This window comes from Nicotiana sylvestris, chromosome 6, assembly GCF_000393655.2.
Source record: "Nicotiana sylvestris chromosome 6, ASM39365v2, whole genome shotgun sequence".
NCBI lineage: Eukaryota > Viridiplantae > Streptophyta > Magnoliopsida > Solanales > Solanaceae > Nicotiana > Nicotiana sylvestris.
Window position 1 is genome coordinate 187,666,021 of NC_091062.1, and position 72,089 is coordinate 187,738,109.

The window sequence follows — 72,089 nt, forward strand, 5'->3', positions numbered from 1 at the left end:
CTGTTTAAATGTCTGATTTTTGGCTACGATTGTGTATGTTAATGCTAATATAGTCGAGTCGACATGTGTCGTCAATTAGTTTCAACTATCCGAACAATAACAAATCGATTTACTTCTGCTAAGCATTTGTTGAATCAATTAAGAACCAGTTTTGTTTACTTATAGCTGTTGATTTGGATCAGTAATGTAAAAGGGATGTTTGGTTTAAATTCTGAATTGGAGGGCACGTGCACTCGTGCACAGCATGTGCATTGGTGTACCTCATGTGCTTTGTGCACAACCTGTGGCCTGCATAAAGGTCTTTTGTTAAGTTTTAAATAATTTGACAGCATATGCTGTCAGATATATTCTACTGCCCATACCTTGCTTTAGTTTAAAAGTATTAAACCTTTTAAAAGTTAAGTCTGTCAGGGATTGTTGATGGGGGTTAATACTTAAATAACTAATTGGAATCTGAAAATGTGAAGGCACATGGGAGGGTACTGTGATATTCTAAAACAGGCTGTTAAAAGGGGTAGTGTTAAGGCTTATAAAGGGGGGCAGACATCTAACTAAGAAAAGGGGGATACAGAATTGGAGAAGACACAGACCTAAGAGAGGGAAGAGGGACATACACTGTGAGGATATAAAAGAAAAAGAAGAGATCTGATAGATACACATAGATACAGAAATAGAAAGAGAGCAAGAAAGAGATAAAACAGATTAGGAAATCAGAAACTTGGTCTTGTTTGTCTGAAGTTCATCTGTTGTCAATACGTTAGGCAGTGTTGCTTCTTCTAAGTTTCAATCGAGTTTATTGTTAGTGTTTTGTTGCATTTGGTATATCCCGAAATTGGATTGTCTGGAGTGTTGTTGCCATCACACTGTGTGCTGTTTCATTTGGCTGTTTCTTCATCAACTCTAGTTCCACCTCGCAATAGAATCCTTTCTGTTGTGCTGTTCTGATTGCTGCTGTTACTCTGATTCTTGCTGCTGCTATTCTGTTTCCTGTTGCTGCTGCATTTCTGTCCTGCTGCTACTGCTAGTTCTGTTTCTTGCTGTTGCTGATTTCTCTACCTTTTTCTCCTTCTCCTTTGCATTTCAGTATTTCCAGGTACACATTTCGAGTCCCCATATTGGTGTAACCGAAACAGTTTGAAAGCATGAAATGAAAAAGAGTTGAAGAAGTTCAAAAGTTATTTGTTGTAATATTTGTGGTATATTAATGGGCCTGTGTAGTTGTTAGTTTACAATTCAACAGTACGAAAATGTATGTTAACTAACACTCATCTGAGTTTAGTCCTTCATGTTTTAGTTTGTAGTTGTTTTGTTAATACGGGGTATAGATACTCCAAACTTATACTATGCTGCCTTGTTTTATTTTAGTCCTTTTGTTGTGTCTCCGTTAGGTAGTACATAAGATCACATTCAAATCCCATTAGTAACAATGCCTAGTAGTTAATCCCTTTAATCTTGCCTAAGTAAGTTTAGCTAAATTCAACTCAAGAAATGTTCGGAGTATGTAGCGTTTCACCAGCCTGTATGTCATTTTCATTAAAATCAAAGACAGGGTCCGCGAAATACTGCGTCTTTCATCTTGCAAACAATTCACCAAATGAATCAAATGATTGACAGGAAATCCGGATTTGGTTAAGTAAATTAGCACGTACCTTTTTTTTATTTATTTTTTTTAGAAACAAACATAATAGAAGATGTAGCTACTTTAGGATATCTCTCGTAAATAATAAGACGAGCCTCGCCAAATAAAAAATACAAATTGCGGGGCCCTCAACAACTAATCATAATATTTAAAATTCGGGCTAGGCCGTTTAGTGAATCTCATGGCCTTCTCAGAAAATAGCAACGCGTTAGACTCTTTAAGCGCGGCTTAATTAAATCATATTCTTAAATTCGGGTGCACATTGATGTGACCCAAATCCAAATCTCAACGAAGTCCAAATGTGTTGACAATCACGGGCGCATCGATTGTGACGTGGTTCGAGATGTATTTTCACGACGTTGCAATTCTATAAAAATAAGTGATAATAATAAAAGCGGTTTAAACTTAATAAAAGCACATAAGTCACAACATGTATTTAAATCAGATATTTAGCCATTATAACAATTTAAGCGACCGTGCTAGAACCACGGGATTCGAGGGTGCCTAACACCTTCCCTTGGGTCAACAGAATTCCTTACTTAGAATTTCTGGTTCGCAGACTTCATTTGGAAAAGTCGAAAATTTCCTCGATTCGGGATTCAAGATAAACCGGTGACTTGGGACACCAAAAACCAAACCTTTCCCAAGTGGCGACTCTGAATTAAATAAATAATCCCATTTCGAATATTGTCACTTAAATTGGAAAAACTCCACCCGCGCATCTAACCCTTCGGGGGCGGGGTGCGCAAAAGGAGGTGTGACAATACTTGTTCTTGATTGTTACCTTGTTCAACTGCCTGTAATCAATGCACATCCTCATCGAGCCATCCTTCCTTTTCACAAATAGAATAGGCGTACCCCAAGGCGACACACTAGGCCGAATAAACCCTTTATCAAAGAGTTCCTGAAGCTGCTCCTTCAACTCCTTCAACTCCGCTGGTGCCATACGATACAGCAGAATAGAAATGGGCTGAGTTCCCGGCACCAGATCAATACCAAAATCAATATCCTTATCCGGTGGCATGCCCGACAGGTCTGCAGGAAACACATCGGGAAAATCCCTCACAACAGGAACAGAATCAATACTTGGATACTCTGCACCGACATCCCTCACAAAGGATAAATACGAAAGACAACCCTTCCCAACCATACTCTGGGCCTTCAAGAATGAAATTACCCTACTGGGAGCATAATCAGTCGAACTTGCCACTCAATCTGTAGCACACCCGGCATAGCCAATGTCATTATCTTAGCATGACAGTCCAAAATAGCACGGCACATAGATAGCCAATCCATGCCCAATATAACACCGAAGTCTACTATACATAACAACAGAAGATCCACTCAGGTCTCAGGACCCCCAATAGTCACCACACATGACCGGTACACACGGTCTACAATAACGGTATCACCCACTAGAGTAGATACATGAATAGAAAAAACAAAAGACTCACGGGGCGTATCCAAATAACGAGCAAAGTATGATGACAAATAAGAATAAGTGGAACCGAGATCAAATAATATAGAGGCATCTCTATGGCAGACTGAGACAATACATGTGATTACGGCATCTGAAGCAATAACATTGGGTTTAGCTGGGAGTGCATAGAAACGGGCCTGACCGCCACCTGATCGACCTCCCCTCTAGGGCGACCCTTAGTTGGCTGACCTCCACCCCTAGTTGGTTGGGTGGGTGGTGGTGAAGTAACTGGCGCTGAAGGCGATGGCTGACTCCTCTGCTGAGATGAACCCTCAAGAAGACGAGGACACTACCTCCACATATGACCCAACTCTCCACACTTATAGCAACTCCCAGGCGCTGGAGACGGGGACTAAAGGGAACCCCTAGTATTGGAATGACTAGCAGATGCACCTGGCATAGAAGAGCCCTGAACTGATGGAGCACGGGACGAACTCTAGGCTGGAAGGGCACTGAGTGATGACTGGCCCTGATGAGAACTGTGAGAACCATGACCTGATGATGCCCCATGATAACCTGGGCGAGCTGACTGAGCATGTCTGAATGGACGACCTTTGCCGTGCTGAAACTGACCTCTCGAAGGAGCACCACCATAACTACCAGATCCTCGTGGCCTCTTGGCCTCCCTCTCATCTCGCTCTTGGCGACGAACTAACTCAATCTCACGAGCAATGTCTACAACCTCCTCAAAAGTAGAACCAGACACCCTCTCCCTGGTCATGAGAATACGAAGCTGATATGTGAGGCCATCAACAAACCTCCTAATCCTCTCTCTGTGTGTAGGAACCAACCAAACTGCATGACGAGCTAACTCCGAGAACCTCATCTCATACTGCATCATAGTCATCTCTCCCTAATACAACCACTCGAACTGCCTGTGCAGCTCCTCTATACGAGACTGCAGCACATACTTTTCAGAAAAGAGAACGGAGAACTACTGCCAGGTAAGGGGTGCTGCATCAACAGACCTACGCCTCTCATAATCCTCCCACCAAGTGAAGGCAGCTCCAGAAAACTGAAAAGTAGTAAAAGCGACCTCGCTGGTCTCCAGAATACCCGCTGTACGAAGAATCCTTTGACACTTGTCCAAGAAACTCTAGGCATCCTCGCCCTCTACACCACTGAAAGTCGGAGGCTGAAGTCTACCAAACCTCTCCAACCTACGCTGCTCATCCTCTGGCATAGCAGGGGATACATAGTCCTGAATAGATGCAACCGACTGGGCTGGAGGTGCCCCCGGTGTCTGAAGTCCCTGGACAAACTGCTCGGGTGTGAAAGCGGCGGGAGTCTGAGTGCCTCCCCTGGCCTGAGAAGTAGTTGCAACTCTAGTAACTGAGACCGTCTGAGCTAGGCTAGTGCATACTGATAGAATCTGATCCAGGGCCTCCTGAAGACCCGTAATCACAATGGGCACAACTGGTGCATGAGCTGGTGCTGCTGGAGCTTCCATAATTGGGACCTGATCCTAAACTGGGGCGGCTAGTGGATCTGCAGGTGCTGCCCTAGCTGCTGTGCGGGCTACACCCTTGCCCCTACCTCGACCTCGACCGCATTCTCGGCCTCTAGTGGCCCCAGCTGGTGGTACTGGTGGTCGTCCATCCTGATCGGTAGAACGTGTCCTCACCATCTGTGAGAGAATAGAATAACAGAAGTTTAGTACTCGGATCAACAGATTTGCACGACAAGAATTTCAAGAATATGAAGTTTTTCCTAAAGGTTCTGCAGCCTCTCGAGGATAAATACAGACGTCTCTGTACCGATCCGCGAGACTCTACTAAACCTGTTCATGACTCGTGAGACCTATGTAACCTAGACTCTGATACCAACTTGTCACGACCCTAAACCCGGACCCGGTCGTGATGGCACCTATCGTGAAACAAGGCAAGCCAGCACAAACCCCCAATAGCAATTTAACAGTTATAATAATTTGATTTGAGTCATTAATATGCTATAAATCCCAAAATAAGAGTGAAATAGAACAATTTGCGGAAACAACACAGCCCGACATCGGGGTGTCACCAGTCATAAGCATCTAAAACATCCGTATGAGAATAGGAAAAGTCTACAAAGTTTACTACAAATGAAAATAAAGATAGGAAGGAGGAACAGTGGGCTGCGAACGCCGAGCAACTACCTAGTGAACTCCGAACAAGCCGCTGAAAGCAATCAACCCTCGCTAGTAGGACCTGAGGCTCCTGAATCTGCAGATAAGGTGCAGGGAGTAATGTGAGTACGCTAACTCAGTGAGTAATAAAAGTAAAGGCAACTGAGCGATAAGAAAAAATGTAAAACACAGCAACATGTTACAAAGAGGCAGTATAAAATCAATACAATGCAATAAAACAGTGAAAACTTGTACAAAACACCTTAGTTCAGTATAAACCTCTTTAAAACATCTTTTATCAGTTAAACGAGTAAAAGAAAATCAATGAGAAAATATAGACACATAAAATTAACCCCTCGGGCAAAAGACCAACAGAATCAGCCCTCAGGCTATCTCACAATCACTCGTATCAGCCCCTCGGGCAATAACATGAAACAACATCAGCCCCTCGGGCTATATCATATTGCAAACTGGGTACCCGCGCTCACTAGGGGTGTACAGACTCCGGGAGGAGCCCCTTACGGCCCAAGCGCAACAACAAGCCATCTCGTGGCATAATCATATAGGCTCTTGGCCTCATATCAAGCCACCTTGTGTCGTACAACTCAGGTTATCGGCCTCATAATCACGAATCAACTCAATACCGCTGCGGTGCGCAGCCTGATCCTATAATAACCTCACAACACAGGCCCTCGGCGCTACTTAGTCAGAAATCTCTAAAAGCCACTCGGGCACAGTAAAATATGATGCTCAGCTCAAAATATCATTTAAGATGTCAAAACAGAGTAAACATGGCTGAGTTATGAAAATAGTAGAATATAACATGACTATGTACAAGTATAAAGTCAAAACAGTGGGGAATAGTAGTAAAAATCCCCTAAGGGTCCAAAACAGTTGGCACGAGGCCCAAATATGGCATCAACTCAAAACATGATGATAGCAAACAGTTTTCAATCAAATACGCAGTAAAACAGTTATTCGGGACAGACTAAGTCACAATCCCCAACAGTGCACGATCTCACGCTCGTTATCTAGCGTGTGTGTCACCTCAAAATAGTATAACGATGTGAAATTCAGGGTTTCATACCCTCAGGACAACATTTACAATCATTACTCACCTCTATCCGGTCCTCTAGCTCGCGATGCCTTTGTCTCTCGAATCGGCCTCCGGATGCTCCAAATCTAACCAAAATTAGTGCATAACCATCAAAATATGCTAAGGGAATAAAGCCCACTTGAAAGTAATCAAATTACAACACAAATCCCGAAATTGGCCAAACCCGACCCCCGGGTCCACGTCTCGGAATTCGATAAAAATTACATCAGTAGACTCTTTATCACTCCCCGAGTTCATTCATATCGAAAGTACCAAAATCCAACCACAAATGACCCCTCAAATCCCAAATTTTAGGTCTCAAATTACATTCACTAGTTTCTTCAATATTTAGGCTTAAATTCTACAAATTCCATGATTAATTAGGTAGAAATCACATTAGGATTGAGTATCAAGTCCATAAATCTTACCTCCAAGTGTTCTCCCTTGATTCCCTCTTCAATCCTCTTCAAAAAGCTCTAAAAATCGCCCAAAAATGGTGAAACTTAGGCTAAAAATCGCGGAATTGGTCTTTTAAAACATTCTGCCCAGTACTTAAAACCTATTCTTCGCGAACGCAGTCAATGCCTCACGTTCGCAAAGCACAACCTGGCGTTGACAACTTATTCCTTCTACGCAAACGCGACGCCCTGTACGCGAAGACTCAACTTCACAACCCATCGCGAACGCAAAGCTCACTGACCCCACCCCTTCGCGAACGCAGGACTCCATCGCGAACACGAAGGCCAAACCTCCTGCCTCTCATCCTAACCCTTCGCGAATGCGAGGGCCCACTCGCGAACGCGAAGGCCAAAAGTCTGCAACACTTACAACAAATTTTCTGCAATCTTTTTCAACTTGAAATGATCCGTTCAACCATCCGAAACTCACCCGAGGCCCTCGGGACCTCAACCAAACATGTCAACCTATCCCATAACATCATTCAAACTTTCCAACCTTCGGAACGCTCAAAACAACATCAAAACACCAAATTTGCATCGGATTCAAGCCTAAGAATTCCAAAAACTCCCAAATTTCGCTCTCGATCAAAAAGTCTATCAAACCACGTCCGAATAACCTGAAATTTTGCACACACATCCCAAATTACACAACGTACCTACTGTGACTCCCGAAATTCCATTCCGACCTCTATATCAAAATCTCACCTACCAACCGGAAAACGCCAAAATTCCAATATCGCCAATTCAAGCCTAAATCTACTCCGTACCTCCAAAACACATTCCGATCACGCTCCTAAGTCCCAAATCACTTCCCCAAGCTATCCGAACCATCAGAACTCACATCCGAGCCCTTTTTCATATAAGTCAACATCCGGTTGATTTTTCTAACTTAAGCTTACTCAAAAGAGACTAAGTGTCTCAAACCTTACCAAAACCTCTCCGAACCAGAGCCAACCAACCTGATAGTACATAATACTGGTGAACAAGGCAATATGAAGCAGAAATGGAGAAAACGGAGCGGTAACTCATGAAACGACCGGCCGAATCGTTACAGGTATTTTTGTCCGAACAGGTAAAAATTTATTAAACATTGATTAAAGAGTAAATACATTTTAAACAGTGGCTAAAGAGCAAAGGCATCTCTAATTAGTGGCTAACTGTGCACTTTCCCTAATTTTGGGCCAAAAAGGTGCCCATTAAATTTGGAAATTTTTTCGTTCTTATACACTATTTGAAACCTTATTACGAAAAATATTCAAGTTTTTGTATCTAGTCGACCTAAACAGGTTTTAGCTATAAAATATATACAATCCATCTTAAAAGGCTCTCAGTCCATTATTAGTGCCTTCAACCAAGGGATTTAGTTATACCCTTTTCTTTTTTTCTCTCCTCTCTCCCTTCTTCTCTCCAGATCGAACTTATATTTAGGGATTTGTGTTTGCTAATTGTTTCATTTTTTATCCTTAAAAAGCTATATTATAATCAACATATTTCAAAATTTTCCTTCTGTTTTCTATAACAAACTCATCAGATACAAAGTTGAAGCAGAATGTGAAATGGAAATATCTCCCCTGCAAAAGAGAAATAAGTCATCCGCAAACCCCAACTGAATTAGTTGTAACTTAGCACATTTGGGATGGAAATTAAAGTTTGGATTCTTTCCTAGCTCTTTTAACAATCTGTTGAGGTACTCCATTACTAGTCCAAACAAAAAGGAAGATAATGGATCCTCTTGTCTTAACCTCTTCTTTGCTTCAAAAGGCTTTGTTGGATTCCCATTTATGAGTAGGATATTGTGTTAACACAAGATATAATCCAACCCACAAAAGTAGAAGGAAAATTAAGGCTCACCAACACCTGTTCCAAGAAAGGCCATTCAACAGAGTCGTAAGCATTTTGCATGTCTATCTTCAGCATGCACCTAGGGGAGATGCCTTTCCTACCATAACCCCTTGACCAACTCATGGCTCAATAGGATATTATCAGTTATCAGTCTCCCTGGAACAAAAGCTGCTTGTCCACTATCTACCAGACTATCAATCACTCTTTGCAATCTTTTGGTTAACACTTTAGATATTAACTTATAAAGCATTGTACAACAGGAAATATATCTATACTCTTTCACGGACAAAGGGTGTTGTACCTTAGGAATGAGGGTGACTGTGGTGCAGTTAATTGCTTTATACATACTAGATGAAGTGTAAAGTTTACACGGTGGGGAATCGAATCCTTAACAAGTGTAAAATTTTGGTTGGCAACCAATTAGGCTACTAAGATTTTCAAAATAAAGCTATTCTTTTTATCTAGTCGGTAATTTATTTATTAACATGGATACATGGCATTCATAAATTACACTATTGAACTATACAAGTCCTTTGTGGAGAAGAGCCCCTTCCAACATTTAGGGGAAAAGTGCATTTTTAGAGCTGATATTTAGGAATTAGTCAGTACTTATTTTCTCTTGAATATTTAAACTAAATTTTTATTTTTAAGACAATCCAAGACATTTGTGTTCCAAAAACTTAAATTGAAATATAGAAATTCAGACATAATAACTGATTCATAAATAACAGCCCCTTAGAATAATTATGTGATTCATTTCTACAACTTTTAGCTCCTTATCTTTCGAGGAAAGTTATACTTTATTATTTCTAACGTAAATGAAAGACTGCCTAATGTCGCCAAAAAAAGGTTAATAAGTAACTTCCAATCCAAAGGACCCATACAATTTGTTTTCTCAAAACATTTAATCCACGTTTGTACTATCAGATTAGATCCAATAGAGTTAAACTGTAAGGGGTCGTTTGGTATGGGTATAAGTAAATATAGTACTGATATAAAAATTTAATATCACCTTAATATTTTGTTTGGTTAGTAAACCTGGTATAAGTTATTCCGGAATTAAAATTAGTACTAGAATAACTTATACATTATAGGGGGTGGGGTAATTAGTGCCGGGATAACTTACATCTTCTTCTTAAAAATTATGCAATTATCATTTTTAATATATCATACCAAATAATGAATAAAAAATAATACCAAGATAACTAATCTCAACCTAACTTATCTCAAACATAGACCTTATACAAACCAAACGACCCCCAGAAATATATTCTTGCCATTAATAAAGTACAAGACATTACGTGTAAAACCTTAAGCACTTCAAAAGAAGTGACAAAAACTGAACTCTCGTGAATTTAGCAACTAGATAGAATAATAAAAGAACTGAACTGAACAGAGTTTCCTACAAAAAAAAATGGCAGGGACTTCAAACCTAACGAAAAGCTTCAGCACTTACTCTATTTCTCATTCGCTTCACCCTCGAATTCACACTCAAATTCTCTCACAGTTCCAGCGCATTCCCAGTTACAACTACAGCGTTCCAATTCACAAATTTGCGTCCAGAATTGAAAACAATGGACCTCGGAAAATGGGTCGGGTCCAGATTCGGGCGATGTCGGGTTCATTCGGGTCCCGATTGGAGGAGAGTGTGAAAAAGACCATTACTGAAAACCCAGTTGTTGTTTACTCCAAAACTTGGTGTTCGTAAGTTGTTGAATTTTAGTACTCGTATAATATTTTAGGTAAAAATGGAATTTTTATGCCTAATTGTCCGCTTTATTTGAGCTTATTTTGAAGTAGGGTTCTTGATTTTTTGTTGTAAAAAGGTACTCAATGGAGGTGAAAGCTTTGTTCAAAAAACTTGGAGTAGATCCACTTGTTATTGAATTGGATGAAATGGGTAAGTTTCTTCCAAAGTTAACAACTTTTACTAATTTACTTAACAGAGTTTAAGTCCTGTGCAGTTACGGTAACTATACAAATAATTTCAAGTAACTTTAAATAATTGATTGATTGATTCTTTAATAAATGGAAAGTAACCTTAACAGGTAAAATTACATTAATGGTGTAAAAAATTCATTAAACTGTTAGTGCATATAGTTTGAATCCTACTTAGGATCATCTTCTTTCCGAGCTTCATGCAATCAATTTTCGTGATTTGACTCCAAAAGAAATGTTTACTTTGTGTGGGAATTATGTCTATAGGCGTATTTTTTCTTAGTGTGAATTGAGAAGGTAATCTTTTCCTAAGCCGAGGGTCTTCCGAAAACAGCCTCTTTGCCTTCTTGAAGGTAGGGGTAAGGTATGCGTACGCACTACCCTCCCCAGATCCCACTTATGGAATTCCACTAGGTCTGTTGTTGTTGAATTGAGAAGGTAATCTTTTAAGTGTATTATGTACACGATCTTAGTATGATTGTTGTGAATCCAATAGTAAGGCTTATAAATATGACTTTGAATCTAAGATGATTAATGAGTTGAATGTAATATACAAATGGAATATTTGAGATGATAATTGTAAATACTCTACTAGCATGGTTTATTTTGGTTACATCAAATACAGTCGAATACCTGAGTTTAAGTTACTCATAAATAATAAAGTCAGTTAATATTAAGTAGGCTAACTGCTAATCTGCAAAATTGATGTTGTCAAACAAGAGGAATGGTGGTTGCAGACTGTTTGTTTTACAAAGTTATGCAATCCAGTTGACAAGAATTTCCCTTGTACAACAAGGTTTTGGCCAAAATGCTTGTTGGTTGAGTTAGTGGTAGTTTCTGGGTATTCGAAACAATTATTTGAGATCTTGAGCTAGATGACAATTCTTATTATGGAATTAGATGCTTAGTAAAGTAATGCTAGCTCATATTGCTGTTTTAACTTCATGAATGAGAAACATTGGTGGCCAAAGGTCTATGAGTAGACGGGAGCTGAGCCTGCGTTCACATTGGTCTAGACTATTAGTTTTTTACCTAGGGCCTGAATAGGACGTCTGCTAAGACCGGTGCCTACACTTTGAAGAGAGAAGTAAAAGGGACTTCAACTTGAGAATTGAATCCTAGTCACCTTATGAAGGAAAAAAAGGGGTAGCTTGTGCTTAGAACCTCATGGGTATATCGATCAAAATTTTGTGTGGTGTCCATTTAGTTGGCTTGATGGTGGTCAATAATGAAAGCTTGAAGTTCCCTTGTTACCAGTATTCCTTTAGTTTTGGTTATGACGCGTGCAAATTCTTCAGAAACACCACATGCAAGTAAATGCCATTCCACTACAACTCTATTCGGGGAATTTGACAAAGTTCAGCTGGAAGTGGTTGTATGTAATTTACATGAATATGTATCTTTTAATGCATGGCTCATTTCACCATGTCCAAAAATACAAGCAGATGGTGGTGCTACATTGTTATCCGCTGATGAAGGTAGCAACACACAACCTTGTGTTTCAAGTAGAACTCTCATTGAACAAAGAGGAGAAGTTCAGAAATTGTGTTGTTTCTCATATTGTTATTTAACCATAAATACGTGCTGGCCTTTGTATATTCTTCTACTACCACAGACTACCCAAAAGAAGAAGGGAAATCTCAAAAATTTGGGAAAAGTGTGTGCACAGTTCACAACAAGTCTTATTAGTTCATTTTGATTATCTGCACTTGAAACTATTTCCCATTAACTAAGGTTATCTAAGTTTCAACTGTCGCATTCCATGCTCTAGTCATATACAAATGTATACTTTTTCCCAATTAGTTGATGCTATCTCTAAATTTGTGGTTTCAGGTCCCCAAGGACCACAGCTGCAGAAAGTGCTGGAAAGGCTTACTGGACAGCATACGGTTCCCAATGTATTCATTGGTACGAAATGTCGTATTCTAGAGTTGTTGACCTTTATAAGTTTTTGGAATATGACAGTAGGCTCTTGGAGCTTATCTATTTCTTTTGCGGGAGCTTCCTGGGTATATAATTCTAAACGTAATAAGCTGATAATTTGCTTCAATAATGAACACAAACTTCTTTATGTGTGAAATTTTCAGAAGTAATAGCCGTCTTCGTGGAGAGCACCATCAGTATTTGGAAATATTTCATCTTTGAGGGGCAATATGTATGACAAGACAGTTTATAGACCTTGGTTTAATATCATGATGAAAATGTAAAGAACTCCTTTAAATTTACAAAGCCAAAAAAAGAAAATTGAGACAACTGCTTGAATAGTTTAACAGTATGCTACTGCCTCTTAATGAAGAGAGTGCCTGTTTTGGCACTTGCTGCTGATTTTTATTGCGTGGCTTATGTGAAGGACTTGTAATAAATGTGTTTTTCTCTATGACCAGGGGCCAAACACATTGGTGGTTGTACAGGTACATTCTCTGATCAGTCTTATGCTTTCACCATAGATTTGCAGAAACAAAGTATTGCTATTCTGTGTTTTTTCCTTGAAAATAATGATTTGACTTGATTATCAAGTTTATAACCTATTACAACATTGTCAGCCTTGTGAAAAACTCTAGTTTTTAAGTACCTTCCCAGAATGTTTGTAGAGTGTTAGCAACAGGCTCTTGTGCACTACTTTCAAAAATGAGTGGTTGGTAGTGTATGTCCTACCTACAAAAATTGTGCTGAATTAATGAAGAAAAAGCTTTATAGTTGATGAACACTAGAGTACCTTTTTCAGTTCAAATCTCTAGACATTCTTTGCAATATTGCAATTAACTCCAATTACTGTTGAAAGATTGAATAACATATCATAATTATTGGAATATGAAAAACTTGTCGGAGTAGTTGGATTACTGTTTTTTTTTTTGGGTACAGATACTATTAAGCTGTATCGGAAAGGAGAACTTGAACCTTTGCTGTCGGAAGCTAATGCTGGAAAAACAGAGAGCTAAGCCTTCTTGGCTATCCATGCTAAAGCGATCCTATCTCATTCTCTCCTTGTACGCATTATTCTTTCAGATCTCTTTGACATAATTCATATTTAATTACGTTGTTCCTTTACAAGTATATCTTGCTTCTGATTATTAAACTCACTGTTGAAGCAGAAAATTTATGTTGATGTAACTTCACCCATGAGCTTATAAATGATTTTGCTTCCTCCCTCAAAGATTATCGTTTTATGCTTATTAAATTTGACTAGCACTTACACTTATCTTACTTAAGAGAAACCAAATCAATTGAAAACTAAACAAGAATTTGGTGTTTGTGTGTCAAATATGCTTATTTGAGACTTCAAATATGACAAGCTTGCTTAAAAAAACCGAAGGCTTCCATGCGACAACCTTGTAGAGATGCCTCGTGCATATTGAAGTTGATTGATTGAATTTTGTTCATATTGAAATTACTTCTTAAACAGTGGGGCAGAGCCGAGATGTGTATAAATGCGTCATGCATATTGGAGTTGATTGACTGAATTTGTTTGTGGTCAAATTACTTATTAAACATTGGACAAGACCCAAGATGCATATAAATTCTGTCCTTTGTCTTTTCCAATAAGAGAGGTCAGTTCAAGATTACAGTTTGAATAAAAGAGAAGATTGCAAAAGCTGCTAAACCTAGGCCTCATTTGTTTGCACTTAATGGATGTCTGAATCTTAATCATTCAGATCTCACACATTAAGGGCATTTGTTTTCAAAGTCTGAATCTTAATTATCCAGATCTTAATCATTAAGTGTGTATTTTTTTTACTTCACAACCACTTAATGGGTCTGAATAGGTCTGTATGATTAAGATCTATAGCAAAGACTTAATTTCATTAAGATGCTATCACATTTTCATTATTAACTGCCGCCACCGCCTACCATTATCAACTGCCACCATCATCCTCAATCATAGCCGCCACCATCATCGACCATCACCACCCACCATCCCCACCACTCCGACCACTATCATTCTCACCCACAATCAACACTCATCCACCTCAACTACCACAACTAACCACCCTATCACCATCAACAACCACAACTGGCACTGCCTATCATTATAACCTACTACCACCCACCCACCACCTTCCTCAATCACAACTAGTACCACCTTCCTCAATCACAACTACTACCACCACCCGCCATTATTGACTATCACCACCCACCACCACCATCCTCAATCATAATCACCACCACTACCAATCACTACTAGCTACTAGCATGAACCACCATCATCAACCAAAACTACCACCAACCACCACCTCTAGTCGGCATTCACCCGTTAGCCATCACCACGAACAACTATCATATTTTAAAAACTATATATTTTATTGATAGAATATTAAATTAGCTAGTATTTAATTTGAATTTTATATTTATTAATTTTCAAATAAGGATAAATTTTATACATTCAGATGATTATTTTGTATTCAGATTTTAATACACTTCTTAATATATTCAGATGTGTATTCAGATTCAGATGTCTTGATCTTAATACACATCTTGATATTCAGATGTGTATTCAGATTCAGATGTCTTGATCTTAATAAACATCTTGATATTCATATGTGTATTCAGATTCAAACGTCTTAATCTTAATAAAAACAAATGAGGCCTAAGAAGTCTCAAAACCGAAGCTACATTGTTGTACTTTTGTGGTGCATTTGCATAATATGTTCCTTGGGACATACTGAAGGCTCAGGCCTTCTTTTGTCAACTACTTTATGTTGGGATTGGGAGGAGTGACTTCCTCTTTTGCTGCCGGTGGGATCTTTCTACCGCTGACGCTGTTTTTCTTACATTCCTTTGCTGCAATCACGATGAGGATATGCAATTGAAGCATATCCTGAGAGGTGAGGATGTCTTTCAGTTTTGTTTCATTCCCAATAAATGACGTTAGTTTTCTTTATCAAAAAATAAATATACGGCGTCAGTTTTAGTTTCTCCCATATGGATTCAAGCTACTGTCAGAACAGGTTTAGGCTGAGCTTATCTTGGTTCGCCTGAACAGATAAGGTATAGATTAGCATGTATCTGAACAGTGTTGAACGTACTTCTGCTTTTAAAGCTCCTTTTGGAAATTGGTGCTTTAAGTGTGAATTCTAGACCCCATCCCTCACAAGAAGAGTACCAAAAAAAGAAGATTATTTCAGCAAATTGATTTGAAGGAGTCGAAAACCTTCGATCCTCAAGTTAGTATTGTTCGTGAAACAAAAATAAAGAGTATAAACACTTATTTTTGGATATGGATTATAAACAAGGAAGTTCACCAGCCTCATCCATGAGTACAGTCGGTCCTCTACCTCAGGGTGTATTGCTTTGTCGATAAGTGTATCCGTTGTAAATGTCATTCCTTGTCATATGTTTTACCTTGTTGTGGTCACCTATCCTTGTGTCTCTATGCCTGCTCTGTGCCTCATTTGCTGTTGTGTCCATCAATCACCCTTGTTGAACCAAACTATCGATCATGATAGATGGGTGTTTCTAAAAGAAAAAAATCCTGGGACTTCCTTGCATTTCCTACCTCAAGTATGAAAAAGGAGTAAGGCAATGGATGTAAGCCTCCTAATGTGTCTCTCAACAGTAGCTTCAAATTGACCAGCTAGTCATTTGTGGATAATCTGTAAGTTGTATGCATCAACCATCTAATCTGGCAAATGTAAACTATGTTACTTATGAAAGAACAGGATTATCGGTAGTGTGTACGCAGACCTTACCTCTACCCCGGAGGAGTAGAGAGGCTGTTTTCGATAGACAGTTTGTCCGATGTACCCCAAAAACAAAGTACAGATTGAAAATTTTCTTAGCCTTGGCATGCCGAAAGAGTTGAATGGTCAGATAATGTCTTGATGTACCTTTTCTTTTGATCAATGTAGATCAAGTTTTGACTAAACATATGTCTGTAAAAGAGTGAAATTAGTTATTGTAGTTTCGGATTTGAGTTAGTTTGAAGCCTTAATGTTAACTCGAATTCGCGAATTCTCAAATATTGTCTACATCATTATCATTATCATCATTTCATAAATTACCAATGGTACCCAACATGATAGTTTTCTATTATGAATATTTATCATAAATTGAGTAGTATTACGATGACTGTCATTCTATTGCAACTCTCCTCCTTGTCTGGACTTGAGACCGGCAATGTGAGGGAGTTCACATAGGCAAAGTAATTATTGTTTGTATAATATTTGTGCGAGATGAGCTTAAATGCAACTACGTGGTCTGTGAGGATTCGTCTAGTTGATTCTAACTTGTTTGAGATTGAAGCACAGCAATTGTTGTAACTTGTAACCAACATGATAATTTAAGGATGAATGTAGTATAATGACGCTCAACTTGAACTATATGTCCATAGTGCTACATAATATTGGAAGATTTATGCTTTTGAAAGAATTGGATTTGAGCAATGATAACAATAAAAATCGAAAAAGGGATGGGACTGCGAATTGCCACAAACTATAATAGACAATCACTCACAATCAAAGCAGTATATATATAACTAGAGAATAAACATGAAAACCAAAGGGCCTTGCATTCTACAAATATACTACACACTCTCATTTCACTTCTTCGATTTCATCCAATGCATAGTTGTTGGTTGAAACATTAGCATAATTCACTTTGTTAAATCGTACAACAACTGGGTAACGAGTATTTGGATCCTGAGACATTAACAACAACATGGAAAACATTAAAAGTTAAACATCATTTTTAAGTTTAATCGATATAGATTTTATATTAAATTTCTTAATTACCTGATCACAAGCTACAACTGAACCTGTGCCCTTGTACCAGTAAGATTCCTTCCTAAGAATTCTCACCTGTCAACAATATTATCAATAACATCTTAGATGATTTTACATTCTATCATGATCCAGATAATTATAACATATTCAGTGGAATTTCACAAGTGGAATTAATCATGATTCAGATAAGTCTAAATATTACTATAATCACTATTCTTTTGTGATAATGGATGTAGAATAACTTGAACTGTATACACGAGTTTAACTTACTATACATCGATAATATAAAAAAATATTTTCCGCATCATATCACCTAAAAAATAAGTAAGAGTAACCGTCATTACAAGTGAAAATAATAACCTATGTAGTGAACAACTATATCAAGAATACGTAGGATAACTTCCATCTTGAAAGTTTTATGAATTATGACTACTACTTTATAAGATACTCATGAATTCGATCTCACTATTTGTATTTCCATACAAATATCAATTGGATCCTCTAGCAATATGTATTGTTGTGTATAATATTATCAACATATTTGCACAAGTTTAACTTCTATACACTCATAATGTAATTATTTTTAATGCTATTAAATCACCTAAAAAATAACTGCACGTAATCACCGTCTATTAACAAAGTGGAGGCAACAACCTAAACAATAAGACAAACTACGTGCTACAACAATTTAGTAAAATATACTCCTATTAACTATGCAAAAAAAAAAAAAAATTACGGTTGTGTATACAAGTTAAATCCTTTTTGCATTAGGCGGCAAGATGATATATTGAACACATATATAACAGGGGGTCTTTAATTTCCCTTAAGCAACTTACTTTGGTTCCTCTCTTGGGTCCAATTGGAGGTGGCTTGGCAGCTTTGACCGGAGCTTCAGCTGGTTCAGCTGTAGCGGCAGCAGCCGGTGGCGCCGCCTCTTCTGCCGCCCTTACGACGAGTCTCGGGGCGGTGCTGCCGTAGTTCTTGGAGGAGAAAAATAACATAGTGGTACGAGAAGTGTTAGTGTTAGAGGCAACATTAGGAGTTGCTACCAAAAAGTTTGATGCAGCAGAAGCCATGTTACAACTTGCCATAGTTTACTGGATTGTCTTACTTCTTACTTGTCTGAAAATTTTGATAGATATGAAGTTGTTGAAAAAGAAGAAAAAGCAATCTGACAAAACAATAGAGTAGATTTGAGAGGTTTTGAATTAATTGGATATCTTTTTCATGGACAAGGAGCAACCCTGCGGCCTCCTGTTATTGCTCTAGCCACTAAGAGGCTGCCACGTAGTTACCATATCCCATTCTTTTGGATAATGTCATCACTTCTCTTTTGTCTTTACTTTTTATTTTTCATATAATCTTGTATATTCTTTCTTTTACATAATATGATATCCGAATCAGTTTACGCGTAGAGATGGAAAAAGGATTAGAATTTAATGGATTCAACGTTGTACTGAACTAAATATACCGTTAAAATTATGAGTTCAAATTTAATATTTTTTAAAATTTTAGTAGTTTTTTTCTTCCGATTTTACATACATATTTACACTTCGTATCGAAAGTTATGAATTCAGATGAACTAGTAGCCAAAAGGTTACATCCACATCTGTTTACGCGCACCTCAATTAATTTCACAAGATATATGTTGCCTCACGCCAGTATAGAGACCAAGTCTGTCCACAAGGCTTGGACATATGTGTATAAATTACTTAGTATTTATATTTACTATATTAATAACTCCTCTTTTGTTTTTTGATTGATAGTTTATCCTTTACGTAATGGCAAAATAACTTACCATCCCTCTAAACTTGTCATGAATTATTAGTTACAACTTTAAACTATTCGTGGTCTTAATTACCCCCCTCAACTAGGCCTTTTAAGAGTCATTACCTCCTAGTGTGATGACCCAAAAGGTCATCACTTGTTTTAGAAATGAATTCTGCATTCCGAGGCCTTAAAACCTCTTTCAACATCACCTCGATTTGCGTGCACAATCCGGGCGCGTAGTCGGAAAGCCAATATGTAAAAATTTGTGAAAATGATGAATTTTGACTTTAAAATGAATTTAAGTTGACTTCGGTCAACATTTGGGTAAACGGACCCGGACCCGTGATTTGACGGTCCCGGAGGATCCCTAGGAAAATATGGGACTTGGTCGTATGCCCGGAATCGAATTCCGAGGTTCCAAGCCCGAGAAATGAATTTTTAAAGAAAATTATTTTCTGGAATATTTATGAGTTTTTGAAAAGTGAAATGTATTTAAAGTTTGGTGGTATCGGGCCCGTATTTTGGTTCCGGAGCCTGGAACAGGTCTTATATGTGATTTAAGATGAGTCTATGAAATTTGGTAAGAAACAGACTTGAAACGACGTGAATCGGATCGTATTTGAGAAAATTGGAAAAATTTGATGTTCTTAAGAAATTTCATGATTTTGATGTTAAATTCATAGTTGTTGATGTTCTTTTGGTGATTGAATGCACGAGCAAGTCCGTATGATGTTTTTAGGTTGGTGTGCATGTTTGGTTTGGAGCCCCGAGGGCTCGGGTGAGTTTTGGATAGGCCACGGGGTGAATTTTTGGACTAGGGAAATTGCAGGTTCCAGCTGCTCTATTGCAGGCCTGCATGCGAAGCCTGGCTCGCAAATGCGAAGGCTATGTCGCAAATGTGAAAATAGCCCAGGCCAACCTACCTCGCAAATGCGATGTTTTCCCTTTTGGTCGGTCGTCACAAATGCGACATATTGTTCGCAAAACCGACTTCGCAAATGCGAAGGTCGCTTCGCTAATGCGAGCTTAGCAGAAGTCTGGGTTCGCAATTGCGACATCTGCGACCTGCAATTTTATAACTTAGCCGAAAATCTTTCATTTTTCACACTCTTTCAAAACCAAAACACTCTTGGGCGATTTTTCAAAGACAACTTCTCTTCCAAATCGATTGTAAGTCGTTTCTAACTAGTTTTCTTCAATCTTTAACATCTTTTTCACATGATTTCAACTCAAAATCAATGATTTTCATGGGGGAAATTGGGTGGTTTGGGTAGAACCTAGATTTTTCAAAAATTAGGGATTTGGACCTCGATTTGAGGTCCGATTTCAAAACAAATTATATATTTGGGTTCGTGGGGGAATGAGTAATCGGATTTTGATTCGAACCTCGGGTTTTGACCATGTGGGCCCGGGGGAGATTTTTGATTTTTTGGGTAAAACTTTGAAAAACTTATTTTCATGCATTAGCATTGATTCATTTAGCGTATATTGATGTAATTAAGTAACTTGTGGCTAGATACGAGCGAATTGGTGGTGGAATCAAGAGGTAAAGCGATAGTAGAGACTTGAATTGTGTTCGTGGCATCGGGGTAAGTGTTTGGTCTAACCTTAGCTTGAGGGATTAGGAACCGTGTCTTATTTGCTACGTGTTAATTGTGGAGTACGACGTATAGGCATGGTGACAAGTATCTATACGTCGGTGTCAAGCATGCCCGTGAGTCTTGTATTGTAATTGTTATGACTCTGTTGTGGTTTGTTGCGCTTCATATGAGGATTATCATAATTGTTCTCTTGCCGGGATGTTATTATCATTATTGTTTCCTTGCTGGGATATTATTATCATTATTATTCCCTTCCCGGAATATTATTGTCATATTATTGTTCCCTTGCCGGGATGTTTGTTTTGATATTATTGATCCCTTGCCGGGACCCTTTTTTTATTGGTGTTGATAAAAGAAATGGGAGCGGGTTGCACGCCTGCAACAGTAATATAAGAAATGAGAGCGAGTTGCACGCCTGCAATGGTAATATGTGAAATGGGAGCGGGTTGCACGCCTGCAACGGTAATATAAGAAATGGGAGCGGGTTGCACGCCTGCAACAGTAATATATGAAATGGGAGCGGATTGCACGCCTGCAACGGTAATATATGAAATGGGATCGGGTTGCACGCCTGTAACGGTATTACGTGTGTGCATGTTTCTTCTATTTCCTTATTCTTTTGCTGGTAATTGATTTATGGCATTCCTTATGTTTCTATATTGTTGTTCTGTTGTTACCTGTTACTCCACGCAGCATGTTTCCCCCGCCCAATTTTAGTTGTGATTATCTACTTCTATTTCCGCTGTATATGATTTAACTGCACTTTATTTGGTAGTATGGTCCTAGCCTCGTCACTATTTCGCCGAGGTTAGGCTAGGCACTTACCATTACATAGGGTCGGTTGTGCTGATACTACACTCTGTACTGTGTGCAAATACTGATACCGGAGCGCTTGGACCGCCATGAGGGTGCTGTCTTCAGTCCACACAGGCGACCCGAGGTAGTCCTGCAGACGTCCGCGGGCCTTGGCGTCACCTCCTATCTTTCCTTTATCTTGTTTCCTTTACTTATTTCAGAAACAATGTATCTTTTATTTTTCAGACTTTATATGTAGTATTCTTAGACCGTCTGTGAAACTGTGACACCAGTTCTGGGTAGTCGATGCTCAAGCAGTTGTATTGGATACATATTCAGATAGTTTATTGCATTTCTTCCGCTATTTGTAAATTTCGTTGTCTACACGTTACTGCTTCATAATTGTTAAAGAATATAAAAGGATAATTTGTTCAAACAGTCGGCTTGCCTAGCTCAAATTAGTCGGCGCCATCACGACTCCCGAGGGCGGGAAATCCGGATCGTGACACCTGGACGCTGATAAGGCAAATTGTGTGGGTGCACTCGTCTGCCACGTGAATTTTTCTATATATGTGGCATTTTTTTGAAAAATAAAATATATTTTTACCTTTTTAAGTATGTTACTTTTTTAGATAATTTTTTTTTAATACAATTTATAATAAAACCTAGATAGAGCTACATTATTTAGGCTAAATTTTTTTATTATGCTAAAAATAATAAAGTTTTAGTTAATCTTTTTTTGAATTTGACATAAAAATAAAGATTTATACAATTGAAATAACTAGTCAAGGTATCTAAAAAGTTATAAAAATACATAGTTTGAAATTAATTATTCCGGCTATAATTTTTTATATAGCTTTAAATTATGGTGCTCTAAAAATATACTTTTTTCATATTTTACCTGAAAAAGTAAAAATACACAATTGAAATAAATAGTCATTGCATCAAAAGAAGAAATAAAAAGAGTGAACAATTGCAAGAAATAACTTGTTATTTCTAACATGCTTATTGTTCTAAAAAATACTTATTGCAGAAATGCAGGGTAAAGTTGCGTACGATAGACCCTTGTGGTCCGGCCTTCCCCAGACCCCGCGCATAGCGGAAGCTTAGTGCAGCGGGCTGCCCTTTTTTTATTGCTCTAAAAATGAATCCATAGAGTAAGTTATTTTTTGCAATTGTACACTCTTTTTATCTCTTCTTTTGATACAATGATTATTTATTTTAACTATGTATATTTACTTTTTTCAAGTAAAATCTGTAATATATATATATATATATATATATATATATATATGAGAGAGAGAGAGAGAGAGAGAGAGAACAATAACTTAGACCTATATAAAAAATTATAGCCAAAATAATTAATTTCAAACTATGTATTTTTATAACTTTTTAGGTGCCTTGACTATTTATTTCAATTGTATAAATCCTTATTTTCAGGTCAAATTCAAAAAAAGATTAACTAAAAATTTATTATTTTTAGCCAAATAAAAAAATTTAGCCTAAAAAATGTAGTTATATCCAAGTTTTATTATAAATTGTATTCGAATAAAATTATCTAAAAAAGTAACATACTTAGAAAGGTAAAAATTTATTTTATTTTTCAAAAAAATGCCACATATACCGAAAAATCCACGTGGCAGGCGAGTGCACCCACACAATTTGCCACATCAGAGTCCATGGGGCAGTGGCTCTCAAAAGGCCTAGTTGAGGAGGGTAATTAAAACCACAAATAGTTTAAGGTTGAAACTAATAATCTGTGACAAGTTTAGGGGGCGATAAGGTATTTTGCCTTACATAATTTATAGGAAAAACAATTAGATAACAGTGCCATAAAGTCACTAAGATTGCAATTCGTAACATGATGATTTATATTGTAATTTTTTAAGTTTTAACCATTAAACAGTACAATATTTGTTGTCACGAGATTGACAAGATTATTGCTATTACAAAGATGTGCAATAGTCCATTCCGATGTGAAAAATGTTGAAGAATATTTTATAAATCATGACTAATGAACTGTTTAAAATGCGTAGAGGATAAACTATCAAACTATAAACGAAAATATTCTTAATTATTTATGGTGGGTTAGCAAAACCACATTAACCTTCATAAAATACAAGTACTCTTTAGGAAAGTCGGTAGCAATAAGTATTCAACCCTTCAATATAGATGATGAATTGTGTGATCATTTGGGAAAAAATCAACATCGATAATAGAATATCTCAAAAAATTTACAAGTTATTTAGAAATTAGTATATTATGCGTACATCAAAAAGTTTTGAGCAAAACACCTCATGAACTATGTATCTAAACACACATTTTCTTTTTCAAAAACAAAAAATACACCTACTTGTAAGCTATGAAAAAAAAAAAAAAAACCAATATGATGTTCCAATTTTGCCAGAATTTTGATTGTCAATGCTATTCAATTTAATAAGTTTGGGGCTGGATAAATATGCTCCCTAAAAAATTAATGTGATGGCCAAATCTTTACCCTGATTTTAAAACTATATCCAGTTTTTCGAGATATCTAACCTGTAGACTTGTAACTGTCAAAGGATGTGATGTAGTGGATGAGACTGCTCGTTCTTTAACCAGAGGTTTCGAATTCGAGCCCTGGGTATGGAAAAATCCTTGGTAGGAAGCGCTTCCCCCGGAATGGGGCCCTACGCGGCGCGAATCCTTATATGGTCGGGCTCCAATGCGGGTACCGGACATCGGGTGTAAAACAAAAAAAACTTGTAGACTTGTAGTCGGTGTTAGCAAACTTCAGATAAAAACTTGTCTGCTCCTTCTTCCATTGTTTATTGCACTAATTTGAAGCTTAAATAGTGCTGGAAAAACTAATTCACTGGTAGATTGAATATTTTCGTGAAATTGTGCCTCAATCACTGCATATAAATTAAACACTTTCTTTACGTTAGATTTTTCCTTAATAGATAAATTCAACTAAGCTTTGTATGATCGTTAATAAAACTCACAAACTAACACAATTGATGTCCTAGATGATCTTCAAACATCACTAATGGATCATCAAAAATTATATTGATGATTGATAAGGCCTAGGCAAAGTCAGGATTTCAAGCTATGGGTTTGGAATCCTAATCTTTTTAAGTTATTGGGTTCTAAATTAATAATTTATATATATGTAATAAAAATTTTAAGACAAATTCATGATTTAAACTAAAGACCGAACCCGTAGCCGATATTATGGCTCCGCCTCTAGGCCTAGATGGAAAAGAAGAGCGATGGTGCATCACATAGAATTAGGGGTTTAGGGTTGGGATTCTCATTCTAATTTCTATATAGGTGGAAGAGAGGGGACGAACACGGATGGGGTGAGAGATCATTTGATTTAAGGACAAACTTTTCCATATTCTTGTAAAATTTGTGATATAAAAGATCTCTTAAAAACATAAATTTTAATTAAATGAATACTATGCTTGATTTGTGTGGTTTACTAGTTGGGAAAAATCTCTGAAGCGCTTATATTATCTTTATTTGAAGATAATGTATATCCACGTGTATAATATCTATTTTCCCGAATAATTTTCAGTCTTTTTAAGAATATTTCTATCTTAGCTTGAATGGTAAAGTCTTACTGACATTTGTTTTCGTTTGAATAAAAGAAGAAATTTCTACTACCTTTTACTATTATATAAACATATTCGATGAAGATAAATATATAGTAATACTTACAATTGGAAGAACTAATATTGTTCTTTATAAACAATTGAAAGATTTAACGCAAACTTGATGAATACTACTAATGAGCAAAATCAATAGTCTGATTTCTGTAATTAGATGAAGAGGTTAGTAATATATCTCCAATAATTTTTTCCATCTCCAATCGTGGTCTTACTCAAATATTTAATTACTTCTCTTTCGCCAATTCTATAACATATTGATTCCTAGCTCACTAACATTACTTTTTGGTGTTCTTTGTTTCATTCTCTAGTCGCAAGCCATGTACGTGACATATTTTCCTACGGGGTAATACTATACATGATGGTTATAGACTTATAGTTTCAGTAGTTTTCTCTTTTCATAGATGGAAAAGCTTTATTACCATGTTTATTTATTTTAATCTTAAAAACGATCTATATCATGATATTAATTTTAAATCTTGGAAACATATATAATCACAACACTTTTTGAAATATAAAATTTGTATATATATTATTATTTCAAAACATATAGATAGGGCATGGTTTTTCCTCTCCATACAACCATGCATTAAAAAATTTGTAAAACTTTTAGACATGTAGATTTACTTAGAAGATGGAATTTTGGAGAAATATTTCTATGGAAAAGTTCGACTCAATATACATTAAATATTCTTCTAGCTTACATATCTTCACATAGTGGTTCAACAAGAGTTAATCTGAAATGTCATACTTTAATATTTTCAAGTACCCTATCAGATTAGAATTAGCTTAGGTATTACGAGAATCTCATATATTAAGCTTAAATATACATACTCATAAAAATCGATATTTATGTGAAATTTAACACCTCAGATTAGTTTGTCTTAACACCTTAGATTAGTTTGTCTAAAATTATCTCCAAGAGTACACTTTGATGTGACATATTTTACAAATAAAAAAGTACTTGATACTTGAAAAAAAGACATTATGAAAAACGGACTTTTGCTTTTATGTTTCAATTTCCCTTTAGAGAGATTAACTTAAATAATCGTTTGCTAACAGATATATAATATATGTAATCTATATATATATATATATATATAAAGCAGGGAATGAGAGAGATGATGTGGCACTCTCTACAGACACGATCTCTATTTATCTTTGAGATTTTTTCTTTCCTATACCATATATGAAACCTTATTACCAAAAATGTGCATAGTTTCTAATTTACCCGCCATGTCCATATTTTTTCTACAGTTATATACGAATCATTAAATACTAATTAATAGTAGCTGAATATTCCTAATTTGTCGAGCTAAAATTGAGGAACAGAATATTCTAAAAAGATTTGGCGTAAATCAGATCAAATCATATTCTTCCAGATATTCTTATTTAGGCGCGCTACAATTATGGAAGTAAATATTCTTCCAGATATTTTCCATCATTGATAGTCATTAAAAAACTTAAAAGCTTTGAATTCAAATTTGGGTTTTCAAAAATCATTATTTGTTTGGATTGGGTGTTGTTGAAAATAATCGGGAATATGGTTTGGAGTTTATATCTCAATTTTGAGGGTTTTGGTGAAGATTAGACTTGGTTTTGACTGAATTTCAGATTGAAACTCGAAGAAGAAGAAGAAGAAGAAGAAGAAGAAGAAGAAGAAGAAGAAGAAGAAGAAGAAGAAGAAGAAGAAGAAGAAGAAGAAGAAGAAGAAGAAGAAGAAGAAGAAGAAGAAGAAGAAGAAGACATATTGCAGAAATTGTAGATAAATTGTAGATTATTTGTATTCTGATTGTAGATGCTTTATTTTCTATTTTCACAAATAAAAAACGGTTAAAACTCCTACAAATCTTCTGAAAAAATGCAATTATGTCAAAAATCACAATTATGCTACAATTGGATGGGAATTGGGATATAAAAATTCAATGTAATTTGTAGATATTTTGTAGATAAATTCTAGATTATTTGTATTCTGATTGTAGATGCTTTGTTTTCTGTTTTCACAAATCAAAAACGACTAAAACTTCTACAAATCTTCTGCAAAAAATGCAATTACGTCGAAAATGTCAATTATGCTACAATCGAATGAGAATTGGGATATTAAAATTCAATGTACCCAGTTTGTAGATATTTTGTAGATAAATTGTAGATTATTTGTATTCTGATTGTAGATGCATTGTTTTCTGTTTTCACAAATCCAAAACGACTAAAACTCCTACAAAATCTTCTGCAAAAAATGCAATTATGTCAAAAATACCAATTAAGCTACAATTGAATGGGAATTGGGATATTAAAATTCAATGTACCCAGTTTATAGATATTTTGTAGATAAATTATAAATTATTTGTATTCTGATTATAGATGCTTTATTTTTTGTTTTCACAAATCAAAAACGATATTTATGTGAAATTTAACACCTTAGATTAGTTTGTCTAAAATTATCTCCAATTGTACACTTTGATGTGACATATTTCACAAATAAAAAAGTACCCGATACTTGAAAAAAAGACATTATGAAAAATGGACTTTTGCTTTTATGTTTCAATTTCCCTTTAGAGAGATTAACTTAAATAATCGTTTGCTAACAGATATATAATATATGTAATCTATATAGCTATCTATATCTATATACTATATTAAAAGCACGAAGGTCCTTAGCGAAATGTCGTTCGCCTTTCTTATCCCTTGAAAATAGAGTTCACACTGGACAAAATAGTCATTTGATTCTCGTCCTAATATTTAGTATTTTGAAATCTATTAAAATTTAGTTACTAAATCTTTCCACGTAGGAAATTCTAATATTAAGGACTTTAAATTTGAGTAGGATTTTGCCTTATTTAATTGTGCAACTATTTTGCTTTAAATTTGAGTAGGATTTTACCTTATTTAATTGTGCAACTATTTTCCTTAAATCCAATACTTTCATGTTTCTAAGGTTTTCAATATAACGGATTGTTATTAAAGCTTCTTTTTTTCAACGCTTTTGTCTTCATTTTGAAGTAAACTTCAATTTAAATAGCAATATGTTCATAAACAGATATATGAAAATTAAATACAAATATTAATTTGTTTTGTGGTCTGCTATGTAATTATGAATTTGCCACGATTCTAATGATGTAAAAACTAAGAATCCTACTTTTCCTCTTTAAAGTTTCCTAGAATTATGATCGTTTTAGTTAAAAAATAGGAATCATTTGGAAATCATCTACTGTTACATATCGTTTTATAATTTATTGTATTGTACTGTATTGTATTGTACTGTATCGTTTTACAAATATAATGTTTGGATAGATTGTGTTGTTTGCCATCATTTCATGATATCACACACCAGCGATATGAAGAATAAACTTGCAATATTGTAAAAAAAATTATCATACAGGTAAAATTATTATATAAAAAGGTAGGGTAAATGATAAAATAAAATTATTTAATAATAATGAAGGGTGAGATTGAGAGAAAAAGACAAGGTAACGACGCGACCACACCAAATTGGTCGTTATATAAAGTGGCACATTTTGTCGTTATGTAACAAGAAATTTAACGATACAATACAATAAAATTTAAGTAATAATCAAAACAAATATCGTATTTAACGTAACGATACAATATAATACAATGGGTAACAACCATCCAAACAAGTTGTAAGTTTTTGTATATTTCTTTTTTCTTTTGTCAGAATTATTTTAATCATATTTAGACTAAAATAGATGTTCGGTAATAAAGTTAGATAGAAGATTTTAACTTTTTCTAGAATTTATGACTTTAATAATCAATAAGAACTTTTATTTCATTGCATGGTAATGTTAGGAAAATCCTTTCCAAGTTTCCAAATTTTAACACATAAGAATCGTTAAGCAATTACTGGAATTCCAATCTATTGTCGACTACCTTTTGTTTAATTTTCATTCTAAATTAAATAATAATAAATTTGTTGTGAATATATGAAATATACTGCATCCTACATGACAATATCAGTTGTGTTGATTCTAAATTTTCACACGTGGACAAAGAGTTAGGTGATTTATAAGTTTACCTTTAAAAATAAAGTTTACATTAGATTACAGAAAATATACTATAAAATTATTATTTAATAAATTTCTTAATATTTAAAACTTTTAAATTAATAAAATTTTAACTATTAAACCTTTTCTTATTTGAACTATATAAAAACTCCTAATTACTCGAAATATTTTTACTTTTATTTCTTTTTTAAACTAACTAATTTGTTACCACGTTCTTTTCTTCTATAATTATTTAAATAAAAATTAATGTTTCCAATTTTGTTAAAACTTCTTAATGGTCGTGTTGATTAGAAGATGGTGATAATTGTGAGCACGTGATTTTTGCCCTACGAGGACTACTCCCAAAAAATTCAAAATAAAATAGTTTTGTGTTGTCCGTGATTTATTCATATTTGTCTGTGCATGTTTATTTCTACTTTAATTAAGAAAAATACGAAAATATGTGGCGCATGTGCATTTACGATTTAATTGTACATTTAGGAATTAATTAAACCTTAATTTGGTTTTAAAAGGAAAATCACAGAAATATGTATTTTTATGCTATTTATTGTCATTGTGTGATTTTATTTTAATGTTCTAAATTGTGTGTTAATTGTTGTTATGTGTTAGTTAATAGTTTAATTTTTTGTTTCACATTTTTAGGAATTTTGTTAATTGTTAAATTAGAAGAAGGAAAAGAAAAGGTTGAAAAATTAAGGGAAATTCGGATTGGGCTCATGTCAAACCGAAGAAAATCAGGCCCAAAGCTATACATTGACCAAGTCCATGACCCAACCTCTCAGACGAAAGAAACGACGTCGTTTCAGGAGCTTTGATCTGAGCCGTTCATCTCCCTTGATCCAATGGTCTCAAACACGCCTCATAGCCCGACCCATTCCCGTTTGAGACCGACCCAGTCTCACAATTAAACCACACGACGTCATTCCCATTGACGAAAAGATCCTGGCCATTGATATCACTAGATCCAACGGCCAGGATCAAACCACCCACCCCGTATATAACTCCTCATCTCTCTACCCAGACCCCCCCTCACATCTTCGTCTCTGAGCTTCAGAGACCAAATGTTACCTACGCCCCTCACCACCGTACTCCGCCTACGGGAAATCACCTCATGGCGGTTCCGGTGGTCCAAACGACCCCAAAATTACACCATAGCTTCCCCACGACTTCTTCTTTCCAAATCTCTTATCTGTTTAGTTCGAATCTCAACCGAGCTCTTCGAATCTTCAATCGAAGAAATGACCTGAAACCTCACCTCCTCCTGACCACCCTCATCACGAATTCGTTAACCGTTTGCTTCGAATCAACCCCTAGCTTCTCGAATCTTCAATCTAAGATTTGAGCAAAACCTAAACCTACCTCAACTTACCCCAAACTCATACCACGGAACCCCCTGACATCCATCATGCCATAAACACCGTTGGTTCCTTTCGAATATAACCAGAAACCTTCAAGCCCCTAATCGACTGTATGAACCCTAGAAATCTAGAACCTTGGGGTCTGTCCAATTAAACAAAGGGTTGGGGTCTAATAGACCTTAATCGAGGTATTCTCAGTTGAGAACACTTCGATTAAAGTCCGTTCGACCTCAAATGGTCGAGTCCGGTTCGAGCCTGGGTCGTTTTGTTTTTGAGCTTCCAAGATAAGTTTTTCTTTCCCTTTTGTCCTTGTTTGAGTTCTATTTGTGTTTGTCTGCATGTCTAGTTGATTTGTTTGATTTTTCTGTTATTTTTCTTTCAATTTTCTCCGGCTTCATAAGACCTTTTGTTTGGTTCAAATTAGCTTCTGTTTGTTTGTTGTTCATTGTTATTGTGAGTTGTGTGTCCATCCTGTTTAGAGTCGTAGAATAGTTTAGTTCATATCAAGGTTCCCTGGTAAAATCACTGAAGCTAATTTGGTAACCCGCCTGAGATATTTTGGTTATTGATTGTTAGCTATCTGTTGTAGCTCATATAGTCAACTAAATGAATGTCGTCAATTGAATTCACTGAAAGAAACTAGGGAACCACGAATTGTTCATTCCATTGTTTGCCATTTCTGCCTCTTTTCTGTTCTTATGTGATTGAGTTGAAGTTGTTGAACATATCCAATTGCTTATTTGAACCAAACTGGCTCATTCATTTTAATGCCACATGAACCTCATTCCCTCATCCCTTCTGCCTGAAATCAGTTTGTCTGTTTGGATAGGATTGAATTGGTCACAGCTGTATAATCTGATAGTTAGTAATCAATGATTAGTTGAATTTAGAGGGGTTTATATACTGACTATTAAGAGTTAGGGCATAACAGTAATCTTCAGGGGGTTAAGGGTAATTTTGGCATTTGACAGAGTTTAATTGGAATTAATTTAAGAACATGTCAAGTGGTAATAGATAACATTAGTATAATTGTCAGTGGGGAACCAGACAACAGGCATGGGAATTAAATGAATACTATAAGCCCCCATAACTATTGATTAAAACAAAGGGAACAAGTGTGGGGAACCAAATAGTTTGCATCAAGAAAAGACACTTAGGCATGAGAAGTTAAGGGGTATGGGCAGAGTTAAGGTCTGAAGGGATCAAGGCAGCCTTGTGCTTGCCTACTTTGCCTATAAATAGGCTCATTTAGAACAAAGTAAGGGAGAGACTGAACACTAAGATTTCAGAATTTAAAAAGCAAAAAAATCGTGCTGGTTTTGAATCTTCATAAGTCAGAGGATATTGAGTGTGAGATAGTCTGGAATTTGAATCGAAAAGTCCAGAGTTAGAGATCTGTGGTTCTAGGCTACTTTCTTGCAGTTATTTTTAGCATATTGAGAGATAGAAACTGAAAAAGAGAGGTCTTTTCTTTACTGCTGAATACAATACTGTTATAGCTTCATTGGCCTGTCGATTGTTCGATATTGCTGGGTTTTTCAAACTGGTTTTGCTGGGTCTGCTACTTGGGTGACATGTTACTGTTTCATTGAGTATCCTGGGTTTCTGTTTGGCTTTAAAAATCTGTCACTAGGTCCTTGTTGTTATTGATTGCTCGTTGTTATTGTTGTTGTTGTTGTGTATGCTACTGCTGCACTGATCACTCCTCTTCTTCTTTTGCTTTCTAATATCAGGTACACAACTGATCCACTGGTTCAATGTAAGCTAAAATTTGAAGCATGAATGAAAAATGAAGAGTTGAAGTTGTTTTGAATACCTTTTAGTTGTATATTGAACATTAAGCGGTATACATATAATAGTTCATGTCTTCTACTAGAATCATGTAGGTGTGGGCTATGTATAACTGAACAATGTTTTGTAGTAGTTTAGTTGTAAACTTCCTCCCTTGTATGCTTAGTTAAAATGGATTGATGTTGTAGAAAACATGTTCTGTTGTTTCAGTATTATTTGTTAAATAGTATATCTCAAAAGCCTGTTAGGCCTCTTAGACTATTTCTAAATACTTAATAGTTACCTCATGGAACAAAAGGCTTGTTTTGAAACTTATAGGAACATTGTTTAATTAGATAGCACGGGTTCATATTTCAGCCCCTTGTAAATGTCAAACATATATAAAATAAGTTAACTAGGCCCAATTGGAATAAGGATAACCCAGGCCCAGTTTCACGCCATGCACATTGGGCCTGGGCCCATAACTGTCAAACGGACTGCTCTTACTACGTTCATTTTAGATTTAACGAATCATGTTCGAAACTTAACTATAATAACTCGTAAGTATGTAAATAAAGTAGGACCTTTTCTTCATTTATTTTAGAGACAAACGAAATAAAAAATATAGTCATTATTGGACGACCTTTAAAATAAAATGAGGCGCGCCTCGCCAAATAAATTACAAATCGTGGGGCCCTCAATAAACGTATACAATAATTGGTTAGACTTCGGAGTTGGCCGTTTAGCAAATTTTCACGGTCTCTTCCTAAAATAACAATACGTTAGTCTCTTTAGGACGCACCTTAATTAATCTTACCTTCTTAAATACGGGTGTGCATTTATGTAACCCAAATCCAAATCCCAACGAAGTCGAAATACGTCGACCAATCACGAGTACATTGATTGTGACGTGGTTCGAAATGCGTTTCCATGACGTTGCAATTCTTTAAAACAAAATAACAAATGAGACGAGCCTCGCCAAACAAAAAATGCACAAGCTGCGGGAGCCTCTATACGTGTTTGCAAAATTGCTTAGACTCCGGGACGGGCCGTTTAGCAAAATTTCACGGCCTCGCCCAAAATAACACTACGCTAGTTGCTTAGGGCGCGTCTTTAATAAAATTATTTCCTTAAATACGGGTGTGCATTAATGTGACCCAAATCCAAATCTCAACGGAGTCGAGACGTGTCGATAGCCTCGGGTATATTGATTGTGACAAGGTTCGAGATACGTTTTCACGATGTTGCAATTCTTTGTAAAAATAACAATAATAATAATAAAAGCGGTAAAAGAATCATAATTTGCACTAAGTACATAATTGTAAAAATCAGATAAATAAGCCGAATATAACAGTTGAGCGACCGTGCTAGAACCACGAAACTCGGGAATGCCTAACACCTTCTCCCGGGTTAACAAAATTCCTTATCCGGATTTCTGGTACGCAGACTGTAATATAGAGTCATTCTTTTCCTCGATTCGGGATTAAACCGGTGACTTGGGACACCCTAAATCTCCCAAGTGGCGACTCTGAAAAATAAGTGAACAAATCCCGTTCGATTGTCCTTTAATTGGAAAAACTCCCTCTGCGCTCCTGCGAGCGCGGGCCAAAAGGAGGTGTGACAGCTTTGGCGACTCTGCTGGGGACCCAACCCAGAATCTCTTGTTCAGGGTTCAGAATTCGAGTTTGAATGAATTGTTATATTTGGCTTTATTTATTATTTGATCTTATTACATGTTTTTGCCTAAATGTGCAAAATGATGCCTTTTACTGCTTTGATATTATTTGAAATGTACATATAAACTGTGCCAAAACCTTCTTTTCTTACCTTCGGGGATGTGCTTACTGGTTGAGACTCCCTATTCTGTTAGTGTCATACCCTAAATAAAAGAGGCTCGGAAAGTTTCTAAGTCGGCTGGCCTTTTGGTTCCCGGAAAGGAGCTCCTTCCTCAACTCGAGTTGTCCGCTCGGGTACACTGTCTAGAACATATACCCAGGTCAAACCTAGAATAACTTGACTTCATGTCGGATCCCTAGTAGGAACGTTTATTTGCATCATGTTGCATTTGGCTTAGGGGACTCAACACAGGGGTTGGGTCCGTCTAGGACAAGCAACCTGAAATGAAAAAAGACCATCCTGCTGCATCTTGTTTGTTTTGCACATTTATTTGCTTCAAATCTGCATGCTGACCGGCTTCTGAAATCGGGAATTTTTGAAAATTGTGAAAAAAAAGAAAAGGAAAAAAAAAGAAAAATAGCAGTGTAGGGAGATAACCACTTATTTTTAGAAAAATAAAACCAATGTCCAAGTAGTGTCAAAACCCTGCCGAAATTTTGGAAAATGAAAAAAATTATCTTTTTTAGTTGATTTATTTGAAAAACAAAGAAAGGAGTCTTATTTACAAGTTTAGTTTATGTTGGCGAACTATGCCGGTTTGATTCTCACAGAGCGTGAGATACGTAAGCAACCCTCGTCGGGTCCAACCTCCCATTTTGCAAAAAATAGCCCAAAAAATGTCAAAATTTTAATTTTTCGTCATAGAGTCGGGTGATGCCGCTTTCATCAAAAATAGCCGAATGTTGCCAAAGGGGACGCCGGAAGGCTGACTTTGTATAAACGGCCACTTCTGTCGTTGTTTTATTTTTATTATTGATTGGTTAACTCGCACAACCTTAAAATCTTCGTCCCTGAAGTGCTGAAAGGTCGTGTTCGGAAAATCTAGTTTTTTTTAAGAAAAATAATCAAATCATTTTTAAATTTTCTTTTGTTTAATCATATTAACAAATGTGCAGAATGAGCACGACTCAAAATGAACCTTTTTCAATCATGAATAAAATACCCTTCCAGTTGCGGCTATGGTGGAATGATTTAGGCAAAGAAGGGCGTAACGAAGTCAAGAAACATCTGAAAGGTCTCACGAGTTTGTTGGGTATCAGGCCTCGAGGGGATATTATAAGGGCACTGGTCCCTTACTGGGACCCTGCGCACAATGTCTTCCACTTCTCGGACTTTGAACTCACCCCGACTTTAGAGGAAATAGCAGGGTACATCGGCAGTGCTGAGGTTCCGTTGAGGCAGAAATACTTGGTTGCTCCAAGAGCCGTAGCGGTGCACCGGTTTTTGGACTCGTTAAAGATAGTCAGAACAATCCATAACCCTGACTTGGCAAAAGGTTTTTGCACTCTGAGCTTCATATACCAAAGATACGGCCACATAGGAGGATTCGACAAGCCAGAAAACAAGTTGTGCATCAAAAGTAACCGTCGAAAGTGGGATGAACATAGAAGGGTTGATTTCATGATAACCTTCTTAGGGCTTTTAGTGTTCCCAAGAAAAGACGGGAATATTGACATAAAGATAGTTGGGGTCGTGAGTACTTTGCTTACTCAAAATGATAGCACGCTTGCGCCCATGATTGTATCTGATATGTTCCGAGCTCTCATGGCCTGCAAAGCCGGAAGGAGCTTTTTCGAAGGGTGTAACTTGTTATTGCAAATGTGGATGACCGAACACCTATGTCACCGAGCCCAGTTCCTGAGCCATGGATCTTCTGAGAAAACCTGCATAGAGGAGTTCTACACCAGAATTAATGAGGTCCGCCTACCTGAAGGAGTCTCGGCATGGACCTCATATTTCCGGACCCTCAACGCCAGTCAAATACAGTGGACACTGGGATGGTTACCGATCGACGAAGTCATATACATGCCAGTAGCTAGGCCCCATTTTCTCTTAATGGGACTTAAGAGCATTCAACCTTATGCGCCGTATCGGGTTTTGAGGCAATTGGGGAGGTGTCAGATAGTGCCTAAAGATAGGGATCTAAGCACCCAAGTGATTGAGATCAGTTCCGATGGCCAGTTTCCTGAGGCAATGGTCCGCCAGATTTGGAGCCAATGTCAATACTTAGAGGCAAATACTTGTGTGCTGAATCAGGCAAGAGGGGAAGTTTCACCCGGATATCAGGCTTGGTAAAAAGGGGAAGTGTCGTCTGGAAGGCCAGCTAAAAGACCTCACCTTCAAGAATTTGCCAAGTCCTCACAAGAGCATTGGGACCGGTTGGCAAAGGAAAAAGAATACAGGGCCACAATAGGCAAGCTGAAACAACAGGTCATAGATCTTCAGTTTGAAAAAGAAGTTCAGACCGCAGCCAATGAAGGGGATAGAAAGAAATCAGCCCAAGAGAATGACTCCCTTAGAGCTCAAAACCGACAAGTCATAATGGATGCCGACAACCAACGGAGGAGCCAGTTCGATAAAAGGTTGATAGCAGGGTTAAGGAATCAGGTCATTGAAAGCCGAAAAGACTGGGAAAGATCCGAGGCTAGCATAGCAAGAATGCGGGCCAGGTGGGCAAAAGGTGCAGCAGTGCGGAAAAAGCACCTATGGTAGGTGAGAAGGGATTATGAAGGGAGCATTGCAATATTGAGAGAAACAAATTCCACTCTCAGAGATCGGGTCTTTAAACAAGCCCGAGATGCTAGAACGGACAGAGAGTGCTGCTATGATTCAATAGCCCGAATGGAAGAACAAATGGAGATGTTCCAAGATCAGATTTTTGACAACGCTCAAGTATTGGGACTAAAGAATCAACGAATAGAACAGCTGTGTATGGAAAGGGATAGAATCAGGGGTAGGATCGATGAGATTGGGCACTACATCACCACGAAGTGCTTAGCTTGTGAGGAAATGCCCCGCGAAACCCTTTTTGCCTTAGTCATGGGTTATGTCCACCGGATTATGGAAGAATTAAAAAGATTGAAAAGAGGTTTGGCCCCAAAGCCCGCGGAAAGGCCGAACGATGCCTCGCGGGCGCCAAAATTCAAGGTTTTAGTGTATCCCTAATTCAAGTCTGCACTTGTTGTTTTTAAGAGTCTGTTGTTTACCCCTCTGTCCTCTTTTCATATCAAACAATGTTAATAGTGTGGAGTCTGTATTTTTTTTTTTTTTTCAAATGAGTAGCTTGTAATGGTATATTTTGTGTAGCAAATATGTTTTTTCGAGAAAAGCAGGCAACAAAGGCCAATGTGTTATTAACGCATGCTTCAATACACTTTAGGATTAAATAATCTTTATGTGCACACAATGTTTAAGGTGGAAGGCATGGCAAACAACTCATTTTGCTGGAGATCACGTGATTCCACAAAGCTTCAATCGATGAAGCAAGAATAATATTTTACGATAATGTGCTGATCGTGTACACAGCAGCTGGAAGTGCTTGGGAACAATGAGCACGCAGGGAACCATGCTTTGAGGCTTTTTCTGATTTATAATAATATTTTAATGTGCACACATGATTTAATGTGGAAGGCATGGCAGACAACACATGATGTTGAGCAAAGGCACTAGGTGTAGCTCACGTACTTCGAACCTGTATTGACTACTCAGCGTGTCGTGCGTCGAAGTAGGCTACGAGCAGATGGCGTGCAATAAATTAAGTGCAATGCTGCAACCACCATGGACGAACGGATGGAGGAACGACAGTTGGAAATGGATTTTCAAATGGATTTGCACGCCAAGACTAGTTAATAAAGGTACATCGAGGAGAGCAAGTGAGTCTACTATGGAGAATGGAAGGAAATCGATATGGAAACAAAGTACAGCATGCTTTAAAGAAGGAACGTGGCATTGTGCCATTCACATGCACGTTCGTGGATGCAGAATTGTATTACAAAGTTTAATAGCCTTAATGTGACGTCAAGGTTGAGTGCAACACTCAATTTTGATAATAGGATACTTGTTAAGTTCAAACTTTATTTATTTCTTTCAGTTCGTAGGATATCATGACATTGTATTTCGTATTTTATATGGTTATAAATAAAACTAGCCCTAGGCGTTTTGCCTAGCGGATTAAAAAAAATGGCATATTTTGGTAATGAAATGAAAAAAAAACAATTTTTTTACAATTGGCAGAACTACGCCCGGTCTGATTCATGCGGGGACATGATACGTAGGCAATCCACATAAGATTCGACCACCACTAAAAGAAAAGAGAAAAAGGAAAAGTGAATAAAAGAAAGGAAAAGAAAGAAATAAAAAGAGAAATAAAGAAAGTTTCAGGAACGCTTAAACGAGGCACAAACAAAGTAAGCCGGAATGACGCATGCGGTCGAAGCAAAGATATGTTAGAAATGGTTAAACTGCTAGGAACATTGCATCCCCCAACGTGAAGTTGCAATATGTGTTAAACTCTAACGCTAAATAGTTTGTTGTTTAATCAGTTTCGAAACAGTTAGCTCGTTAGAACGTTCTGGCAGAGTACCATTACCACACAAGATCTAAAGGGCCCATTCTGAAAAGTATGTTTGGTCAGACAAAAGTGTTGAGGAGGAAAAGACAGAGATGCAGGTAATGAAAGAAGAGGTAGACAAGTTGAGACAGGAGATAGCGGGGATGCACCTAGCCTGGGCTAGGGGACAAACGTCACCAACCCTTCCCCCTACTCCTACCCTCTTCCCGGCTCGGAATCCGGAACACCCTCCCACTGGTCCATCAACGAACTTTCCCATTGCCCAATACTATCAAGGGGAAACTTCCTATAATCCCCAAGCTCCACCACCCAAACAAAACCCTCCTCCGCCAATCGTCCATGTCTTCGGGGCACCTCCACCAGCCATACTGCAAAGATCCTCCAGCGAGCCGTTGTTTCAAGCTCACGATAACCAGTATTATCCCCCTGAACCAACCTTTAAAGCACCTGAGCCATACACTTACACCCCTCACCTCCAACTTCCGGCAGAAACTGAGAGGCCAGCTAAGAATCCGGAGCAGGATGAAGTGCTTCGTAAAATGAAAAGCCTGGAGCAATCCTTCAGGAGTATGCATGGATTGGGCAGCCAAGTTAGTGTGGCCTACAAAGATCTGTGTCCTTTTCCCGATGTTCAATTGCCGGCAGGTTTTAAGATGCCCAAATTTGATCTATACGAGGGACATGGTGATCCCATAGCACATCTATGAGGTTTCTGTAGTAAGATAAGAGGAGCAGGTGGAAAGGATGAGCTCCTGATAGCTTATTTTGGTCAAAGTTTAAGCGGGTCCACACTCGAATGGTACACGAGGCAGGATCCTAGCAGGTGGTATACCTGGGACGATCTAGCACAAGCATTTGCAGGTCACTTCCAGTATAACCTTGAGATCGTCCCAGACCATCTCACACTGTTAAAACTTGAGAAAAAGCCTGGAGAGAGCTTCAGGGAATTCGGATTCCGTTGGAGGGAACAAGCAGCGAGAGTCGATCCGCCAATGAGGGAAGGTGAAATGGTGGACTACTTCTTACAAACTTTGGAGCCAACTTACTTTGGTCACCTGGTGACGTCAGTTGGTAAATCTTTTAATGAAGTAGTAAAAATGGGCGGCATGGTTGAAGAGGGACTTAGGTCCAACAAGATAATGAGTTATTCGGCGATCAAGGCCACAACTCAGGCTATACAAAGCGGCTCGGGGGGTGCGCTCGGGAAAAATAAAAGAGAGGAGGTCGCAACAGTCGAAGCAGGTACTTGGTCCAGATCAAGAGGCCCTTCCCCTCGATACCAACCCAGACCCCATTACCCAAATTATCCACACACTCCATACAACCCTCCACAACCCTATCATCCACCACAAGAGCCATATTTCTCCGTCCATCACGCCCAAACTTACAACCAACCTCCGGCTCGCCCGCAATGGCGTGCGCCGGCTCCCCAACATACATATCCACCTCCCCAAAACACATATCCACCACCAAGGGCATACAGGAATCCTTCAGGGCCAAGCTTCCGCAGAAATCAAGCTTTCAGGAACGAAAGGATGCAGAGGCCGAGAACATTCACTCCGTTGGGAGAAACCTATACTACTCTGTTCCACAAGTTGAGGCAGATAGGCTTGTTAAGTCCTGTCGAACCCAAATTGCCAAATCCCCTTCCCAGAAATCTGGACCACTCAGTGAGTTGTGAATATTGTTCAGGGGCTCCCGGGCATGATACCGAGAAGTGTTGGAAGTGGAAGACTGCCATACAAGATCTTATTGACACAAATAGGATCGAGGTTCAGGCACCAGAGGCACCCAATATCAATGAAAACCCGTTACCGGTGCACTATGAGGCCCACGTGATCGAACTCGTGCACAAAGGAGGGAAACCCAAAAAGCCCTCACAAACGGTAATGATGGTTCGTGCTAGCCCAAACGAAAAGTTGACCAGTGAAAGGGCAGTGGTACAGTTGGGAAAGGTAGATGACAAGCCATTTGTGGTAGTGAGGAAAGGTTCGTCTGTTGCTGCGAAGAAGCCAGAGTCAGTCGGGGTAGTGCTTCCGGGAGTATCAAGCACATCAGTGTTGGTAGTGAAGGGGGCCCGCGTAGAACCAGTTGTTATCAGGCCAGTGATGCAGTTGCCGATAACAAGTGAGAAAGCAGTGCCATGGAGCTACAGTCAAATGACAGTGATGCATAAGGGGAAGGAAGTTGTGGAAGAAATATGCGAGGCCCGGGGCTTAACCCGTTCAAGAAGGTGTTTTGCTCCCGCGGAATTAAGAAGGATCAATCCTGTAACAATAAAAAAGCTAGTAACGGAGGAAGAAGCAGAAGAGTTTTTGAAGAAGATGAAGGCCCAGGACTACTCAATTATAGAGCAGTTGAGAAAAATCCCAGCCCAGATTTCATTGTTATCCTTGTTGATCCATTCAAGCGATCATTGTCAGGCCTTAATGAAGATTCTGAACGAAGCCCATGTCCCGGACAAGCTCTCAGTGAACAATTTGGAGAAAATAGTGCACAAGATCTTCGAAGTAAACCGAGTAACATTCTCTCACGATGAGTTACCGGTAGAGGGTACAGAACACAATAGGGCACTCTACTTGACGGTAAAATGCGAAGACTCGGTGGTCACTCGAGTACTAATTGATAATGGATCAAGTGCAAATATCTGTCCTTTGGCCACTCTGAACAAACTAAAGGTTGCTGATGATAGGATCCACAAGAACAACGTCTGCGCCCAAGGTTTTGATGAAAGCGGTACTGACACAGTGGGTGATATAGTACTGGAATTAACCATTGGTCCAGTCGAGTTCACCATGGAATTTCAAGTGATAGATGTGGCGGTGTCGTACAATCTTTTGTTGGGACGACCCTGGATCCAAGCAGCTAAAACAGTACCTTCTACGCTGCATCAAATGGTCAAATTTGAATGGGATAGACAAGAGATTGTGGTACACGGGGATGACGGTACACATGCCGTCAGTGATACTATTGTGCCCTTCATAGAAACCGACGAGGACAAGGGCCCATAGGTTTATCAGGTTTTTGACGCAGTCTGAGTAGACAAGATTCCCGAGGGTGGGGGCCTTCCACTTCCCAGGATCACAGCTGCAGCCTTCATGATAGCCTCAAAGATGTTGAACATCGGGTTTGTACCAGGAAAAGGTTTGGGGATTGATCTGTAGGGAATGGTCTGGCCAGTTTCTTTGCCCAAGAACCTGGATACTTTTGGGTTGGGGTTCAAGCCTACCGCAGCGGATGTAAAGCGGGCCCACAAGATGAAGAAAAGAGTCTGGGTCCTTCCTAAGCCAGTCCCACGACTGTCCAGATCATTTGTCAAAGCAGGGTGTAGAAAGTTACCAGTCCCGGAAGTTCTTGGACCCTTGATCGGGCCGGATGGAGATTTGAATGAGGGCTTTGAGAGAATGTTCGCAGATGTCAACATGATAGAGGCTAGAGAGGGTTCCAGTAAGGCAGAAATATAGTTTGTTGGGCCTAGGGCCAATGTCAAAAATTGGACAGCTACTCCTCTTCCTACTTGGAGGGAGTCCTGGTAGTTGGCTCTGATTTTCCTTTTTGTTTTCTGGATTATTCCAGGGTTGTAATCTGGATTCCCTTTTATTATTAGTATTGCTCAACAAAGTGTGAAACCTTGTTATGCCATGATTCAATAAAATGAGAAGTTTCTTTTTCATTCCTTATTTTATTTTTATTTTTAATTTTTGTTTCCTTCTTTTCTTTTTTCTGAACAGTTCTTTTCATATTGGTCTTAACGACATGGCATGCACAACGGATCTTCAACCTAGTCTAAAAGATCAATCTGATTCCGAATTAACCATACAAGAGGTCGATTATGATAATGAATCGGAATACGATGAGGATGAAGCCTTCGAGGAGATAAACAGGGAGTTAAGACAGATTGAAGAAAAATCCAGGCCCAAATTAAATGACACAGAAGACATCAATTTAGGGGATGCCGGTGATATCAGAGAAACTAAAATAAGCATCCACATTGCACCAAATATCAGGGAGGAATTGATCAAAACACTTATTGAATTCAAAGATGTATTTGCCTGGTCATATGATGACATGCCGGGGTTAAGCACGGATTTAGTGGTCCATAAATTGCCCACCGACCCGGTATGCCCTCCCGTCAAGCAGAAATTGAGAAAGTTCAAGACGGATATGAGTGTGAAGATTAAAGAGGAAGTAACCAAGCAGTTGCAAGCAAAGGTTATCCATGTCACTCGATATCCTGATTGGTTGGCTAATGTGGTGCCGGTGCCGCAGAAAGATGGGAAAATTAGGGTGTGTGTCGATTACCGCAATCTAAATAGGGCAAGCCCAAAAGACAACTTTCTTTTACCCAATATCCATATCTTGATCGACAATTGTGCCGGGCGTGAGCTCGGATCTTTTGTAGATTGCTATGTTGGGTATCATCAGATTCTGATGGATGAAGAAGATGCGGAAAAGACGGCCTTCATTACGCCGTGGGGAACTTATTGCTACTGGGTGATGCCATTTGGTTTGAAGAATGCTGGGGCAATGTACATGAGAGCAATGACTACTGTGTTTCATGACATGATCCACAAGGAAATCGAGGTGTACAGAGACGATGTCATCATAAAGTCTAAGCATCAGGAAAACCATGTAGCAGACCTAAGGAAGTTTTTCCAAAGACTTCGAAGGTATGATATTACGCTCAACCCAACTAAATGTGCCTTTAGTGTTCCGTCTGGAAAGCTGTTGAGATTCATCGTTAGTCAGCGAGGTATTGAACTGGACCCATCAAAGATCAAATCTATCCAAAATTTGCCACCGCCGAAGAACAAGACAAAAGTAATGAGTCTGTTGGGAAGGTTGAACTACATCAGCAGATTTATTGCATAACTCACAGCAACCTGTGAACCCATTTTTCGGTTACTGAAGAAAGATGCTGCGATAGAATGGACGGCAGAATGTCAGGAGGCATTTGACCAGATCAAAGGATATTTATCAAATCCACCTGTGTTGGTTCCACCTGAACCAGGGAGACCATTAATCCTTTATCTAACGGTCCTAGAGAATTCGTTTGGTTGCATGTTGGGGCAACACGATATTACAGGGAGGAAGGAGCAAACCATCTATTATCTCAGCAAGAAGTTTACAGTATACGAGGTTAAATACACTCAACTCGAGAAGACATGTTGCGCCCTAACTTGGGTGGCTAAAAAATTGAAGCACTATTTGTCCTCATATACTACTTATCTCATTTCCCGCTTGGATCCACTAAAGTATATTTTCCAGAAGCCTATGCCTACAAGGAGGTTAGCAAAATGGCAAATTTTACTCATGGAGTTTGACATCGTCTATGTGACGAGGACGGCCATGAAAGCCCAAGCGCTGGCCGATCACTTGGCTGAGAATCCTGTTGATGAAGAATACGAGCCGTTGAGGACGTATTTTCCTGACGAGGAAGTAATGCATATAGATGAGTTGGAATTACCTGAGGAACCAGGTTGGAAGCTTTTCTTTGATGGAGTCGCAAATGCGAAGGGAGTTGGAATAGGAGCGGTACTTATTTCTGAAACAGGACGTCATTATCCTGTTACAGCTCAGCTGCGATTCTATTTTACCAACAACATGGCTGAGTATGAGGCATGCATTTTGGGTCTGCGACTAGCTGCAGACATGGATGTCCAGGACGTTTTGGTCTTGGGAGACTCGGACCTCCTGGTGCATCAGATTCAGGGTGAATGGGAAACACGGGATTTGAAACTCATACCATATCGACAATGTTTGCACGATCTGAGCAAGCGATTTCGATCAGTGGAGTTCAGACACATTCCGAGAGTTCACAATGAGGTTGCCGATGCATTGGCCACTTTAGCATCGATGTTGCACCACCCAGACAAAATTCATGTTGACCCGTTGTACATCCAGGTTCGTGATCAGCATGCTTATTACAACATGATAGAGGAAGAAGTGGATGGCGAGCCATGGTTTTATGATGTAAAGGAGTACCTCAGGATAGGGATATACCCGAAGCAGGCCACCGGAGATCAAAAAAGAGCCATTCGGCGATTGTCAAGTGGATTCTTCCTCAGTGGAGGAGTGTTGTACAAAAGAACCCCAGATTTGGGATTGCTGAGATGTATAGATTCCAGTCAAGCCACGACAGTTATGATAGAGGTACATGCTGGAGTTTGTGGCCCACATATGAGCGGATATGTATTGGCGAAGAAGATTCTTCGAGCAGGGTATTATTGGCTCACTATGGAGCATGATTGTATCAATTTCGTGCGGAAATACCATCAATGTCAGATACACGGAGAATTGATTCATTCTCCGCCGACAGAATTGCATACAATGTCAGCGCCCTGGCCATTTGTTGCATGGGGCATGGATGTCATTGGACCTATTGAGCCGGCAGCTACCAACGGTCATAGGTTCATTCTGGTAACCATCGACTATTTTACTAAGTGGGTTGAAGCTAAAACTTTCAAGTCGGTAACCAAGAAGGCAGTAGTGGATTTTGTTCACTCCCATATCATCTGTAGATTTGGGGTCCCAAAAGTGATCATCACGGATAATGGTGCTAATCTTAACAGTAATTTGATGAAAGAGGTATGTCAACAGTTTAAGATTACACACCATAATTCCACACCATATCATCCCAAGGCAAATGGAGCAGTTGAAGTAGCCAACAAGAACATCAAGAAGATACTGAGGAAGATGGTAGAAGGGTCCAGACAATGGCATGAGAAATTACCATTTGCATTGTTGGGTTATCGCACTACTGTTCGGACTTCAGTAGGGGCCACTCCCTATTTGTTGGTGTATGGAACCGAAGCAGTAATACCGGCGGAAATCGAAATTCCATCCCTTCGGATTGTCGCTGAAGTTGAGATTGATGATGACGAGTGGGTCAAAACCCGTTTGGAGCAGTTGAGCTTGATTGATGAAAAGAGACTGGCAGTTGTGTGTCATGGCCAGTTATATCAAAAGAGAATGGCAAGAGCATACAACAAAAAGGTACGTCCCCGGAAGTTTGAAGTGGGCCAGCAAGTGTTGAAACGCATCCTCCCACATCAGGCTGAGGCAAAGGGCAAGTTCGCCCCGAATTGGCAAGGGCCATTCATTGTAACCAGAGTATTATCCAATGGCGCTTTATGTTTCACAGATATCGACGGGAAATGCATCGACATGGCTATCAATTATGACACAGTTAAGAGATATTATATATGATTTCTTTTGATTGTAATTGTTGTCTGTGGTTGGCATTTATCGGAGAATGAAATGACGGAGGCAATTCTTTCTTCTATCCAAACACTTTATCTTTTGCTTCCCCTTTTGAGCCTTATTCATTCTTTCATATCCCTCTTTTGGAATCAGTAATTAAAATGAAAGAAAAGAACAATGATAATAAAGACAAAAGAAAAATCACAAGAAAAGCAAAGGAATTGGGAACTACGTTTGACCTGATTCCTCAAAGAAGGATACTTAGGTGCCTCACGGCTCGGTCATAGTGTAACAAAAAATAAAAATCCCCCAAGCAAGAAAAACTGGGGCAGAAGTTTGTGTTTATAATTTTGGGAAAGAAACTTGATTCCAAGAGTTGTAATGTTTTACCCATCAAAAATTATTTTGAACCTCTTGTTACCCCTTTTCTTTTAACCATACACAAAAACCCATATTGATGTCCAAAAAGACCTCCCGATCAGTATCCGAGAAGTGCTAAATCAATGCAAATGGAAGTCGGGAATAACACTTTGATCCCCAGCAAAAGAAGAAGATCATAAGCTGGAAATGAATTGATAGCCGAAAGAATCCCCAACAGAGAGAGTCATATCGGTAGCACACTGATCCCCAGCTGAAAAATAAAATAAAATGAGAGAGTCTTATCGGTGAAAACCTTTACAGGCACTGTAAGGCGGCGGGAGTTGAGAGAAATGAGAGAGTCTTATTAGTGAAAACCCCTCGAAGGGTACTATGAGGTGACAAGACAAGATTGGCGGAAAGGATCCGCATTTGGCAAGGAGCTGAGTGCCTGTTTATCCCCAGCAACATGAGGTCGTTCGAAAGGTTGATTGATACAAATAGACTGGGTTGATTAATCCGGAATGTGCGACATGATCGTTGGGATCGGTTATATCATTCAGATAAGTTTCTTTTCTTTCCTTTTCCCTAGAATTTGTTCAGAAAGACTTCTTCTTTTTCTATTTTTTGAGATCATCACTTTTTCATTTATTGGTTTAAAGACTTTACTTCCCCGGCAGCTGTTTTTGAAAAGGATTTTTAGAGTTTACTACCAGTCGCCAAAATAATGCAAAACAAAATGCAAATAGGACAGGCCCAAAAGATAAGGCGGCAAAGCGAAAAGAGGTTGGTCTCAAAAACAAATGATGAATGGGTCTAGACCCCAAGAGGACCAAATTTCCAAGGGAAGTTGGAGAAAATGGAAAAGCAACAATTAAAAGGTTCTGAGGATCCCCAGCAGACTTGCAAGACACAGGGACAACTCCAACAGATTCTCGACCAAGCTCCACAATGGTCAGATAACACAGAGCGGGGAAGGAAGAGAAGAGAAGAACCATCCCCAGCAAGAATATCAACCCCAACAAGTTTTATAGAAAAGCAAGGAAGAGAAAAGAAGAACCATCCCCAGCAGAAAGGGCACGACAACTCGCCCCGTTTTAAACTAACAAATTTTTCTTTGATTTGAAGCAGGAAAAGGGAATATTACTGACAACAGAAAGACAGGGTCACAAAGAAGATTATCAAACTGGGGCAGAAAATTTTCGTTCATTTTGAAATTTTTCGAGAAGTCTAACACAGGTTTGGGAAAAAGCGATATCCCCAGCAGTTTTTCGGGAGAAGGCAAAACAAGCTTTAAAGAAAGCAATGTCAGGAGGAAGGCAGCACGAGTTTTAAGGGAGATAGTCTTCGAAGGAAGAATATAAACAGAGAAACGGTTTTCAGAGGAATGAAACATCAGTCTTAAGGGAAGTAGTCTTTGGAGGAGTAAGATAACACATTTTTTAGAAATGTTATCCCCAGCAGTTCGTATAGAAGACAGTACAAGTTTTGAGGGAAGTAGTTTGAAGAAAGATAATTCAGGACAAAAGGAAAAGGGTTGATAGCATCCCCAGCAGGAGTAGCGCAACCAACCACCATGTTTAAACTCACAAGTTTCCTTTGTTTGAAACAGGGATGGAAGCTAGGTTCATATCAAAGCTAGGAAGGGTGAATTTTTTAGGTGTAGTGCCCCAATTCTGCTTGCGCAAAAGGCTTTTGAGACGATCACACGTCACCGCTAGGAAAATCATTTCCTAGGCTAGGTCTTTCAAGTTTATTTTACTCCTAGGAGACGCATTTCCTCCTAAGTTTATTTGTCCCATAGGAGACGCATTTCCTCCTAAGTTATTTTACCCATAGGAGACGCATTTCCTCCTAAGTTTGTTTTACCCATAGGAGACGCATTTCCTCCTAAGTTTATTCTTACCCCTAGGAGAGGCATTTCCTCCTATGTTTGTTTTACCCATAGGAGATGCATTTCCTCCTAAGTTTATTTTTACCCATAGGAGAGGCATTTCCTCCTAAGTTTATTTTTACCCATAGGACACGCATTTCCTCCTAAGTTTGTTTTACCCATAGGAGACGCATTTCCTCCTAAGTTTATTTTTACCCATAGGAGAGGCATTTCCTCCTAAGTTTATTTTTACCCATAGGAGACGCATTTCCTCCTAAGTTTTGTTTTACCCATAGGAGACACATTTCCTCCTAAGTTTATTCCTACCCATGGGAGAGGCATTTCCTCCTAAATTTATTTTTACCCATAGGAGATGCATTTTCTCCTAAGTTTATTTTTACCCATAGGAGAGGCATTTCCTCCTAGGTTTGTTTTACCCATAGGAGAGGCATTTCCTCTTAGGTTTATTTTTACCCATAGGAGAGGCATTTCCTCCTAAGTTTATTTTTACCCATAGGAGACGTATTTCCTCCTAAGTTTATTTTTACCCATAGGAGACGCATCTCCTCCTAAGTTTATTTTTACCCATAGGAGACGCATTTCCTCCTAAGTTTGTTTTACCCATAGGAGACGCATTTCCTCCTAAATTTGTTTTTACCTATAGGAGAGGCATTTCCTCCTAAGCTTATTTTACCCATAGGAGATGCATTTTCTCCTAAGTTTGTTTTTACCCATAGGAGATGTATTTCCTCCTAAGTTTATTTTTTACCCATAGGAGACGCATTTCCTAAGTCAATAGTTCAGTCATGGGAGACACACTTCCTAGTTTTAGTCACTAAAGTTTTCACCCATAGGAAACGCACTTCCTAGTCTTGACCATTTAAATTCATCTTTAGGAGACACACTTCTTAAGTTTGCCTCATTCAGGTTTCAGGATAGCAGACGCATCTGCTAGTCAGAGCCTTGGTTTTACTGGTAGGAGACACACATCCTAGTCTATTCTTTAGTTTAATCTTATCATTGCATCAATAGTAGAAGCGGTTTACAATTTGGCCAACAACTCACAAATATTCCTAATGCAAATTGGGGCAAATTTTTTTTTTGTTTTTGTTTACTTTGGTTGCAGGAGCCCACCTGGAGGACAAAGGAATACATTTCAGTCTTTGCATTTTAAGTATTGAAGTTGGGAGTCCGCCCATATAATAGAGGAATACATTCAAGTTGGAAGTCAGGAGCCCGCCTGTATAATAGAGGAATGCATTTCAAGATCAAGTCAGAAGCCAGCAATGCGGAGGGTTACAACAAAAAATACCCGCAGTATGAATCCCAACGGAAATCCGAAGGAAGACCACAAGTCGAGCCGAAATAGAGAAACAGCAGAGGAAACACAAATCAACGAGACATCAAGGCAACGAGAGACACAAGAGCAAGACTGAAGATCTAAATAAGATTTTGTAATGCATAGACTATAGTTTAGTCTAGCTTCTTGTTTTCTTTCAGCATGGTGTAATAAGGAGGTCAGTAAGTAGAGGCAGCAGCAGCAACAACAGTAACAGTAAATCCACAGCCCCATGGTAGTCCCAGCTACCAAAACTTTCCGAACTACATTGACCTGATTCCCTTTTAGCCAGGGATATGCAGGAAACCTTTGAAGCAGAGGTTCGGTCATATCTTTCAAAAATGCTTCACACGGAGTAGCCTAACGGGCAAAAATTGCTCATATACGCTTGCTTTATCTTTGCACGAAAACCCTTCGTGTTTCCGGACAAAGAGGGGCAGTTGTGAGCATGTGATTTTTGCCCTACGAGGACTACTCCAAAAAAATTCAAAATAAAATAGTTTTGTGTTGTCCGTGATTTATTCATATTTGTCTGTGCATGTTTATTTCTACTTTAATTAAGAAAAATACAAAAATATGTGTCGCATGTGCATTTACGATTTAATTGTGCATTTAGGAATTAATTAAACCTTAATTTGGTTTTAAAAGGAAAATCACAAAAATATGCATTTTTATGCTATTTGTTGTCATTGTGTGATTTTATTTTAATGTTCTAAATTGTGTGTTAATTGTTGTTATGTGTTAGTTAATAGTTTAATTTTTTGTTCCACATTTTTAGGAATTTTGTTAATTGTTAAATTAGAAGAAGGAAAAGAAAAGGTTGAAAATTAAGGGAAATTCAGATTGGGCTCATGTCAAACCGAAGAAAATCAGGCCCAAAGCTATACATTGACCCAGTCCATGACCCAGCCTCTCAGACGAAAGAAACGACGTCGTTTCAGGAGCTTTGATATGAGCCGTTCATCTCTCTTGATCCAACAGTCTCAAACACGCCTCATAGCTCGACCCATTCCCATTTGAGACCGACCCAGTCTCACAATTAAACCACACGACGTCGTTCCCATTGACGAAAAGATCCTGGCCATTGATCTCACTAGATCCAACGGCCAGGATCAAACCACCCACCCCGTATATAACTCCTCATCTCTCTACCCAGCCCCCCCAAGCCAGACCCCCCCTCACTTCTTCGTCTCTGAGCTTCAGAGACCAAATGTTACCTCCGCCTCTCACCACCGTACTCTGCCCACCGGAAATCGCCTCACGGCGGTTCCGGTGGTCCAAACGACCCTAAAATTACACCATAGCTTCCCCATGACTTCTTCTTTCCAAATCCCTTATCTGTTTAGTTCGAATCTCAACCGAGCTCTTCGAATCTTCAATCGAAGAAACGACCTAAAACCTCACCTCCTCCTGACCACCCTCATCACGAATTCGTTAACCGTTTGCTTCGAATCAACCCCTAGCTTCTCGAATCTTCAATCTAAGATTTGAGCAAAACCTAAACCTACCCCAACTTACCCCAAACTCATACCACGGAACCCCCTGACATCCATCATGCCATAAACACCATTGGTTCCTTTCGAATATAACCAGAAACCTTCAAGCCCCTAATCGACTGTATGAACCCTAGAAATCTAGAACCTTGGGGTCTGTCCAATTAAACAAAGGGTTGGGGTCTAATAGACCTTAATCGAGGTGTTCTCAGTTGAGAACACTTCGATTAAAGTCCGTTCGACTCAAATGGTCGAGTCCGGTTCGAGCCTGGGTCATTTTGTTTTTGAGCTTCCAAGATAAGTTTTTCTTTCCCTTCTGTCCTTGTTTGAGTTCTATTTGTGTTTGTCTGCATGTCTAGTTGATTTGTTTGATTTTTCTGTTATTTTTCTTTCAATTTTCTCCGGCTTCATAAGACCTTTTGTTTGGTTCAAATTAGCTTCTGTTTGTTTGTTGTTCATTGTTATTGTGAGTTGTGTGTCCATCATGTTTAGAGTCGTAGAATAGTTTAGTTCATATCAAGGTTCCCTGGTAAAATCACTAAAGCTAATTTGGTAACCCGCTTGAGATATTTTGGTTATTGATTGTTAGCTATCTATTGTAGCTCATATAGTCAACTAAATGAATGTCGTCAATTGAATTCACTAAAAGAAACTAGGGAACCACGAATTGTTCATTCCAGTGTTTGTCATTTCTGCCTCTTTTCTGTTCTTATGTGATTGAGTTGAAGTTGTTGAACATATCCAATTGCTTCTTTGAACCAAACTGGCTCGCTCATTTTAATGCCACATGAACCTCATTCCCTCATCCCTTCTGCCTGAAATCAGTTTGTATGTTTGGATAGGATTGAATAGGTCACAGTTATATAATTTGATAGTTAGTAATCAAAAATTAGTTGAATTTAGAGGGGTTTATATACTGACTATTAAGAGTTAGGGCATAACAGTAATCTTCAGGGGGTTAAGGGTAATTTTGGCATTTGACAGAGTTTTGGAATTAATTTAAGAACATGTCAAGTGGTAATAGATAACATTAGTATAATTGTCAGTGGGGAACCAGACAACAAGCATGGGAATTAAATGAATACTATAAGCCCCCATAACTATTGATTAAAACAAGGGAACAAGTGTGGGGAACCAAATAGTTTGCATCAAGAAAAGACACTTAGGCATGGGAAGTTAAGGGGTATGGGCAGAGTTAAGGTCTGAAGGGATCAAGGCAGCCTTGTGCTTACCTAATTTGCCTATAAATAGGCTCATTTAGAACAAAGTAAGGGAGAGACTGGACACTAAGATTTCAGAATTTAAAAAGCAAAAAAACCGTGTTGGTTTTGAATCTTCATAAGTCAGAGGATATTGAGTGTGAGATAGGCTGGAATTTGAATCGAAAAGTCCAGAGTTAGAGATCTGTGGTTCTAGGCTGCTTTCTTACAGTTATTTTCAGCATATTGAGAGATAGAAACTGAAAAAGAGAGGTCTTTTCTTTACTGCTGAATACAATACTGTTATAGCTTCATTGGCCTGTCGATTGTTCGATATTGCTGGGTTTTTCAAACTGGTTTTGCTGGGTCTGCTACTTGGGTGACCTGTTACTGTTTCATTGAGTGTCCTGGGTTTCTGTTTGGCTTTAAAAATCTGTCACTGGGTCCTTGTTGCTGTTAATTGCTGGTTGTTATTATTGCTGTTGTTGTGTATGCTACTGCTGCACTGATCACTCCTCTTCTTCTTTTGCTTTCCAATATCAGGTACACAACTGATCCATTGGTTCAATGTAAGCTGAAATTTGAAGCATGAATGAAAAATGAAGAGTTGAAGTTGTTTTGAATACCTTTTAGTTGTATATTGAACATTCAGCGGTATACATATAATAGTTCATGTCTTCTACTAGAATCATGTAGGTGTGGGCTATGTATAACTGAACAATGTTTTGTAGTAGTTTAGTTGTAAACTTCCTCCCTTGTATGCTTAGTTAAAATGGATTGATGTTGTAAAAAACATATTCTGTTATTTCAGTATTATTTGTTAAATTGCATATCTCAAAAGCCTGTTAGGCCTCTTAGACTATTTCTAAATACTTAATAGTTACCTCATGGAACAAAAGGCTTGTTTTGAAACTTATAGGAACATTGTTTAATTAGATAGCACGGGTTCACATTTCAGCCCCTTGTAAATGTCAAACATATATAAAATAAGTTAATTAGGCCCAGTTTCACGCCATGCACATTGGGCCTGGGCCCATAACTGTCAAACGGACTGCTCTTACTACGTTCATTTTAGATTTAACGAATCATGTTTGAAACTTAACTATAATAACTCGTAAGTATGTAAATAAAGTAGGACCTTTTCTTCATTTATTTTAGAGACAAACGAAATAGAAAACATAGTCATTATAGGACGACCTTTAAAATAAAATGAGGCGCGCCTCGCCAAATAAATTACAAATCGTGGGGCCCTCAATAAACGTATACAATAATTGGTTAGACTTCGGAGTTGGCCGTTTAGCGAATTTTCACGGTCTCTTCCTAAAATAACAATACGTTAGTCTCTTTAGGACGCGCCTTAATTAATCTTACCTTCTTAAATACGGGTGTGCATTTATGTAACCCAAATTCAAATCCCAACGAAGTCGAAATGCGTCGACCAATCACGAGTACATTGATTGTGACGTGGTTCGAAATGCATTTCCATGATGTTGCAATTCTTTAAAACAAAATAACAAATGAGACGAGCCTCGCCAAACAAAAAAATGCACAAGCTGCGGGGCCCTCTATACGTGTTTGCGAAGTTGCTTAGACTCTGGGACGGGCCGTTTAGCAAAATTTCACGGCCTCGCCCAAAATAACACTACGCTAGTCGCTTAGGGCGCGTCTTTATTAAAATTATTTCCTTAAATACGTGTGTGCATTTATGTGACCCAAATCCAAATCTTAACGGAGTCGAGACGTGTCGATAGCCTTGGGTATATTGATTGTGACGAGGTTCGAGATACGTTTTCACGATGTTGCAATTCTTTGTAAAAATAACAACAATAATAATAAAAGCGATAAAAGAATCCTAATTTGCACTAAGTACATAATTGTAAAAATCAGATAAATAAGCCGAATATAACAGTTGAGCGACCGTGCTAGAACCACGGAACTCGGGAATGCCTAACACCTTCTCCCGGGTTAACAAAATTCTTTATCCGAATTTCTGGTACGCAAACTGTAATACAGAGTCATTCTTTTCCTCGATTCGGGATTAAACCGGTGACTTGGGACACCCTAAATCTCCCAAGTGGTGACTCTGAAAAATAAGTGAACAAATCCCGTTCGATTGTCCTTTAATTGGAAAAACTCTCTCTGCGCTCCTGCGGGCGCGGGCCAAAAGGAGGTGTGACAATAATAAATAAATTTAACAAGATTGTTGCAAGGAGATTAAAATTAATTATCTATTCTTTTGTATATTTGGTTGATGATACTAAGGATATATACTAACTATAAGACCATGAGTCGATTAAGACTTTAGTATTTTAATTTTAAATAAATTAACATTTAAATTTAAAGTTTTAGTATGAATTTTCACTCTATATTTTAAAGATTTTTTGATCTCATATAATCGAAAATTTATTTTATTCTAGAAAAAAAAGTTAATTACTTCACCATATATTAAAAGCAGTAAGAAAAAAATATATATCAGAAAATACTGAATTAAAACAATACCTTAATTTACTATAATGCATATTTCCTTCAACTAGATGAATGACTTTTTTTGGGTTAAAAAAAAGTTTGTTACATAATTTGACTTTAAGAAAAATAGAAATTAGGTATGAAATTCGTCTCATAGCTAATGGAAATTTTCTTTTGATAATCTGTCACTAATCCACAGCTAAAGTTTACTTAGAAATTAATATTTACTGTTTAGCTACATAATTTATTTGTCGTAATTTTTTTAGTTGCTCTGTCTAGAATACATATTACCTAGACAATTATTTTTATTTTAAGTTAAAACAAAAGAAGGATAAATGATAGATCACTAAGTTATCAAAATTATCTTGATTGTTTTCATGCTTAGCTAGGTCATCTTCTATTTTGTTGACTAAATAAGATCAATATTCATCATTTTCAAGAACTTATATTTTTAAAATTTATATTATAACTCATACATATTATTTAATAATATTTATATAATTTTAAAATATATATACTTATTGATATAGGATACACGCGCATTGCGCGTATCCTAAAACTAGATTTCAATATGATCAAACATTATTATTAAGAAAATTCCCTTAAGAATAATAATTATTCTCTTTAATGTTAAGAATAAATAATTAAATCCTAATTTACCAGAAAAGTCTTTGATTTTACTAATGTGTAGAAAATCCAAGTCATTCTTTTTAAAATTCATCATATAAATTGGTTATAGGTAATTGTTAAAAATACAAATGTTATACAATAACATGAAGCATTAGAGACAAAATATATTCTCAGTGAGTTGTCATTACTTATTTTTCTTTCTTTCGATATTCATTTAAACAAATGACAACTCTTTATATTTTTCTACGTACAAAGTTACTTATTATAAACTATTATCTTAATGTAGGCATTTTAAAACTCAGTATTTGATAATTTCATTTATTTGTTCTTCTTGTACATATATTTTATTGATTGATGCTAAGCATTGACGCGAAATACACGTGCAACGCACGTACACTAAAGCTAGTATCTATATCTCTCTCTCTCTCTCTCTCTATATATATATATATATATATATATATATATATATATATATAAAGTAGGGAATGAGAGAGTTGATGTGACACTCTCTACATCCAGGATCTCTATTTATCTTTTATCTCAATTTTTTGCTTTTTTTTCCACTTTTTAATTTTGAGATATTTTAAAAAGTCCAAAAGTCACCTAATTAACTATCTACATAATTGCACCTTTTAAGACTACTAAAACCTTAAGCGTTACAACTGACAACTTCTCAAAATTCATTCATCTTCTTCGTTTGCCTTCTTCTCTATTTTTTCTATTCTTCCGTCCACATATATTATTTATGATTGCAGAGTTAATGTTTTGTCGCCGGAAGAGACGTATGCAACCAAATCTATGCTTTTTCTAAAATTTACTTTTGCTTTGAGTTTGTTTTTGTTCCTCCGTTTATTTTTTCTTTTGGCCTATAGCCAATCAGTTTTTTATCAATCTTTTATGTCAAAACGTTTTTTACATACTAAAAATTTCATCATCTTTCTCGTGCAGATTCAAGAGAAAACATTAAAATCCAATGATGATTTAGCTTTAGAAAATAATATTACTTCCGATGTTTTTGTTTTTGTTATCTTTTAGTGCTTAACTCTATATTTTTTTCTTTTTTTTTTGGTCAGTACTGTTTTGCCGTAAGCATAAAGTTTAATGCCTTTTTTTGTACCAAATATTGTTGTGTTGTAATTGGCATTTGATATACACGTAGTAAGAATAATTTGAAGTGATGTGTGGACACCTAATTTTTACACTATTTTAACACCTCCTAAAGTCATTAGTGTTTTGTTATTTTAATTATTTTTCTTAATTTTTATGTCTTTATTTGCATATTTTCTATCATAAAAAATATCAAAAAATAATTCTCTTTTATTTGTACATTTTAGGAATTAACTAACTATTCAATTGGTGAATTAACCTATTTAATTGGTCATTTGAATAAGTTATTTAATTAATTTATTTGTTTGTGTAAATTTAGTTTAATAAATAGCATTAAGGAAGAAATTGGGCCAAATTTGAAAGAGAAATGTGGCCAAGAGTGCAAGACAAGGGGGCTGTCATGGGAAAATTTAAAACGACGTAGTTTCAAGACAAAACTACGTCGTTTTAGTTAAGTGAATCAAAATCCATCATGGCCATTCATTTCATCTTAATCTAATGGTCCAAATTTATCCTTAACCAAAATATAAAAAGCCTAAAATCAGATTTTTGGCCCTCATTTACACACCCAACCCAAACATTAGCCCCCTTTCTTCTCTCCCCACTCTCTGTCGCTGCCGCCCTTCACCATGGCGGCGGCGCGGTCCTCCGGCGGCCAAACGCCCTCCATCCAACATCATCCTCTTCTCCTCTTCTTTCTCTACACGGATCCAAGCCTCATATCCTCCAAAACTCCACTAATCTCCATAAATCTAAGAAAATCCGAAACCCTAGCCGCAGATTTTTTCATAAATTCGAGAATATTGAGCCCTTTTATCCACTTAATTTTTACATACATAGATAGAGCTCAACAAGGGCTACCATTTGGCATTGGTCTTAACCCGAAATTCCGGCGATCGGAATTCCGGCGACCCCCGCTGCTATCCACCACCACGCCTCTGTCTTCGCCTATCTCGTTGACTCAAAGCACGAGTTTCTCATTGCTGATATCGTGACTGATTGCTGGCTCGCCGAAAATCACGGTTACGATTCACTAATTAGAAAATCGTGCTCGAAGTTCATATTGTTATCAAGTTGGCATCCCACAACTGTTTCGGTCACTTAGATTGTAAAATGGTAAAAATCCTAATCATTTTCCTCGCCATTGTTTTTTTTTTCCTTTATGATTGTTTGTAGGATTTTAGTATAGTTACAGGTTTGTTAGTGATTGTCTAATTTAATTTAATTTTTGATTTTGTACTTGTTTAAGCTGGTTAGTTTTAATGTTCTCATTATCTAATACATAATTTCTTTTTGGCCTTAATCGTTAAGTTATGTCCCTTCTCGTTGGTTTTAGTTTAGTCGTCGTGTGTTGTAATTGAGTGATGTCTCTGGAAGTTAACTGAAATTTCAATGTTCGGACTGTAACTGAAATCCCAATCTCTGCCCCTTTTTGTTCTGTTTTGCTTATGATTAACTTAGCATCTAGTTAATTTAGGTTTTGTTTCGTGTTATTATTTAGTGCAATATTATTTCTTATTTTAGTGCTTAGTTAGCATTTAGTTGGGCGTAGTTTAATTTCTGCATTATAGTGAAATTGATTGTTAAAGTTTATTTTTGAACTTTCTGCTTTTGTGATTGCTAAATCAGTGTAGAGCGATATAAATGAATAGAGCTGAAGGGTAGTAAAAGGTAAATGATAAAGTAGGGTACATGTTTGGTTTACTTTTTACTGTTTGTAGACTATTTGGAGTACAATACTCCAAACATTGTTCATAGTTGGTAAAAGTTTGTCCTTTGGACAGATTTTTGACCAAACAATCCGTCCTTTGAATAGTTTGGACATATTTTTGGTGGAAAATCTGTCCAAAGGACAGATTGGTAACAATAATTCAAGGTCTTCCCTCTCCTATAAAGAGAGGGTCTTTCTTTTACTTTAGGGGGGAAAAAAGAATCAGAGAGCATTTTACTAAGTTTTCAGCACTTACAATAGGTTTTAGGTAAGAAAAGCATCAAGAGTCTTGGTTTCCTTTGTTTGTTTTGGTCTAAAACACATGGGTGATTCTCTGGATTAACTTTTGAGTTCACTTCTGGTGTTGAATTTGTTGCTGATCGTGCTGCTATTTGTTATCATTTGTTGCGTTTGGTTAAGGATTTATCCGGGTTTTGCACTGCTGTCTTTTCTATATTCTGTTGCAACATAAGGTAGCTTTCAAGCTTTGTAATGCAAATCTTTGAATGGAAATTGTGATGTTTTGAATATGCTCAACTGTTGGATTGTTTAAGATTGTTTGTTCATGGTTAGTAAGCATGTAAAAGTGTTTTACTTTTCACTTCATAAAGATTGTTAAAGACTTGCATTAGGAAAAAAAGAATGAAACAATAAACTTGTTTAGAAGTTTGTGTAACTCTGTTTCAAATTCAAGGTAGTAATTTATTTTAATCTAAATGCTTTATAGCTTAAAGTGCTATTTTCTATTTGATAAAAAATGTTTCTCCTCCAATGTAGAAATTCATGTCAAAAGTTCTGAGCGTGAGAGTTAACCTTTTCCTTTTTACTGTATATGAAAGCTTTTGTGCAAATTATAGATTCCATTAAAGGTTGATATAAAATTTATATAAATACGTGGTAAAAGTCCTAGTGTATTTTTGAATGTTTCTGAGCTTCAAGATGATTTTATTAGTTTTTTTTTCTTTAGTCTAATTCTCACTTTAAATCTTAAGGAAAATAATATAATCAATCCTAAATGACATAGTTAGTCGTATGTAAAGGGGCCATTGTTGGAATAATATCTTGGATTCAAGCAAAGTTACAAATTAAAGGATATCGGAACCATCAAACCGATAATTTGGTATGCTCGGCCAACCTTAAAATGCCAGCGTTGACAATTTGGTTGCATAGCTTAAGAGCCTATTTGTATGGGATTGTTTTAAGTGACTTTTAAGCGAAAATAGCTTTTAAGCCATAAGTTAGGAATTCTAGCCTTTTGCTTTGGGCTTGTTTTTGTCATTTTAGCTAAAAAATAAATGCTTAAAAGCACTTTTTTTACTTTATGCAAACACTACAAAATGGATTAAAAGCTATTTTTGGCTTAAAAGTACTTAAAACAAGCCACGGGCTCTAAATATTGTCACGTGTGTGAACACCTAATTTTTGACCGCACTCAAATTTTATACTAGTTTAGTGTAAATATTTCTTTTAGGTCTAATCTTAATATTTAAAAAAAAATTATCTTACTTTTAATATGTTTTACTTTATAAAAAAAAGGGGTGCCAAGAAAAGTTAAAATAAAATAAATAATAAACTAACGGAAGAACAAGAATCAGTAAATTAAGAAAGATACAAAATAAATTCCTTTTACCCATGATCTCCTCAACCGCCCCACGATTTCTCCTCCTAACTCCCATTTTTCCACTTTTTCATGTTAGTGACTTTCCCACTTCCTCGTATTAGTGACTTTTCCATTTCCTCATATTAGTGACTTTTCCACTTTCTCATATTAGTGACTTCCCACTTCCTCATGTTAGTGGTCATGTCCCAATCCCCACTTCCTCATGTTAGTGCTCACTCCCTCACGTCTCACATCATGCGCACACATACAATCACTGGCGCACACACACACGATCTTACACAAAAACACAAATACACATCTATATAATACACTTCACAAATAAAAAGAAGAAAAGGAGAGAAAAAAAATAATTCAAGTAAGAAGAAACGAGAGGAGAAGTTCAAAACACAGACGAAAAAAAGGGATGACTTCTTCTTAAAGGAGACAGGGGGTATACACTCGATATACAGTCGCTATACATTCGATATACACTAGAGATACTCTCGATATACACTGGATATACACGGACGACCACTATTTCGTCTTCTACATCCTCACTGTTGGAAACAGATACACACCCACACACAACAAAAGAAAGAACAGAAATTCGTGGACTTCAGTTAGTTCGAGAAACTCCGGCGACCTCCATTAACGTCGACGAAATCGCATTTTTGTCTCTCTCCACTGTTCTCCTCTCATTTTTCAGTTATTTTAGTGACTTTGTTCTACAAAATCAGATCCGGCTGTTTTTTTAAAAAAAAAATCCGACGAGGTTTCGTCGAGGTCTGAGTTCCTGTCATGGCTGCGGTGTCGATTTTGTTTGTGTAATTGCTGAATGCTTTGAGGAATTGAAACTTCATTTTTCAGGTGCAATTCTTACTTCTTCTTATGTTTCTCTAATGGTAATGGTGTGGATTCATTTTGAGTTTATTTTGCAAGTATTATTTTCTATTTGATTTACAACAAAGTAAGGAAACATGATTAATGTGGTTATAAGGAGAAGAAAACGGTACTGCCCGTCATTTTGATAATAGAAAACCATCCAATTTTCAGTTAAGGATTATATTCATTAATTCATATAAAGTAATTGTTAATATATACATTTTGTAATATTGTAATAAGTGTCATTTGGAAGACGTATACATATTGTAATGACACTTATTTGTGACCTTTTTGATTAATGATATACGCATGAGACAAGAACTTTTCCCAACAGAAAGCTCTTTCTTTTCTATAATGTTTAGCATCTTTCCATCCTTCAAGTGCTTTAAGAAGTGCAATATGTGATTTTTACACTGTTTCATCTTCACAAAAGTAATTCTATAATAATCTTCCACGAGTTATGTTTTGATAATTACTTGGACTGGAGGATATATAGTTTTTGTAATTTAGTTAGTCATTGCAGTTGAATTAGCAATTATCGTGATTGTGTACACGTTCGCGTGACATGATCATGATTCTAATAATCAATTCGGAGTATGCCTTCGCGCAACTTCGATCAAACTTTTGTTAATAATAAAAATGGGTTTCCATGGGCTATTAATTAATTTTAGTTTATATAGCTTGAGGTGTGTCATTCACAATTTTATCATTTGTGGCCCCCGTATTAACTTCACGACTTAGATATAAAATGACAAATGTTTGTAGCATGCTTTAGGCATGATTAATAAATAAATCATCATGATTGTGTACACGTTCGCGTGATATAATTATGATTCTAAAATAAATTGAGGTATGTGTTCGCGCAACTTCGGCAAAACTTTCTTAATAATTAATATAGCGTGATTAATTGTTAAAATAAAAACGCAACTTCCTTTAGTTAAAATAAGTGAGGTGTGTCATGCCAAACAAAATTTATAATTCATGGCACTCGTAAGATTAGATTAAGAACTAACACTTATAGAAAATATTTGAGGTGTGCCATAAATAAATTAAATCATCCATGACCCTCACAAATATTGCTTTTAAAAATTTGAACAATCGTAATTTGCTTTAGGCCCGATTTAGATTAGTATTGGGATTATATATACTTTCGCGTAATATGATTGCAAATTTAACTCTTAAAAGACTCGAGGGATGCGTTCGCATACCTTCAACCAAATTTTCCTAATGAATCAATGAAGCGTTATTAATTGTGGACACGTTCGCGTGACATGATTTTTGACGTGCCAAAGGAAAAGAGTATACGTACGCGTAACTCAATTCTTTAATTACGAATAAATCAAGTGATTTAAATGCGGTAAAAAGATAATTGCACATAGGTTCTAAAATAAGTAATTAGACAATTTAAGTCGAGTATAAATTGGTAAGTGACCGTGCTAGAACCACGGAACCCGAAAATGCCTAACACCTTCTCCTGGGTTAACAGAATTCCTTACTTAGAATTTCTGGTTCGCAGACTTCAAAAAGGAAAGTCGAAATTTCCTCGATTTGGGATTTAAAATAAACCGGTGACTTAGGACACCATTTAAAATATTCCAAGTGGCGACTCTAGAATTAAATAAATAATCTCATTTCGAATAATGTCACTTAAATTGGAAAAACTCCCTTATACCCCTCAGGTGTGTAAAAAGGAGGTGTGACAGCTTTGGCGACTCTGCTGGGGACAAGAACCCAGAATTTCTGGTTCAGGGTTCAAGAATTCGAGCTTACAGTAACTGTTATATTTGGCTTTATTATTTTTTCATGTTTGTGCTTAATGTGCGAAATATTGCTTTTTACCGCTTTGATATTATCTGAACTGTATATATAAACTGTTACAAAACCCTTCTTCTTTCTGAGTCTTCTGAATTTATGTTGCACACGTGTGCGTGGCCCACCTTTCTATTAGAGGTCATACCAAATAGAACGAAGTTGGTCCAAGTAATTAGGCCGGGTAGACTTTCGTGCTCCCGGTATGTTACCCCCACTTCGGCTCGAGCTGTTCGCTTGGGAAAGCCAAGTCTAGAACAGTATACCCCAGGTTTTATACTTAGAATAACTCAGCTTCATGTTGGATCCCTAGTAGGAACATTTGTTTGCATCATGTGCATTTGACTTCGGAGACTCAACACAGGGGTTGGGTCTGTCTAAGGCAGGTGTACCCTGAAATGAAAAGACCATCCTGATGCATCTTACTTGTGCATTCATTTGTTTCGGATTTGCATGTTGACCAGCTTATAGGAAAAGTTAGAAAAGGAAAATCAAGGTGAGGACCGAGAAAGAAAATTGGCTGTTTTTCGGGAAAAAAAACAATTTCCAAAATATTTTGAAATTCTTTCAAAATTTTGAAAAAATAAAAGAAGGAAATTTTGTGTTTCTTTTAAAAATAGTTTTATTAGTACGAACTACGTAAGTTTGATTCTCGCCGGATGTGAGATACGTAGGCAACCTACATCGGGCCCACCTATTTTTTTTTTAAAAAGAAAGAGAAATAGATAATAAATAAATAAATAAAAATATGGGTACATAAATGTCGTTGTGTTGTCATAAGTAAGGCGATGTAATTCTTGTCCAAAATATGCCGAATGTCCCCAAAAGGGCGCCGGAAGGCTGTTTTTGCAAAAACAGCCGCCTTTGGTCGTTTTTTTTAAAACAAAATATAAATAAATAAAATAATTGCCGGTTAACAAACACAACCTTTAAATCTTCTTCATCGAAGTGTTTTTTTTTATGAATTTCTTTTTTCAAAATGAGTCTTGATTTTGTTTTTAAAATTAAAATCAGTCGCAGGTACAAAATGAGCACCATCCAAAACCCACCGTTCACAGATGTAGATGAGTTTCTATTTCGGCTTCAGATGTGGTGGTATGAATTAGGAGGAGATGGTCAGAAATGGGTCATTAAGTATTTGGGAGCTCTCACATATATTATGAAAGTTAAACCACACGATGATTTCATTACGGCACTAGTGACTTTTGGGGACCCTGTTTACAATGTCTTTTGCTTCTCTGATTTCGAGCTTACTACCACATTAGAAGAAATAGTTGGATATTCCGGTTTTGACGGAGATTTGAGAAACCAGAATCTTATATTCTCAAAGGCTCCCTCAGTACACCGATTCTTTGGTCTTCTGAATATCAGTAATCAAATCAGAAAAAGCAACGTTGTCAAAGGGCGTTGTTCTTTCAACTTTCTATATCCAAGGTTCGGAAAGCCGGATAGATTTGAAATTCATGAAAAGGGCCATACTAACAAACAAAACAAGGACATCTGGCAGATTCACCGTCGCTTCGCTTTCATGGTGGCTTTTCTGGGAATCGTGGTCTTCCCAAACAAAGAGCGGACGATTGATATTTGTATAGCCAGAGTCGTACAAGTCCTCACTACCAAAGAACATCACACTCTTGCCCCGATCATTCTCTCAGACATTTATCGGGCGTTGACTTTGTGTAAATCCGGGGCAAAATTCTTCGAAGGATGCAATATTTTGTTGCAAATGTGGTTGACTGAACATCTCCGACATCACCCCAAGTTCATGCAGTATGGTCCGAGCAAGGACAGTTTTATTGAGAGTTATGAAGAAGGAATAAAAGATTATAAATCTCCAGAAGGGGTGGAAGCCTGGATATCCCATTTAAGATCTTTAATGGCAAGTCAAATTGAGTGGACTTTGGGTTGGCTCCCGGTAAGAGAGGTGATACACATGTCAACCTTAAAGAGTTATTTGCTGCTGTTGGGTTTAAGAAGTGTCCAGCCGTATGCGCCACAGAGAGTTTTAAGACAGCTAGGGAGATACCAAGTGGTGCCTGATGATGAAGATTTGAGTGTGCAAGTGATTGAGCTACACTCCGAAGCCACTCTCCCTGAGGCTTTAATCCAGCGGATTTGGAATGTTTGTCAACACTTGAAAGATGATACCCAAGTTCCAGATCCTGCGAAATGTGAGATAAATCCGGGTTATGCTAGGTGGTTTGAGAAAAGATCCCGTGTGGATGATGCACCAGAACATGATCCTAGAAGGCCCATAAAAAGACCGCATGTTCAAGCCTTTGATGACAAAATCCAAGAACGGTTGGCTTGGGGTGAAAAGGAAAAGGGGTACAAAGCAACTATTCATGCCTTAGAAGAAAGCCTGAGGAACCTCAATTTGGAGAAAGACTTACAAGCACAAGAAGCAGAAGGTGAAAAGAAGAGTCTGATTAGCGAGAATAAAACTCTCCGCGCTCAGTTTCAACAGATGAAGAAAGCCTCTGAAGCGCCAGTGAGAAGTTGGAAAGATCAGAAAATCATTGCCAATCTGATGGAAAAAATGCAAGATTATGACTCCATCTTGACAAAGACTGAAAAGACGTTAGACAAAGCTAAGGAAAAATCATACAATTGAATGAGGAGGCCAAATCTAGTAAGGAACGCCAAGTAATGAGATGTGAAGAAGAAATAGCTCAATTCAAGAGAGAGAAGGACCATTGGATACATTCAGAAGCTCAACTCCATGCACAGTTGGAAGAAATGAGAAGGTACAATAGAGAACATCAACACGCAGATATTGATAGGGAGAGAGCACAGGCAAAACTTGATCAGGACAGACTTCGGGCTCAATTGGAGTCGACTTTAGATCGAGAAGGCCACATAAGAGATATAGCCACCACTCGCCAACAGCAGTTACAAAACCAAGACCAGAATCTCCAGGACTTCAGAGCACAAATCCATGATTTGGCTGTTTACACCTCTCAAAGTTATGTGAACTGGCAAGGGATGGATTATGAGAGGTTTTTAGAGCATGCACCTACTTTTGCTCGTCATCTTGCAATGGAGTTAGAGAGGATGTACCGTACACTAGGAGGTCAGTCGGGTCAAGCCCCACCGTGAGCAGATATTCCAGTGATTAAAAGCAAAAGATTGTGGAGTGAAGCGTGGTCATAGTTGTTGGAACTTTTCATATAATAGTCATGTTTTAGTTTAAGTCCATGTTGAGTCTTTTAAACCATTTTTTTAAAGTATTGTCCAAATGTAATGTCATTTCTGTCTTTGTACTGTTTCGTTTGTTAAATAAATAAAAGTAATAATAATTGTTTCCGCCAGAACTACACTCGGTCTGATTCATGCGGGGTCATGATACGTAGACAATCTCCATAGGATTCGACCACAACCAAAAGAAAAAAATAAAATGAATAAAGGGGGAGAGGAATAAAAGATAGGCGTGAGCGACAATAAAAGGGAAAGGGCAGGAAAAGCTGGGATGACACAAGCAACCGAGCAATTACATGGTAGAAATGACTAATTGCCTAGGTGCATTGCATCCCTATGTATGGTTGTTTATTTGTTAAAACTCTAATCACTAACAAGTTTGGTTGTTGTTATCAGAATTCAAGCAGTTAGTACACCTAAGCATACTGGCAACCCACCCCTACCAAACCAGATCCAAAGGAGAAATAATCATGTCTATCCCAGATGTAGACACCAGTGTCATTGAGGGAGAAGAGTTGGACGTTAACGCCATAAAAGAAGAGATGTACAAATTAAAACAACAAATGGCCGAAATTTATCAGGCCTAGGCTAAAGGACAACCGCCATCCGCCTAGCCGACTAACCCTACCTTTACTCCACCACCGGCTCAAACTCGGGATCATCATACCACCGATCTATCCCCGAGCTTTCCCATTTACCAACACTACCGGGGCACCACTTCTCATACACCACAATCTCCACCCTCTAAACCGATTCCATACCCCCCCTCCGCCAGTAACTCTTGTCTTCGTAGCATCTCCACTAGCTACACTCCACAAATCTCCTAGCGAGCTTATGTTCCAGGCCTAGGACAACCAATACTACCCCTCGGAGCCCACTTTCAAAGCTCCATAAACCCTTTCATATACTCCTAACTTTGACCTCCCGATAGAAGCTGATAAACCAGTCAAAAATACCGAACATGAGGAGATGTTCAGGAAAGTTAAAAGCTTAGAACAATCATTCAGAGACATGCAAGGGTTGGGAGGACAAGTCAGCATGGCCTACAAGGACCTATGTCTGTTCCCGAATGTGCAATTACCGGCAGGTTTCAAGATGCTCAAGTTTGATCTATACAACGGGCACGATGATCCCGTAGTCCACTTGAGGGGTTTTTGTAGCAAGATGAGGGGAGCTGGAGGAAAAGATGAATTGTTAATGGCTTAATTCAGTCAGAGTTTGAGTGGATCAGCATTGGAATGGTATACCCGCCAAGACCATTGGAGATGGTACACATGGGATGATCTGGCGCAAGCATTTGCTTGTCACTTCCAATACAATCTTGAGATCATTCCAGATCGACTGTCCTTAACTAAACTTGAGAAGAAGCACAGTGAAAGATTCAGAGAATATGGTTTCAGATGGAGAGAGCAAGCAGCAAGAGTAGATCCCCCGATGAAGGAAAGTGAGATAGTAGATTACTTCCTACAGGCTTTGGAACCTACTTACTATGGCCATTTGGTCTCAGCTGTGGGAAAGTCATTCAACGAAGTAGTAAAGATGGGGGGCATGGTAGAAGAAGGCCTCAAGTCGAATAAAATCATGAGCTATTCGGCTATTAAAGTGACTACTCAGGCTATTCAGGGCGGCATAGGAGGGATTGGGAAGAAGAAGAGAGAGGAAGCAACAATGGTTGATTCAAGAACTTGGTCCGGATCCAGAGGTTCGCCTTACCACTACAATCAACCTCGATCCCACCAACAAACTTATCACCACAATCCACCCCAACACTACTATTCCCCACCAGAACCTCATTTTTCCGTCCACCATGCACAAGCATACAACCAACCTCCTGCCCACACGCAATGGCGTACTCCCGTCCTACAAAATACTTATCCATATCCACGAGCCTACCAAAGCACTCCCGGACCAAGTTTCCGGCCTAGTCAAGCATTCAAGGGTAAAAGGTTGCAGAAAAAGAAAACCTTTACTCCGTTGGGAGAATCATACACCAGTCTGTTCCACAGGCTAAAATAGCTAGATATGCTAAGGCCGATACAGTCCAAACTGCCAAATCCTCCTCCAAAGAATCTTGACTATACTGTCAGCTGTGAGTATTGTTCTGGTACTCCGGGTCATGATACAGAAAAATGTTGGCACTTGAAAAGTGCAATACAGGAGCTTATTGATACCAATAGAATTGAAGTTCAAGCTCCCGAGGCGCCCAATATTAACAAGAATCCAATGCCAGCCTACCAGGAGGCAAATATGATCGAAATAGTGCATACGGAGGGAGAGCCCAAGAAGCCATCACAGACCGTCATGATGATTCGGTCTAGTGGAGTCAAGATAGATGAACAATCAGCAAGTGAAAAGTTGGTGATCAAGCCTTGAGCCATCTCTGGTAGTTGAAAAGGGGTCTTTAAGCAAAGTTGCGACAAAACAGGAAGGGGCGAAGGTGATTGTACAAGGAGCGACCAGCAAACCCGTCATAATCGTGGAAGGTTCTCATGCAGACCATGTTATCATCAAGCCGGTAACCCAGTTACCAATAATCAATAGCAAGGCTATTCCATGGAATTACGAATGGGTAACATTGATGTACAAAGGGAGGGAAGTCAAAGAAGAAATATGTGAAATACAGGGTTTGACTCGCTCGAGAAGGTGTTTTACTCCCGAGGAGTTAAGAAGAGCTAAAGATAATCTAGCACTAGTAAAGAAAGCCGTAACTGAAGAAGAAGCAGAAGAATTCTTGAGGAAGATGAAGTTACAGGACTACTCTATCGTGGAACAATTAAGAAAGACGCCTGCTCAAATTTCCCTATTGTCATTATTGATCCATTCGGATGAGCACCGTCAAACTTTAATGAAGATCTTGAATGAGGCGCATGTTCCCGATAAGATTTTCATGAATCACTTGGAAAAAATAGCCAACAAAATCTTCGAAGCAAACAAAGTCACGTTTTCTGATAATGAATTGCCCGTAGAAGGTACTGAGCACAACAGAGCTTTTTACCTCACATTAAAATATGAGAACTCTGTGGTGACCCGGGTATTGGTTGACAACGGGTCAAGTGCAAACATCTATCCTCTCTCCACTCTAAGCAAGTTGAAAATAGAAGATGAGAGGATCCATAAGAACAGTATTTGCGTGCGGGGATTTGACAGTGGAAGTAAAGATTCAGTTGGGGACATAGTGCTAGAACTGACGATAGGGCCAGTTGAGTTCACAATGGAGTTCCAGGTGCTGGATATAGCTGTTTCCTATAATTTACTGTTGGGTCGACAATGGATCCACGCCGCTAAAGCAGTCCCATCAACACTACACCAGGTAGTCAAATTTGAATGGGATAGACAAGAAATAGTTGTGCATGGGGAAGACAGTTTATGTGCTCGCAATAATGCCATTGTACTAGTCATTGAAGTGGAAGATGACCAGGGACCATGGGTCTACCAGGTTTCTAACACTATGTTGGTAGAGAAAGATTCGGAGGGGAAATACATTCCAAATCCAAAGATAACCGCCACATCAGTCATGGTAGCCTATGAGATATTGAAGAATGGTTTTGTACTCGGTAAAGGTTTGGGCTCGTCTTTACAAGGCATCATACAGCCGGTGTCTCTTCCCGAAAACTTGAGAACATTTGGTTTGGGATTCAAGCCCACTGCCGCAGACATAAGAAAGGCCAGAAAGCTAAAACAGAAGGCATGGGTCCTTCCAAAGCCAGTCCCACGTCTTTCCAAATCATTTGTCAAGTCCGGTACCAGAAGTCACCCAGTAACAACAATTTCCAGTTCTATGATTAATCCTTACGAGGAGTTAATTGAAAGATTTGAAAAGTTGTTTGACGGTGTGAACATGGTGGAAAGTGGTGAAGGTCCTAACAACGCAGAAATTCAATTCGTTGGGCCAGAAACAAAGCTTAATAATTGGAAAGCCACTCCTCTCCCCACTCGGAAGGAGTCTTGGTAGTTTATTTTGAGTTTCCTTCAGTTTGTCTAGGTTATTCCAGGGTTGTAATCCAGATTTTTTATCTTTTAGTCTGTTTGAAGTGCGCAAACCTTGTTATCTTTCATCATTTAATAAAATGCGATTTCCCTTTCTTTATCATTCCTGATAGTTTTTCTTTTGTTTTTCTTTTCTTTTCTGTACAGTTCTTTTTACTCTGGTTCTAATGACATGACATGTATGAGGAATCCTCAGCCCAGTCTTAAAAATTAATCTGATTCCGAAATAATAGTTCAAGAAGTAGATTGTGACTACGAATCAGAATATGATGAAGATGAAGCCTTCGAAGAGATCAGTAAGGAGTTAATTCACTTCGAAGAAAAACCCAAACCCAACCTAAATGAAATAACAACCGTCAATTTAGGGGACACAGATAATGTCAGAGAGACTAAAATAAGTGTCCATCATGAGCCAAAGATCCGGGAAGAGTTAATCAAAGCACTCATCGAATACAAAGATGTTTTTGCATGGTCGTATGCCGACATGCCGGGTTTGAGCACTAATTTAGTGGTCCACAAATTGCCCACTGATCCAGCGTTTCCTCCCATCAAGCAAAAGTTGAGGAAATTCAAAACTGATATGAGTGTGAAGATTAAAGAAGAAATCACCAAACAGTTGGATGCAAAGGTTATTCGGGTCACTCGATATCCTGTTTGGTTGGCTAATGTCGTACCTGTGCCAAAGAAGGACGGCAAGATCACAGTATGCGTCGATTACCACAATCTCAACAAAGCAAGTCCGAAGGATAACTTCCCACTACCCAATATCCACATTTTGATCGATAATTGTGCCAAGCATAAGATTGGATCTTTTGTGGATTGTTATGCAGGGTATCATCAGATTCTAATGGATGAAGAAGATGCAGAAAAGACGACATTCATCACACCATGGGGAACTTACTGCTACCGGGTAATGCCATTTGGTTTGAAGAATGCTGGGGCAACTTACATGAGAGCGATGACTACTATGTTTCATTATATGATACACAAGGAGATTGAGGTATACGTGGATGATGTGATCATAAAATCAAAGCATCAGGCCGACCACGTTGGGGATTTGAGGAAATTCTTCCTGAGACTTCGCAGGTACAACCTCAAGCTTAACCATGCCAAGTGCGCATTTGGTGTTCCATACGGAAAGCTATTGGGATTCATAGTCAGCCGGCGAGGCATCGAGTTGTACCTATCAAAGATCAAAGTCATCCAAGAATTGCCACTTCCGAGGAACAAGACTGAAGTGATGAGTCTGTTAGGGAGGTTGAGCTACATCAGCAGGTTTATTGCTCAGCTCACAACAATTTGTGAGCCTATTTTCAAATTGCTGAAGAAGGATATTGCGGTCAAATGGACTAATGAGTGTCAAGAAGCATTTGATAAGATAAAAGGATACTTGTCAAACCCACATGTGCTGGTTCCGCCAGAACCAGGAAGACCTTTGATTCTTTACTTGACAGTCTTGGAAAATTCATTTGGCTGTGTACTGGGGCAGCATGACATCACCGACAAAAAGGAACAGGCCATCTATTTTCTTAGCAAGAAGTTCACGGCTTATGAGGTTAAGTACACTAATCTGGAAAGGACATGTTGTGCCCTAACTTGGGTGGCTAAGAAATTGAAACATTATTTGTCATCCTACACTACTTACCTCATTTCGCGCTTGGATCCGTTGAAGTATATCTTTCAAAAGCCTATGCCGACAGGAAGACTTGCGAAGTGGCAAATCTTGCTCACAGAGTTTGACATCATCTATGTGACTCAGACTGCGATGAAAGCCCAAGCATTGGCCGATCATTTGGCCGAAAACCCGGTCGATGAAGATTACGAGCCATTGAGAACTTATTTTCCCGATGAAGAAGTGATGCATATCGATGAACTGGAGCAAATTGAAAAACCAGGCTGGAAACTTTTCTTTTATGGGCTGCCAACATGAAAGGAGTCGGAATAGGAGCTGTGCTTATTTCTGAAATAGGGCATCACTATCCTGTTACAGCTCAGCTTCGGTTTTATTGCACCAACAATATGGCTGAGTATGAAGCCTGTATTTTGGGTCTAAGGCTAGCTGCAAACATGGATATCCAGGAAGTCTTGGTCTTGGGAGACTTAGATCTTCTGGTATATCAAATTCAAGGAGAATGGGAAACACGAGATTTGAAGCTCATACCGTACGGACAATGCTTGCATGATCTTTGTCAACGGTTTCGATCAGTGGAGTTCAGGCATATTCCAAGGGTCCATAATGAGGTCGCCGATGCTTTGGCTACCCTGGCATCAATGTTGCACCATCCGGACAAAGCTTATGTCGATCCTCTGCATATTCAAGTCCGAGATCTGCATGCTTACTGTAACATGATTGAAGAAGAACTTGATGGCGAACCATGGTTCCACGATATCAAGGAGTACATCAGAATGGGGATATATCCAGCGCAAGCCACGGGGGATCAAAAGAGAACAATTCGACGGTTGGCAAATGGATTCTTCTTAAGTGGAGGAGTTTTGTATAAGAGAACACCAGACCTTGGATTATTAAGATGCATAGATGCTAGACAAGCTACGACTGTCATGTCTGAAGTACATTCGGGAGTCTGCGAACCACATATGAGCGGATATGTGTTGGCAAAGAAAATTCTCCGAGCAGGCTATTATTGGCTTACCATGGAGCGAGATTGTATCAATTTTGTGCGCAAATGTCATCAGTGCCAGATACACGGAGATTTGATTCATTCTCCACCACCTGAATTGCACATAA

General features: G+C 38.1%; 2 protein-coding genes across 2 annotated transcripts; one reads left to right on the forward strand and one right to left on the reverse strand.

The window, feature by feature from the left end:
- The first annotated feature begins 9,922 nt into the window (after positions 1–9,922).
- Positions 9,923–13,711, forward strand: LOC104243297 (monothiol glutaredoxin-S10-like). Its single transcript, XM_009798474.2, has 5 exons — positions 9,923–10,323; positions 10,446–10,519; positions 12,391–12,465; positions 12,942–12,968; positions 13,420–13,711. Exons 1-5 carry the CDS (start codon positions 10,034–10,036, stop codon positions 13,494–13,496), a joined length of 543 nt encoding a protein of 180 aa, XP_009796776.1. The 5' UTR covers positions 9,923–10,033; the 3' UTR covers positions 13,497–13,711.
- A 3,265-nt stretch (positions 13,712–16,976) lies between these two features.
- LOC104243298 (photosystem I reaction center subunit IV A, chloroplastic) lies at positions 16,977–18,442 on the reverse strand. Its single transcript, NM_001302581.1, is given in 3 exon segments — positions 16,977–17,192; positions 17,286–17,351; positions 18,113–18,442. Coding segments are annotated over 3 exon segments (426 nt in total). The 5' UTR covers positions 18,368–18,442; the 3' UTR covers positions 16,977–17,087.
- Positions 18,443–72,089: the final 53,647 nt, after the last annotated feature.

Coding starts and splice junctions, on each gene's coding strand:
- LOC104243297 (XM_009798474.2), top strand. CDS start 10,034: ATGGCAGGGACTTCAAACCTAACGAAAAGCTTCAGCACTTACTCTATT. Junction 10,324..10,445: donor TACTCCAAAACTTGGTGTTC/GTAAGTTGTTGA, acceptor TGTTGTAAAAAG/GTACTCAATGGAGGTGAAAG. Junction 10,520..12,390: donor TATTGAATTGGATGAAATGG/GTAAGTTTCTTC, acceptor TTGTGGTTTCAG/GTCCCCAAGGACCACAGCTG.